This window comes from Gossypium raimondii, chromosome 12, assembly GCF_025698545.1.
Source record: "Gossypium raimondii isolate GPD5lz chromosome 12, ASM2569854v1, whole genome shotgun sequence".
In the NCBI taxonomy this organism is placed as follows: domain Eukaryota; kingdom Viridiplantae; phylum Streptophyta; class Magnoliopsida; order Malvales; family Malvaceae; genus Gossypium; species Gossypium raimondii.
The window spans coordinates 3,052,821-3,124,909 of NC_068576.1; the positions used below are offsets into that span (position 1 = coordinate 3,052,821).

Here is a 72,089-nt window from a genome sequence, read left to right on the forward strand (position 1 = left end):
TTTCACTATTCACTCACATGTATATTCAAGGCTGTTTATCCGAGTCAGAGTCACTAAATTATTTTTATCCGGAGCTACAGAGCTCCAAATTAATATCCGTTAATTTTCCCTAAAACTAGACTCACATAACTTCTTATCATAAAATTTTTAGAATTTTTGGTTTAGCCAATAAGTACATTTTATTCTTTAAAGTTTCCCCTGTTTCACTATTTGATAGTTCCGAACCCTCTTCACTAAAAATTAATTATCTCATTCTACAGAATTTGGATAATATTCTCGTTTGTTTATTTTGAAAATAGACTCATTCAAGATTCTAAAAATATAAAGTTTATCCCATAATTATTTTTTTACAATTTTTAATTATTTTCCAAAGTCAGAACAGGGGAACTCAAAATCATTCTGACCTTGTCTTACAAAATTAATTACATCTCATGATTTTCAATTCCATTGCTTACAGCATTTCTTTTATGAGAAACTAGACTCAATAAGCTTTAATTTCATATTTTATTCATGTTCTAATTCAATTCCCAAAATTTTTTGTGATTTTTCAAAGTTAGACCACTGCTGCTACCCAAAACTGTTTTAGTGTAAAATATTGATTACCAATTTGACCCTAAACTTTTAATACATGACAATTTCATCCCTAGGCTAGGAAAATAAAATTCTTGCAATATAATCCTTCATTCAAGACTAACAATTCTCATATATATCAATAACAGCCCATGGATTCCATGAAATTTTAGAAGTTATCCACAATTTCAATACTTTTCAATTTAATCCCTAAAACATGTTTTCATCTAAAATTCTTTAATAAAACACCTTTAAACATCCATTAACATCTCAATTTCATCATAAAATAACAAAAATTATATGAACTTATTATTGGTATCTTCATAACTTTCAACAAAATGAGAAACTAGTAGAATACTAAGTTGGACCTAATTGTAAAAGTCTAAAAATATAAAAACTTCAAGGAAAAAGCAAGAATTAAACTTACTTGAAGCCAAAATATGGAAGAACAGCTCTAAACCCTCTTCCATGGCTGTTTCCCACCGAAATTTCAAGAAGAAATGGTTTTGAAATCCTTAAAATAAAATTTGGGCACATAAACTTTTTTGTAATTCCAATTTTATCCTTAAATACATAAAAATCTTAGATTTTTTTTAACGATATGCCATCTCAGCCACTTAAATTGGTCAATTTTATCTTTTAGCCCTTCCTTATTTAATTGTTAAGCTATTTAATCACTTTAGCAAGTTTTGCATCTTTTCAATTTAGTCTTTTTTAATTAATTAACTGCCGAAACATTAAAATTTTCTGATGAAACTTTAAACTACCATATTGACAGTTCGTAAATATTTATAAAAATATTTACAGCTCAGTTTATAACATCGAGGTCTCGATACCTCTTTCCTCAATTTCTTGACTTAATATATTTTTATAAAACACAAATTACTAATTCAAAAATCTCTTAAAAATCATATTTGGCTCGTAATTATTAATAATGAAATTTACGAGCTTATTTTCTAAATTTGATGATCTCGTACCACTGTTTTCAACATTCCTGAAAATCAGGCTATTACATGAATTCATCTAGTGATACTTATTGGAAGGCAGTTAAGCGTGTGTTGAGATACCTCATGGGGACTATGGATCATGGTTTGTTCTTCTCAAAAGGTCAATTTGAGTTAGTATGCTACTCTGATGCTGAATGGGCTACCTCTGTTGAAGATCGACGCTCTACCACAGGATATGTGGTTTACCTAGGACCAAACCCAATTGCATGGTGTTCCAAGAAGCAAGCAGTAGTATCCAGGTCCTCATCTGAAGCAGAATACCGCAGCATAGCAAATTGTGTATCTGAGTTGCTATGGGTTAAGCAGTTGTTAGAGGAAATTGGTATGTCAGTTTGTCAGATACTAGTGGTCTGGTGTGACAATACTTCTACAGTCACCATGGCTGCAAATCCTACTCATCATGTTCGAATGAAACATGCTGAGATTGATCATCACTTTGTTCGTGAAAAAGTACTTGATGGTGTGCTGCAGGTCAATTTTGTTCCATCCACAAGACAAGTTGCTGATGTTCTCACAAAGTCGATTCCTCCAAAACAGTTTGCTACATTTAGACAAGACTTGCAAATTCGTTCCAGTGATGTTGGTATTCAAGTTTAAAACCTTCAAACAAAACCGAGAGAATGTTAGTGTAACTAATAAGATAGTTAATTAGCTAGTTAGTTAACTATCAGTTAGCTGTTAGCACATGTTAGTTAAAGCCAGTTTATGATTAGTTAAGTCTGCTATTATAAATATATGAACAACAGTTGTACTGATGATGATTTTAATAGAATGAATATTTTCACAAGAATATTAGTTTAACATTCCCAACCTACAATTGAAGCCCCAAATCCACTCCTCTCAATCATTTCTCAAGACTCGCCAGCAGCAGTCAATCTTGAAGCCACTTTAATCAACCCATCGATTTTTAACTGCAACCAACTATCTATCTAATTATACTTGCCGCCCAACACATGCGTTGTATTAGAATTAATGTTTGGAAGACGTACATAATACCTGGACCAACTAAGTGATCGCTTGATAATTTACCTTTATAAAACATAACATAATTAAATATTTAAACTAACTTTGCATCATTCAATTGGTAAAGTCAAACTAAAATTAATATGACGTAGACAAGTCAACAAAATGGGTAGCGGATCAATAATATTGTAACAGCCCAAATTTGGGTCTAGTCAGAACAGTAGTTTTGAGACCACAAATCTGACGAGGAAAAATGTAATGGCCTGAATTTTCAGAGGTGTCAGAACGGTGATTTGAGATCACTAAATTCGACAAATGGGTAGAAAATATTATTAATTTAGTGAGTATAAGTTAAATGTGAAGTTAGGAAAATTTTTGAAATAGTGAATAGTGCACTAGAAATAAATATTAAAATAATTAGAATCAAAAATGAGGTATTGAGACCTCGGGGATTTTAAACCAAGCCATAAATATTTTTATAAATATTTATGGAGTGTTAAAAAGTTAGTATTAAATTTTCGTTAAGAAATTTTAAAGTTCCAATAATTAATTGCACAAAAAGGACTCAATTGTAACAAATGCAAAATTATGGGATGATTAAATAGTTTAAATGATAAAAAGGAAGAGGGCTTAAAAGGCAAATAGACCCAAGGTCTATTTGGGCTGGATGGCAAAGGCATGAAATCAGCAACAAAGTATGGAGAATTAATGGCAAAATTGGAATATTGCAAAATTTACTTAATAAAGTTAGGACCAAAGTGGAATTATCTAGATTTCTCTTTATTTTTCTGCATTCTCATCAGCTAAAACACCATAGAATGGTTTCCTCAAGCTGGTTCTTCATATTTTTACTGCAAGTAAGTTCAACTCTTGATTATTTCTAGAAATTTTTGTGTTTTTGTGACTTTTACAACTAGGCCCACTTGTTGTATTCATTAGTTTTTGGTTCTATGAAAGATGTTGAAAGTTACTATGAATACATGCTGGAATTATATGATGATTTAGCATGGAATTAGAGCTTTAAATTGTTTATATGCTGATTTTATTGAAAGAATTGAATAGAAAGTGAATGTTTGGGACCTAATAGTAAAAGAGTTTGAAGTTAGGGTTATATGTGGAAATTTTGAAGTTCAATAGTTGTGAAATAATTTATAATGTCTAGTTAAATTACTAATTGAGAAAATTTAGCTTAATTGAGGGGTTAATTGAGCAAGGATTGAATTGTATGAACTATGAAATTTGGAGCAAAATGAAAATTAACATTTTACACTAAAACAGTTTTGGACAGCAGCAGTGGTTTAAATTTGAAAAATCACCAAAAATTGTGGGAATTGAATTAGAGAGTAAATAAAATATGAAATTAAATCTTATTGAGTTTAGTTTCTCATAGAAGAAACGGTGTAAGTAATGGAATTGTAAATTATGAGATATAATAAATTTTGTGAGACCATGTCAGAATGATTTTGGGTTCCCCTGTTCTGACTTTGGAAAATCATAAAAAATTGAAAAAAAATAATTATGAGTTATAATTTATATGCTTAGAATCCTTAATAAGTCTATTTTCAAAGTAAATAAACAGAAACATCATCTGAATTGTACACAATTAGATAATTTATTTTTAGTTAAGAGTGGCTGGAACTGTCAGACACCAAAACTGGGGAAATTTTAAAGAATAAACTGTACTATTTGGCTGAACCAAAAATTCTAAAAATTTTATGGTAAGAAGATATGTGAGTCTAGTATCAGGAAAAATTAACGGATCCTAATTTGGAGCTCTGTAGCCCCTAATAAAAATAATTTAGTGACTCTAACTCAGACAGATAGCTTGAATTTACGTACAGGAAAAATAGTGATAGTATGGATAATGTTGTTTTAATGTGTTATACACATTAAGGATGTGGAATGGATAAAAGGAGGAGGAAAATTGGGAAATATATGAATGATTTATGTATAATTGGTCATAAGCTTGATTATAATTGATAAAAGATGAAATAGAAATGATGCTTATATTTGTGCATTATTGGTCATGGTTTAAACTCATGTGTGAAAATAAAGTTTCATAGTATGTGTGTATGGTATATTCGTTATATGATTTGGCATGAAATAATGTCATGAATGGTTTATGAATTAACACATGTTGGTAAGCGTGATACATGAATAAATGTTGTGCTCATCTATGCTTATAATGCTTATGCTATATGTGTATTTGGCTAACATATTTGGTGTACATGTTTAGGCTTTGGCCAAGTAGTGGCTAGATTATGCCACATTAAATTTATAAGTTATGCATTGAAATAGTAAGTTCATATGGTTAAAATTTAATGATTAAATGTTAATTTTATGAATTATATAATGTATGATGAAATATATTTATTGTTGAAATGAGAATAAAATAAAAATGCGAAAACCGAATAAATGATCAAATTGAGCAAAACGTCGGATTTGAGTACTTCTGATCAGTGATAAGTGATAAGTGGTAGCTTTAGCTACACTTATCTGATCAGTGACACGTGATAAGTGATAAGTGGTAGCTTTAGCTACACTTATCTGATCAGTGACAAGTGATATGTGATAAGTGGTAGCTTAACTACTCTTATCTGATCAGTGACAAGTGGCAAGTGATAAGTGATAGCTTCAGCTACACTTATCTGATCAGTGACAAGTGACAAGTGATAAGTGGTAGCTTTAGCTACACTTATCTGATCAGTGACAAGTGGCAAGTGATAAGTGGTAGCACACTTATCTGATCTGGGACAAGTGATAAGTGATCATACGTAAGACCATAGTTATACTATGGCAAAGTGGAAGTGAAGTACTCAATTTTCCGTAACTGTTCCCTAATTTGATTAAGGATGGTAAGACAAAAGGGGCCCAAAAGAATTAAAGTAAATGGATAAGTGGTAGTGTATTTATACCAGGATGATGTTGTTATTTAAGCTAAAGTGATATTTTTATTGCAAAATTGAGAATTTCATAAATGTGTTAATGAATGGTATAATCGATACACATTGAGTTAAATGGCAAATACATATTAGTGTTAAACTTAATGAGATTGAATTGTATGTGAATTAAATGGAAATTTCTAGTGATATGATCTAAATTGTGAGCATGAGTGTAATCACTGAATTTTGCCCGGGATTAATTTCGTGTTTTTTTTTTAAAAAAGAATTTTTTATTTTTATTTTTACATTTTGACCCTAAACTTTTCTAAAATTGCATTTTAACCCCTAAATTTTCTTAAAATTACATTTCTACGCCTAAACTTTTCTAAATTACATTTGGCCCCATATTTTCCTAAAATTGCATTTTTACCCCAGAAACTTTGCACCCTATGCAGTTTGGTCCTCCTGGACTTTTCAAATCGCCCAGAACCAAAGAAAGACTCCAGACCTCCTAGGCCATGATTGCTCCAACGCCACCTGAAAACAAAAAGAAGAAGACAAAATAGAAGGATTTAAAAGAAGAAAATGAGAGAAAGAGAAGGGGGCAGCCAAGCAAGAAGCAAAAAAGAAAAAAATAAATTTTGAGCAAAAATAGCAGCAAAAAAAGGCATATCGCCGCCGTTGTGCTCGCGCCACCAGCCCACCACCGCGACACCACACTCCCGGCAACTAGCAAAACAACCAAAAAGCAAAAAAAAAGAGAAAGAAACAACAAGCAAAAGAGAAAAAAAAGAGAAAGAAAAAAGAAGAAAGATGGGGGAAAGAGGAGACAACTGGCGCCGCCGCCGGCCGTTCCACCGTAGGCGGAGGAAGCGCCACCAGCAACAGAGAAACGGTAGGGGGGCTGATCAGGAAAGAAAGAAAAAAGAGAAAGAAAAGAGAAGAAAGAAAGAAAAAAAAGAGAAAACAGAAAGAAGAAGGAAAAAAAAAGGGAGATAAAAAATTAAAAAAAAAACTAATAGACCGGTCAAACCGACCCGACCCGGAAGCCGACCCGACCCGATCTACAACAGGCTCGCACCAGCAGCCCTAGGCCCAAAAAAAAGGCAAAACCCCCAAAAAATAAAGTAAAAAAAGAAGCAGCAGAAATTAATAGCAGGCCTTTTTAACAGGCCCAACTGCAGCCCAAATCCACCAGACCCAGCAGCTCCAGCACAACCCAAACTAGCAGCAACATCGGCCCAGTCCCTTGGCAGCCCAATAAGCAGCAGCCCAACAGCAAAAAAAAAAAAGAAATGCCTAAACAGCCCATAACATTGGGTTTGGTAAATTCTTGATTTCTTAATTTTGTCTAAATATATAAATGTTGTTTTATTTTTTAATATTTGTTGCACATTTTTAAGTATTTTTATTTTGTATTTATGTTTTTATTTTTTTTATTTTTTTAAATTCGAATAATTTCAATAAATCAAGCAACGAGTCGATTTAACATTAAATCGTTGATTTCATCGCTATATTGGGTGAATATCATCGGTTTGTGTTAAACACGATACGACCTTTAAAAAAAATCAAAAATATTCTAAAATCCTCGTGTTTTTTTTTAAATTCTCGTGTTTTAATAGAATCACGATTAAATATTAAGTTGAATCGATTTGGCACTAATTCGATGATTTCATCGCCATGTAGGGATGAATATCATTGATTCGTGTTAAATATGGTACTTCTTAAAAAAATAGTGTTTCAAAAATTTTCGTGTTTTCAAAAAAAATTCTCGTGTTTTCAAAATTCTCGCATTTCAAAATTTTCTTGTTTTCAAAAAAAAAAGATTTCCGTGTTTCATAAATTTTTGTGTTTTAAAAAAAATTCTCGTCTTTCAAAAATTTTCGTGTTTTCAAAAAAATTGACCGTGTTTCATAAATTTTCGTGTTTCAAAAAAAATTCTCGTGTTTCGTTTTTATCAAAATTTTTATGTTTTCAAAAACAAATTTTGTGTTTTAAAAATTTTCGTGTTTCAAAAAGAAAATTCGTGTTTTCAAAAAAAAATCTCGTGTTTCAAAATTTTCGTGTTTTTAAAAAAAATTTCGTGTTTCTAAAATTCTTGTATTTAAAAAAAGATTTCGTGTTTTCAAAAAAAAGAATAAGTTGTTGTGCTTTAAAATTCTCGTGTTTCAATCGGATCACGACTAATATTAAATTGAACTCGTATTTTTGAAAATGAAGACAACGCGCGTTTAACGAGATACCAATTTTGGGCGTCGCGAGGGTGCTAATACCTTCCTCGCGCGTAACTGACTCCCGAACTCTAATTTTCTCTGGATTTTGACGTGGACCTAAAATCGACTCTTTTTTAGAAAATTTGAAAAATAATTTTTCTTTTAAAAAAAGAGAATTTATTTGGTGTCCGATCACACCTAGAAAAAAGATCGGTGGCGACTCCCTTTTTGAAATAAAATCGAGACACAGTTTTCAAATTTTTAATAACCACTTCGACTGGTGCCCGTACCGAAAATTTTTAGGTCGCTACAGATGGCGGCTCCGCTGTGGACTTTTTGAGAGTCGAGTCTGGTGTTAAACGCGTGTTGTCAAAATTTTTAAAATTTCTTGTTCAATTTAATTTTTAATCGTGATCCTTGAATTTTGTTTTGAAAAATCATGCATCTGCATCCGGTTTTGAAATTAATATTTTTCTAACCTGTTTTATTTTCGTGTTTTTTTTCAGCTTTAAGTTTTATGGTTTTAGTTTGTTTTTTTAGTAAAAATAAAAATAAAAAGGTTTGTGAGTTTCTCCACACACACCGTGCACTTGCATTCTTGCATAACATGAGCTCTTTACCCGGGCTCTGTCCGTTTAAGTGGAAGTAAACGCTACGCCTTCGTGAGTTAACTCGTTCCTCCGCACAGGCTAGTGAAATACTTCCAGGTTACATATGACTTACGCTTTCGTGAGTTAACTTGTCCCTCCGTATAGGCATAAGTAAATGTAATCCCTCGAATTGAGCTCGTGAGCCCATGACGGGTAACAACCGAGGCTCTGTACTAACCTTAATAGGTGACAGTATGGACAATTCGAGTACCTTTCTAGAACAAAAACCACATATAGTGAACTGTACGAGCCACCCAATTAGAGCCATGCCGAGCCTCCGTCCGTTGAATAGTCACCAAAATAAGTATACGGGAGAAACGCCTCTTACCTTTCGTTTCTTTTACATTTACACGTACTTGCAAATGAATCGGGTCTGTTTAATAAATGGGGTCAGATAGATTGTCTAATGGTATGTGGGGTAGGTTTTTGTAATGCATGTTGGGGCAAAACAAAAAAAATGTGGGTCTGTTCCACCAAATTGTATGATTAAATAACTTAATTTGTTAAATTTTCCATAGTCTTTATTTTTCTTTTTTCTTCTGTTTATATATGTCGTGATCTCTAACCAAGATTATTTGTTCTTCATTTGTTAATTTGTTAAATTTTTCATAGTCTTTATTTTTCTTTTTTCTTCTGTTTATATATGTCGTGATCTCTAACCAAGATTATTTGTTCTTCATTTTATTTTTCATCATGCATCGTAGACATCTCATTAGGAAGGTGTTGATTAGAGATTGGTTGCCAAAAACTGGTTTCTGATGGAGGAGTCAATTACACAAGTAACCGAGAAAAATGCTGTAGTCCGAAATTGTTCTTTGAGGACTTAAAAAGCGAAAGGGGACAGTTTGAAGGAAGGATACACCTCTGATCTTCCCGAGCGTATGACCTCGAATGTGCGTCAGAATGATCTTGAAGACTTGACTAGGATTTGGAAGCAGTGGGACTCAGATACTAGAGGCATCTTCACTGAAAAATACAGAGATATAGCTCACTTGATAGCAATCAATGTGAATGAGCAGTTGATCCAAGCCATGGTTCGATTCTAGGACCCAGCCTATCTGTGTTTCACTTTCAATCAGGAAGATATGACTCCGACCATGGAAGACTATGCTGCCCTGCTTCGCATCGACAATGTGCAACTCAACAAGATATATGTGAAGGAGTCTAAATCGATGAACTTCAAGAAAAAGCTAATGAAGTTGACAGGGATGACTGATACATAGTCTGAAGTTTAGTCAATGAATTTCGCTAGGCGGCTATGCAAATTGTGCAATTATCAGATAAGGCCGAAGCTCTCAGTTGCCAAGCCAAAAATCAAGTATGTCGAAATTCCTAGGACGAGTGAAGAAACAAGGCGATGTGGCCAGGGAATTTGTGTAACTGTTAAGTCCAAGATGGAAAATTGTTTTGTAATGGGCTCTTTTGATTAATGAAACGCCAAAATATGGGGCTATCTTGAAATCAGCACCAAATTCTTGTATATTTATTCATGACTAACATTCACTTGTCATTCATTCATGCATTGCATGTACATATCACCCTGACCATTCACTAAGGCTAAAACCGCATAATCCACAGTTGTGACACTACAAGTCTGGAATCACGTCATTCTTATAGAATGCGTTTAAGAGCTAGAGTTATGGATGTTGAATTCAATGAGAGTGATACAATTGAGGATCTTTCAATGATACGCCATTGTCCCCCAGGATATGTTTTGAACAATCGGACTGCTATGGACCTCCTTGTAGTTTCTAAGTCCTCTCCAAAGTAATGCCCAATGTTAATTCTCCATTATTTTGTATGTCCCTAAGTAATGGGATTCCTTTTGTAAGAGCTTATGTTTGCTATTTATCATTTCAATGGACATTAATGAAGATGCATTTTGTCATGGTCTTTTCATTTCCATTAGTTTTGTAATTATTCCCTTTTCTCACAGCCTTTCCTTACACGTATCTCATATCATTCTATAACATTGTGTTTGTTGATTCCAATACTTTGATGCTCTCCTATAGCAGTCTTTTCTATCCGCCTTTCAAGTGCTCAAATATCCATGGCATGAACAATCCAGTTACAAGTCTTGAAATCGATTTCGAGAAGACTGTTTGTTCAGGAGAATTCGAAGCCGAGGAATATGCTGAAAATTGTGACCCGCCTCCTAACTTACTGACAATGGTTGAACAAGAAGAGAAACAGATCCTACCCCATCAAGAATCTGTTGAGGTAGTAAACTTGGGGAATGAAGAAAAGAAACAAGAAGTGAAGATTGGGACTTCCGTTTCAGAAAACACCAGGCGGGATTTGATCGCGTTGCTCCATGAGTACAAAGATGTGTTTGCCTGGTCTTATCAGGATATGCCAGGGTTAAACACAGATATTGTGGTCCATAAGCTCCCACTGAAACCAGAATGCAAACCTGTTCAACAGAAGCTAAGAAGGATGAGACCTGAAATGCTGTTGAAGATAAAAGAAGAAGTCAAGAAACAATTTGATGCTGGCTTCCTACAAATCTCTAAGTATTCAGAATGGGTAGCTAATATAGTCCCAGTGCCGAAGAAAGATGGCAAGGTGCGAATGTGCGTGGATTATCGTAATCTGAATCAAGCAAGCCCTAAGGATAACTTTCCTTTACCACACATCGATACTTTGGTGGATAATATGACAAACATTCTTTATTTTCTTTCATGGACGGTTTCTTAGGTTATAATCAGATAAAGATGGCTCATGAAGATATGGAGAAAACCGCATTTGTGACAATGTGGGGAACGTTCTACTACAAAGTGATTCTATTCGGACTGAAGAATGCTGGGGCAGCATGATGAGTCAGGGAAAAGAGAAAAAGAGATTTACTACCTCAGGAAAATGTTCACAGAGTATGAGGCAAAGTACCCGTCAATTGAAAAATTCTGTTGTGCATTGGTTTGGGTAGTTCGAAGGCTTAGACAATACATGTTGTATCATACAACATGATTACTTTCAAAGCTAGATCCATTAAAGTACTTGATGGAATCACCCGCACTCTCAGGGAGAATGGCATGATGGTAGATCTTATTGTCTGAATGTGACATTGTGCATGTGAGCCAAAAGTCGATAAAGGGAAGCGCGATAGCTGACTTCTTGGCAAGTCGAGCAATGGAGGAATATGAGCTGTTGAGATTTAATTTCCCAGATGAAGACTTGATGTGCATTTCCCAAGGTGAATCATCAAAAGATTAATCATGGAAGATGAGTTTTGATGGTGCATCAAACGCGTTGGGGGCACGAGATAGGAGTAGTCTTAGTCTCATGTGGAAGTGGTCAAATAATTTAAAGAAGTGACTTTTTACTACTTCCCGCGAGAAGAAAACTAATCGGCTAATGCTTTGGCCACCTTGGCTTCAATGTTCAAAGGAAATAGAGAAACTGAAATAATGCGTATCCAAATGAGCATATATGAGACCCCCGCACACTTTTTAGCATTTAGGAGGAGTCAGATGGACGACCCTGGTTTCATGACATATTGGATTTCATTAAGAATCAAAAGTATCCCGAGCAAGCAAACGAGAATGACAAGAGAACAATCAGGAGAATGGCGGCTGGGTTTATTCTTGACGGAGATATCCTTTATAAAAAAGGAAAGGACCAAATGCTCTTGAGATGCGTGGATGCTGTTGAAGCCAAAAGAATACTTGAAGATGTCCACGAAGAAATTTGTGGAACGCATTCCAGTGGTTTCACTATGGCCAGACAGATTATGAGACTTGGTTATTACTGCCTGACGATGGAAATGGATTGCATTGGCTACGTGCGAAAGTGCCATAAATGTCAAATTTATGGCGATAAAATTCATGCAGCTCCATCGCCCCTTCATGTTATGACTTCTCCTTGGCCCTTTTCTATGTGGGGCATGGATGTTATAGGGCCAATTTCCCCGAAAGCTTCCAATGGGCATCGATTCATCTTTGTGGTTATAAACTACTTCACAAAATGGGTAGAAGCTACTTCGTTTGCTAATGTGACAAAGGCTGCAGTCTGTAGGTTCTTAAAAAAGGAGATCATATGTCGATATGGTTTGCCTGAGAGAATCATTTCAGATAATGCTTTGAATTTGAACAACAAGATGATGAAAGAAGTGTGTGAGCAATTCCAGATAAAGCATCATAATTCCTCACCTTATCGCCCGAAAATGAACGGAGCTGTTGAAGGGGCCAACAAAAATATTAAGAGAATTATTGGGAAAATGACTAAGACATATAAAGATAGGCACAGGAACCTACCATTCGCTTTGTACGCATATCGCACCTCTGTACGGACGTTTACGGGGGCAACTCCCTTTTTTCTGGTTTACTGGATGGAGGTCGTTCTGCCTATCGAAGTAGAGATCCCATCCCTGCGCGTTTTGATGGAGACAAAGTTAGAAGAATCAGAGTGGGTTCGAGCTCGATATGATCAACTAAACCTTATTGAAGGGAAACGCTTGAAGGCAATTTGTCATGGACAAATGTATCAGAAAAGAATGATCACGGCCCATGATAAAAAGGTACGACCAAGAGAATTCCGCGAAGGGGAACTGGTACTGAGAAAGATCCTCCTGATACAAAAAGACTTTCGAGGAAAATGGTCACCAAATTGGAAAGGGCCATACGTTGTAAAAAAGGCATTCTCAGGAGGAGCTCTGATTCTCACCGAGATGGATGGGAAAGAATTACCTAATCCAGTGAACTCAGATGCTGTGAAGAAATATTATGCCTAAAAAAACAAACAAAAAAAACCAAAAAAAAAAAAAAACAAAAACAACAAAAAAAACAAAAAAGAAAAAGAAAAATCAAGATGAAAATTCGAAAAGGGCGTCTTGATAAACAAAATGATTAGGATGAAAACCCGAAAGGGCGTCCTAATGAAGCAGTTTCGGACTTAAAGAGAAAGACGACTTGAACGATGAGTCGAATGGCGAGGTTATAATATTTGAAGCATTCTCAGAAGCTCGAAATCTTCTACACAGAAAGCCATGCTCGAAAAGATCCTTGACGAAGAAACGTGGAGAAGTTCATGCGTTGGATATCTAGAGCATTTGTGGCAATTGAATTCACTTTCCTTTCTTTATGATGCTTTCTTTATTGGAACTTCCTTATCATTTTTCTTTGATTTGTTGCTTTTGAAAATTTGAATGTGAGGTATTTCTTTCATGCCTACTTTGTTTTTTTATGCATCTCGTGTTTGATTCATTTAAATGATAAATGGTAAGATGACATACTCTAAACAAAAGGAATGTTGAGCATTACCTGGATGAGAATTTGATAAATACAAGGACCCTGAAGCAAGAACAAAGTTCAACAAGAGGGCAGGATGGTGGTATACGAAGATGTGGATTACTCACAGAACTTGAGGATGAGTACAAAACTGGAGAGAAAAGTCAAGAATTGAGGAAATGAATGCGGACCCTTACGAAAATCAAAAGTGGGGCACGTGACAAACAGCCTAGGGTGCATTGCATGATCATGTAGACACCAAAAGCATTTAGGACAAACATGCGCATATCATAATAACATCATAAATGACATATACAAGTATACCAGTAGAGCAAGGAATACTGGGAGAAAGCTGCACAGAATCAATGAAGAAGAAGGCTTTTAGCTTTACCAGATGTTTTTTGAAACCCTGTTTCTTTTAAGAAATATTTTTCACTTTCTGTTTTTTTTCAAATATCAACTCATAATACGAGAGGTGAGTTGAGCCTTGGGTCACGCTGAGGTATTTTTAATTTCGGTTTTTTTTTAAATCAACTCATAATACAGAGGTGAGTTGAGCCTCGGGTCACGCTGAGGTATTTTTAATTTATGTCTTTTTTTTTAAAATCAACTCATAATACAGAGGTGAGTTGAGCCTCGGGTCACGCTGAGGTATTTTTAATTTATGTCTTTTTTAAAAATCAACTCATAATATAGAGGTGAGTTGAGCCTCGGGTCACGCTGAGGTATTTTTAATTTCTGTCTTTTTTAAAATCAACTCATAATACGAGAGGTGAGTTGAGCCTCGGGTCACACTGAGGTATTTTTAATTTCAGTTTTTTTTTTTAAAATCAACTCATAATACAGAGGTGAGTTGAGCCTCGGGTCACGCTGAGGTATTTTTAATTTCAGTTTTTTTTTTTAAAATCAACTCATAATACAGAGGTGAGTTGAGCCTCGGGTCACGCTGAGGTATTTTTAATTTATGTCTTTTTTTAAAAATCAACTCATAATACATAGATGAGTTGAGCCTCGAGTCACGCTGAGGCATTTTTAATTTATGTCTTTTTAAAAAAAATCAACTCATAATACAGAGGTGAGTTGAGCCTCGGGTCACGCTGAGGTATTTTTAATTTATGTCTTTTTTAAAAAATCAACTCATAATACAGAGGTGAGTTGAGCATCGGGTCACGCTGAGGTATTTTTAATTTATGTCTTTTTTTAAATCAACTCATAATATGAGAGGTGAGTTGAGCCTCGGGTCACGCTGAGGTATTTTTAATTTCTATTTTTTTTCAAAAATCAACTCATATTGCGAGAGGTGAGTTGAGCTTCGGGTCACGCTGAGGTATTTTTTTTAAATTTCTGTTTTTCATAAAAAAATCAACTCATATTGCGAGAGGTGAGTTGAGCCTTGGACCATGCCGAGGTATTTCTTTTAAATTTCTGTTTTTCAAAAATCAAGTCATATTGCGAGAGGTGAGTTGAGCCTCGGACAATGCTGAGGATTTCTTTTAAATTTCCGCTTTTCAAAAAATCAACTCATATTACGAGAGGTAAGTTGAGCCTCGGACCATGCCGAGGTATTTCTTTTAAATTTCTGTTTTTCAAAAATCAACTCATATTGCGAGAGATGAGTTGAGCCTCGGACCATGCCGAGGTGTTTCTTTTAGTTTTCAGTTTTTCAAAAATCAACTCATATTGCTAGAGGTGAGTTGAGCCTTGGACCATGCCGAGGTATTTATTTTAAATTTTTGTTTTTCAAAAATCAACTCATATTGCGAGAGGTGAGTTGAGTCTCGGGTCACGCCGAGGTATTTTTCAATTCCTATTTTTCAAAAATCAACTCATACTGCAAAGGGTGAGTTGAGCCTACAGTCGCATGCCGAGGTATTCTTTTCAAATTTTGTTTTTCAAAAATTAACTCATATTGCGAGAGGTGAGTTGAGCCTCGGGTCGCACGCCGAGCTATTCTCGATTTCTGCTTTTCAAATAAAAAGAAAAATTTTGGATGGTCGAATAAAATTCAGTGCTTTTTAGTCTTTGCTCTATCCCTGTTTCACAGCGATGAGCAAAGAGGGGCTGCTGTAATCACTGAATTTTTCCCGGGATTAAATTCATGTTTAAAAAAAAAAAATTTATTTTTATTTTTGCATTTTGACCCCTAAACTTTTCTAAAATTGCATTTTGACCCCTAAACTTTCTTAAAATTACATTTCTACCCCTAAAATTTTCTAAATTACATTTGGGCCCTTAAACTTTCTATAAATTACATTTTGGTACCATATTTTCCTAAAATTACATTTTTACCCCAGAAACTTTGCACCATATGCAGTTTGGTCCTCCTGGACTTGTCAAATCGCCGCAACCATCAGGCCAGCTCCAGCAGCCTCCCTAGGCCATGATTGCTCCAGTGCCACCTGAAAACAAAGAAGAAGACAAAATAGAAGGATTTAAAAGAAGAAAATGAGAGAAAGAGAAGGGGGCAGCCAAGCAAGAAGCAAAAAAGAAAAAAATAAATTTTGAGCAAAAAAAGAGCAAAAACAGCAGCAAAAAAAGGCATACCGCCGCCGTCGTGCTCGCGCCACCGGCCCACCACCGCGACACCACACTCCCGACAACTAGCAAAACAACCAAAAAGAAAAAAAAAGAAAGAAACAACAAGCAAAAGAGAAAAAAAGAGAAAGAGAAAAGAAGAAAGATGGGGGAAAGAGGAGACAACCGTGCGCCGCCGCCGGCCGTCACACCGTAGGCGGAGGAAGCGCCACCAGCAACAGAGAAAACGGTAGGGGGCTGATCGGGAAAGAAAGAAAAAAGAGAAAGAAAAGAGAAGAAAGAAAGAGAAAAAGAAAAAAAGAAAGAAAACAGAAAGAAGAAGGAAGAAAAAAAGGGAGATAAAAAATTTTTAAAAAAAACTAATAGTCCGGTCAAACCGACCTGACCCGGAAGCCGACCCGACCCGATCTACAACAGGCCCGCACCAGCAGCCCTAGGCCCAAAAAAAAGCAAAACCCAAAAAAAAAGTAAAAAAAAGAAGCAGCAGAAATTAATAGCAGGCCTTTTTAACAGGCCCAACAGCAACCCAAATCCGCCAGACCCAGCAGCTCCAGCGCAGCCCAAACCAGCAGCAACATCGGCCCAGTCCATTGGCAGCCTAATAAGCAGCAGCCCAACAGCAAAAAAGAAAGAAAGGCCCAAACAGCCCATAACATTGGGTTTGGTAAATTCTTGATTTCTTAATTTTGTCTAAATATATAAATGTTGTTTTATTTTTTAATATTTGTTGCACATTTTTAAGTATTTTTATTTTGTATTTATGTTTTTATTTTATTTTATTTTATTTTTTTAAATTCGAATCATTTCAATAAATAAGGCTACGAATCGATTTAACATTAAATCGTTGATTTCATCGCTATGTTGGGTGAATATCATCGGTTTGTGTTAAACACGATACGTCCTTTAAAAAAATCAAAAATATTCTAAAATCCTCGTGTTTTTTTAAATTCTCGTGTTTTAATAGAATTACGATTAAATATTAAGTTGAATCGATTTGGCACTAATTCGATGATTTCATCGCCATGTAGGGATGAATATCATTGATTCGTGTTAAATATGGTACTTCTTAAAAAAATCGTGTTTCAAAAATTTTCGTGTTTTCAAAAAAAATTCCCGTGTTTTCAAAAATTCCCGTATTTCAAAATTTTCTTGTTTTCAAAGAAAATGATTTCCGTGTTTCATAAATTTTTGTGTTTTAAAAAAAAAATTCTCGTCTTTCAAAAATTTTCGTGTTTTCAAAAAAATTGACCGTGTTTCATAAATTTTCGTGTTTCAAAAAAAATTCTCGTGTTTCGTTTTTATCAAAATTTTTATGTTTTCAAAAACAAATTTTTTATTTTAAAAATTTTCGTGTTTCAAAAAGAAAATTCGTGTTTTCAAAAAAAATCTCGTGTTTCAAAATTTTCGTGTTTTTAAAAAAAAATTTGTGTTTCTAAAATTCTTGTATTTAAAAAAAAAATTCGTGTTTTCAAAAAAAAAGAAGTTGTTGTGCTTTAAAATTCTCGTGTTTCAATCGGATCACGACTAATATTAAATTGAACTCGTATTTTTGAAAATGAAGACGACGTGCGTTTAACGAGATACCAATTTTGGGCGTCGCGAAGGTGCTAATACCTTCCTCGCAGAATCGACTCCGAACCCTAATTTTCTCGGATTTTGGCGTGGACCTAAAATCGACTCTTTTTTAGAAAATTTGAAAAATAATTTCTCTTTTAAAAAAGAGAATTTATTTGGTGTCCGATCACACCTAGAAAAAAGATCGGTGGCGACTCCGTTTTTGAAATAAAATCGAGACACAGTTTTCAAATTTTCAATAACCACTTCGACTGGCACCCGTACCCAAAATTTTTAGGTCGCTACAATGAGAAATTGCGAATTGAATGAAATGGAAATGAAGCATTCAATTGCATTAGTATGTATCAGGTCTCGTAGGCCCTATTTATTAATATTATAATATTTTGAGGATATATTGTGAAGAGTTATAAAAGCATGTTAATAATTTTGAAAGTTTTAATTTAGATGAAATTTTATAACTCGATTAAATATATTTACAAGTGTATGTGTCCTGATAATACCTCGTACCCTATTCCGGTGTTGGATACGAGTAAGGGGTGTTACAAATATCATTAACTTTTGTGGGGTTTCTATATTTAATATGGTCTAATAGTAGGCAACTGATTGAAAGGCACACTCTGCGGTAAAAATGGAGACACCACTCCGTCTCTTGACTGGCAACTTGCAAATACTTTTGATTCTTTTTTTGCATTTAATATGTCAAAATCTTCTACTTATCATGAAAAAAATTGAAAGAAATTCATAAAAATTAAAATACAGGAAAATATCTAAAAAATAAGGCAAAACAACAAACACAAATAATAATAATATAAACTTTCATTGTCTAAAATATAAAAACATAATTAAATATTTAAATTAACTTTTAATCCAGTGCGATTTTTAGTTGATAAAAACATTAACCCACGTTAGACTATATGATTATATAAGTATATATATGGTAACACGTCTTAATTACAATTTTTTTGAATTATAATTAAATATTTAAATTAAATTTTAATCCAGTGCAATTTTAGTTGATAAAAACATTAACCCACGTTAGACTATATGGTTATATAAGTATATATATGGTAACACTTCTTAATTACAATTTTTTTTTTGAATTATAACAGGAACTTGACCATCAGGCTAAACGAGGTTTCTTAATTATCACTTTAATTCTGCAAATTCCTTAACTCCATCTCTTCTTAACACCAACCATTAACCCCTTCTTCATCTTACAAAGCACACTGTTTTTGGAGCTAATATTTTGGCCTTCAAGTACATCAACATTATAGCTATGCATGATCGCAGCGACGGTCGCTTTCATCACCAGAAACGACACCTCTTTCCCTGGACAAATTCTTGGTCCCGCAAGGAATGAGCAAAATTTGCTTGGTGACTCTCTTTTAATCTTTCCTTCTTAACTTATCCACCGTTCTGGCTTGAGTTCATAGCAATCTTCTCCCCATAAGCTTTCCATCCTTCCCATTGCATGTATTCCGATTAAGACTCGGGTGCTCCGATCCACCCGATGACCACTCGGAAGAAAGTCCGGCTTTGTACATGATCTGAATTCAAAAGGAACCAGTGGATATAGCCTTAGGGTTTCACAAACCGCCGCATGAAGATATGTTAGCTTACTCAACTCGTCATAGTTGGATGGTATGTGCAAGCCCCCCTCCATTTGTTTCATTGATAAGTGTCTCTTTATTTCTTCTCTTGTTAACCCGTAAGTACCTTCACTGCCAAACAGAAATTGTATAATGTTGTCTCTCATGAGACTATCCTTCAGTGTCGGCCTGTCGGACCTGTTATCTCATGACCTGTCAGGTAACAGTTCAAGAAACTGAAATCATTGTCTTCATTTGATGATGCCATTGTTTTGTTGGATTTGTGGCATTGAATCGATATATATTGTGTTAAGGAATATCAAAAGCCTTCCAAGAATCACTTCGTTTCTTCTCTTTCCCGATCTCGAGCCAACTTTGCAACTTCTAGAGACAATCAGGCATCACATAACTGTAAAAAGTTGCTTCCATAGCAGCATTCGTGGCTTTGTGGAATCGATTTTCTGGGAATTCGATGGAAAGTACCCAGGGTTAAAGCCCATGCCCATAATACAACCGATGTCGAAAGCATGCCTTGCAAACAAATCTTGCAAGTTCACCACAATCTCTCGTCGACAAACATATTCAAGCACTTCAACAAGAGCTTCCTCTATTCGTTGATGGAGAACCTTTGAAAGTGATTGCCGGATTTGTGGGTGATTGAAGAAAGCATGGAAAGCTTTTCCGTGACGTTTCGATGCCTCACCATCGGAATTGAAAAGTGCTTCGCCGAAGATATCAAAATGTTTCAGCCATTCAGAACCTTTCAAATAAACAGAACTATTGGAGCTCAATATATAATGTACATTCTCAGGATCCGAGGTGGCTAAGAAGCTGGTGTTAGTGAACCAAAGTCCTCTATAAAAGAAGGTGCCATTGCTTCGTCTGAGGATTTGGGCAACTTTGCCATCAGGGCGATGGATGTTGAGAAGTAACGTGGGAATCATCACTACAAATGGCCAGTTTCGAGGGAGGCCATTGTTGTCTATGAAACGATAGAGAAAACAAAGAAAAATTATTCCAAAAACCATTACTCCAAGATATACAAACAGTAATGCCATCATGTTCTTAGAAAGAGTTTAAGTTGCTTAGGATATATACTCAATCACCAATCGGGACACTATATATAGATTTAGCGTTTAGCCTTCGTCTTCTTCTCTACAAGTCACAATCAGAACCAGGGATTTATATAGCGGCCGTTATATAGCGGTAGCGGCACCGTCTGAAACCGCTACTGCCAAAACCGCTATTATATTTTACAATAAGTTGTGTGATTTTTTTTTTAAATTTACGACCGCGATACCTACAATGACTGCAATAGCATCTGTTATGTCCGCAACCGCGATAAACACAATGCGACTGAAAACGCGGCCGCAACCACAATTTAAATCCCTGATCAGAACAACTTATATTGTCTTTGAAATGAGAGATTCCCATTTATATCATATTGTCAAAGAAGCCATGATAGTAATTACCCAAAATGGTATATATTATGAATATCAATATCATGCTTTTACGAAAATATTTACTAGGAAGAACATAACAATATGGGAAACAAGAAAGTTGAACGAAAATTTAAATTAAAAAATTTCAGTTAAAATGAAAAAAATAAGAATTATCTATAATACATTTTTTATGATAATTATTTGATATTGTTAGGATCATCCCAATTAAGCAACAAGTAACAAAATAGAGGAATAAATTGAGAAATTGAACATACAAATTTAACATGGAAAAACTCCTCCAAAGAGGATAAAAAACCACGGGCAAAGATAATTTTATTATAATGGCAAAAGAATGAAGAGTACAAAAGATGGAGATAAAACTAAACCCCAAACCCCGAAAACAAAGAACCCTCAAAATATAAACACAAAATTCTCTAAATGTGTTATGAGTTCTAATCTCTAATGGGTGTTTTTTTTTCTGAGGTTGTAAAAGAGTCTATTTATAGACTAAATTCATATGTCAAATAATAATAAAATAATCTAAACTAATCAGTGTTTGACTGAAATAAATAAACAGAGTTTAACTAAAAGATTATTTTTCAATTTTGACTGAAAATAGGAGTCATGCTTAACAAATCTCCACCTTGACTCATATTTCTACAACGCCATCTTTGCCAAATCCCACCACGAGCTTATCTTGAACTATGTAGGGAATTAACTGAGTCGAATCTGTGCTTAGAAACTGGAAGACTTCTAGTCTTCAACTTGTACACTGCCAAATCAAAACTAACCCGGGTCTGATTTTCACGAACACAGTGCCCTAACTTTTCAAAACCTGCATCCAAAAGAGAACCTCTCTTCAACGAAACGGTCATACATTTTTTCCTCCCATGACCAAGTTGCCTCCGCTCCAAACGAGTTGACTTCGACTGTGTAACGGACAAGGGACGTCTGATTTCACTGGTCACTGTAGAACATTCCAGAATATAAAGATTGCCAGTTCTTTTACCTTTTAACAAAACGAGAGCTCTACGAGATACTTTAATACCACTCGACTTGATGTTGATTTTGCATACTTTCAAGTCTAAAATACTCAAGGAGATGAGATTCTTTGGTAAATCAGGTACACACCTGTCATCTGAGAGTGTCCTAATTGTCCCATCGTGTGTCCTGATTTTAATAGTTCCAATACCAACTACCTTACTAGATGAATCGTTTCCCATGCGCACAACTCCACCTTCAACCGAACTGTATGTAAAGAACCATTTTCTATTGAGACACATGTGGAAAGAACATCCCGAATCTAGGATCCACTTGGACGTGAGCTTGGAGTTATCGCTCGTTGACACTAACAGAAAATCATCACCGCTTTCATCAGCCAAATTAGCACCAGCTACATCTTCCTCGTTACTCTCAGCAGCTCTTTTATTTCGCAGTTTATAACAATCTGCTTTGACGTGACCTAACTTTTTACAATAGCGACACATTTTGTCTCGTTTCTTTGATGTTATCAAAACAGAAGCTTGCCTATCTGCCTTGCTATCCAAATGAAGCTTATTGTCGAGTTTGTCTCTACTCAACAAATGACCATTCACATATTTGAACGAGAGTTTGTCTCTGCCATAAATCAGGGTCTCCTTGAAAGACTTGTATGAAGGGGGTAAAGAGCAAAATAATAGCATAGCTTGATCTTCATCATCAATATGAACCTCAACGTTCTTTAAATCATTTAAAAGAGTAATGAATTGACTGATGTGATCTCTAAAAAGCTCACCTTCGTTCATGCGAAACGTAAATAGACATTGTTTCAACACTAAACGGTTAGCCGGAGACTTAGTCGCATAAAGAGTTTCTAACCTTTTCCACAAGGCAGATGAGGTCTTTTCTATCAATACCTCCTGCAATACCGTATTCGCGAGGCACAACTGGATTGCAGACAAGGCCTTTTCATCAAGCTCTTCCCATTCTGTTTTATTTAGATTCTCAGGCTTTTTCCCGGTAACAACCTTTTTCAAACTGGATTGAACTAGAATTGCCATCATCCGAACTTGCCACAGATTGAAATTTGTCTCACCATCGAACTTCTCAATTTCAAACCTTGTTGTTGCCATATCTGAATGGGCTGATCTTTGAACTAGCTCTTGATACCACTTGTTAGGATCGTCCCGATTAAGCAACAAGTAATAAAAATTGAGAAATTGAACACACAAATTTAACGTGGAAAAAATCCTCCAAAGAGGATAAAAAACCACGGGCAAAGATAATTTTATTATAATGGCAAAAGAATGAAGAGTACAAAAGATGGAGATAAAACTAAACCCCAAATCCCGAAAACAAAGAACCCTCAAAACGTAAACACAAAATTCTCTAAATGTGTTATGAGTTCTAATCTCTAATGGGTGTTTTTTTTTCTAAGGTTGTAAAAGAGCCTATTTATAAGCTAAATTCATATGTCAAATAATAATAAAATAATCTAAACTAATCGGTGTTTGGTGAAATAAATAAATGAGTTTAACTAAAAGATTATTTTTCAAATTTGACTGAAAATAGAGTCATACTTAATGAGATATAAATACAATAATCTTATGAAGTGTTTTAATTTGAGGATTAAAACCACTCCATATCCTTAATATAATTTTTATTCTAAACATGGCAATTAAGTCCATTTTGATACTTATTTTTTATTTGTTTTGGTATTCGAACTTGACAATTAAATCATTTTGATCCCTAAACTTGAAAAATATAAAAGTTTGATAACCGACACTTTGAGATTGTGTCTTATCATCACTTGAAAAATTAAAAGATATATATATATATATATATATATATATATATATATATATATATATATATATATATTTAGGAGACATGGTACAATTTTAGAGTGTCATATACAATATTCTAATCACGGAATAGTGGTTGAATTGGTCAAACCACTGGTTTTCGATTTAATTGGTTTGTTCGGTTTAACTACTAAACCAGCAATAATTAAATAAATAATTAAAAATTCGTAAAAAAAATTATTAAACATGTTCAACCTGTTTAATTACTGGTTTTTGTTCCAAATTTTGATTTTTACCGATTTCGAGCCATTTTCAATTCAATTGATTCAACATTTTTGTTTGGACCAGTATATTAGTTGGTTTTCAGACCAACCAACCAATTCATTAAATCTTGATGAAATCTAAGTTCAAATACCAAAATAAATCTAGTTGACAAATTCAATTATCAAAATGAAAAAAAAAACACAGATACCAAAGTAAACATAGTTTCCAAATTCAGAGATTAAAATATTATATTATCTCTACCTTAATTAGTATTTAAAAATCAAAACTAAATAAATAAGAAAAATGATATTGTTTAATATAAAAATTCCCCTCTACATAAATTTATATACAAACCTTAACCACATAATTAAATCTCATTAAAATATCTTTTAACACTTTATTATAAAAAAGTAGAAAATAAATAGAAATAATTAAAACTACTTAACAATTATTAACTATACATAGAAATGGAAGCATGTGGAATATCTCCAATATTTGGATTAATCCAATTCTCTAATTATTATTTAAATTTGAATCCAAATTAAATATCATTATCTGCCGAATATTTAAATTTGTAAAATAATTTTGAATTTAACATTTTCAATCATATGTCGGATATTTGAATCCATGAAATAATATAAAATAAAAATTAATTAAAATTTATTTATAATTAACAATAAATAAAAGTAAATTAACAAAACTAGTTAAATAACAATCCAAACAAATTAAACATAATAATTTCGCAATAATTTAAATATACCTAATAACTTAAACTTAAGGTTTGCTTGCGGAGCCTAGCTTAATGACTATCTTTAATCCACAATACAACAAGTGATTCACACTCTATCACTCTCACATTTGTACCTACACACCAGAAAACTCACTTCCAAATCCTCCCTTTAAGATCTTAACCAATAAACACTCAACAATATTTACAATTTAGTTTGAACTGTATCACAAAAATAGTTCCTCAATGAACATATTAGAATGCACTCAATAAGCTCTCATACAAAACCTAGACAAGCCTCAAAGAATGTATAACTTTTGGCTTGCTAACATAGAATATAAGTGAACACTAATTAACTCCTTAAAATAGCTAATAATCATTAATAATCAAATCACAATCAATCAAGGATATGATTTCCAAATCAACAACTCAATCTTCATCGATTCTCTATATTCTAAGGGTTAAATTGATTCACTTGTATTCAATTTATTTTTCAAAAGCTAAAGATTGGTTTCCATAGATGGATCATAATATCTTCAAAATAACAACAAATTGACAAGTCCAAATATTTTCTTTGTTAAATTACCAAACCAAATAAGACAAGTAACAAGTTGCCTCAATGGTGGCCTACAGTGAGCACTAGTACTGTAACACCCCTTACCCGAGACCGTTTCCGGAGTCGAGCACGAGGCATTACTTAGCTTATCTTACCAATTCGGAGCATAAAAACTAGGTTTAAAAATTTATTTTCACTATTTACAGCAAAACTGTCCAATTGCGCAGCGGTCACTAAATTAATTATAACTTGAGCTACGGAACTCAAAATTTAACTCCGTAAATTTTCCTTGAAACTAGACTCATATATCTTCCTACCATAAAATTTTTAGAATTTTTGGTTCAGCCAATTAGTACAGTTTATTAGTTAAAGTCTCCCTGTTTCACCATTCGACTATTCTGCCCTCTTGTTACTAAAATAACTTTTCTCATTATAGGATTTTCATATGCTATTCCACTTGTTCCTACAGAAAATAGACTCATTAAGGAATCTAAGCATGTAAATTTCAACTCATAACCATTTTTGTACAATTTGTAATTATTTTCTAAACTCAGAACAGGGACTCCAAAACAGTTCTGACCCTATCTTACTAAAATTCACATATCTTAAAATATAAATTTCCTTTTGCTACACTGTTATTTTTCCATAAAATAGACTCAACAAGATTTAATTCCATATATCATTCACCCTCTAATTCATTTTATACCATCCTAGGTGATTTTTCAAATTCACGTCACTGTGCTACCTGAATTCTGTTTCTTTGCCAAATTTTATCCTTTCATGATTTCCATGCATAATTTATCACCTAATCTTTCATAACAACAAACACCTTCATCCTTAACCATTTTAATGATCATACATCATCAAATACTTACACATCACTCATTAGCAAAATCATCATTACAAACATACAAAATAACTAAATCCCTATACATGCCATAACTCAAACGTGTTTTGACATAAAATACCGAGCAGTTGTGGTTGATAGTGTGGACGATCTCCGACTTCTTTAGGATCCTTGAAGTAGCTTTGCAATACTATAAGAGAAAGAGAAATAAAAGAAGTAAGCATAAAGCTTAGTAAGTTTACTAGCAAGTAAATAACAACATTACACACAAATAATTAAACTCAAGTGACTATATCTCTAGTTTACTCTTTAGTTAATCTCATACTAGTTCTCTTACTTGTTTACTTAGAATACTTGTGTGCATAACTTACTCAACTCTTGCTGCATCGTTGAACATCAATTGATAGTATAATAAGTTCTTAAGTCTTACAACTTACCTGAGCTTGCCATTTATGCTTTAAACTGAACTTTCATGAACATAATTCGTTTACAAGCCCGTTGAGCTACATTGGAATAATAAGGATACTCGGGTCTCTTCGATAATAACATGCCAAAGCCATGTCCCTGACATGGTCTTACATGGATGTTCTCATATCGGTGCCCATGCCATGTCCCGGACATGGTCTTACGGGGACCTCTCATCTCGGTGCCAACGCCATGTCCTGCACATGGTCTTACATGGGACCTCTCGTCTCGATGCCCATGCCATGTCCCAGACATGGTCTTCTGAGGACCTCTTATGATCTTAAGGATGCCAATGCCATGTCCCGCACATGGTCTTACATGAGATCTCTTTACCCAAATGTCATGACATTCGTATCCGATACCATCCTTATGTATCAACGGGACTTTTAAATTTTAATTCTCTATCATTTCATGCTTGGATCATCATCAAATAAATTCATAAAATAAATTCATAATTGCTGGAAATTAACAGCATTAATAATAAATATTGAAATATTGCATTTATTTACCGTAAACTTACCTCGGTACCAATTATAGCCAAATTCACCAACTTAGTCTTCAACTTTATTCTTCCCTTTGTCTAACCTCGAGTTTCGTACTTCTTGATTATGGAGCTTGGAAGCTTGAAAACCCTAACTATGGCTTCCCCCCTTGCTGATTTCGTTCATATGAAGAAGATGAGCATAATTTGTCATCTTTTTCCTTTTAATTCATTTTAATTACTAGATTACCAAATTACCCCTAACTTAAAATTTTCTATTTCACTTATCTCATGTCCATTTTGTCTACCAAGTTACCAATGGTATAATTACCATATAAGGACCTCCAATTTAAAGTTTCATAACAATTGGACACCTCTAACATGTAGAACTCAACTTTTGCACTTTTACAATTTAGTCCTTTTGACTAAATTGAGTGCTAAACGTCGAAATTTTCGAACGAAATTTTCACGAAGTCATTTTGTGAAATTGTAGACCATAAAATATAAGAAAATAAAAATTTTCTCATCGGATTTGTGGTCCCGAAACCCTTTGTCCGATAACCTCAAATTTGGGCCATTACAACTCTCCCCTTTTTAGGATTTTCGTCCTCGAAAATCTTACCGAAAGAGATTCGGTATTGCTTCCTCCTTGTCTCTTCCGGTTCCCATGTTGCTTCCTCAATCCGTGCTTTTGCCATAGCACTTTCACCAGTTACCTTTTTGTTTCTAAGCTCCTTTGTTTCTCGTGCTAATACTTTAACCGGTTCTTCATTATAAGTCATATCCATTTGAATTTCTACTTCTGTTGGAGTAATAACATGTGAAGGATCTGATCGATACCGTCGTAGCATAGATACATGAAATACATTATGAATTTTGTCGAGTTCCGGTGGTAAAGCCAATCGGTAAGCAACTGGTCCAATTCTTTCTATAATCTCATATGGTCCGATAAATCTTGGACTCAATTTACCCTTTCGATCGAACCGAGAACTTTCTTCCAAGGAGACACTTTTAAGAATACTTTATCACCCACGAAATCCAATCTCCCTTCGTTTAAGATCGGCGATGACTTCGACGATCGGAAGTCGCTTTAAACTATCTCGAATCACCTTACTTTTCTTCATTTCCGGATCAAATCAACCCGTGTATTTTCTTTTCACCGAGCTCATCCAATATAACGGTGTTCTACATTTTCTACCATACAAAGCTTCATACGGAGCCATTTTAATACTAGACTGATAACTGTTATTGTAAGCAAATTCAATCAAAGGTAGATACATTTCCCAATTACCTTGCAACTCTAATACGCAACATCGGAGCATATCTTCCAATACCTGAATTACACGCTCAGATTGGCCATCTGTCTGAGGATGAAATGCAGTACTGAAATACAACTGAGTACCCAAAGCTTCTTGCAATTTGTTCCAGAAATGAGACGTAAATCGGGGGTCTCTATCTGATATAATGGAGACAGGCACTCCATGTAGTCTAACAATCTCAGATATGTACAATTCAGCCAATTTATCTAAAGAATAATCCATACATACCGGAATAAAGTGCGCGGACTTTGTCAATCGATCGACAATTACCCAAATGGCATCTTTCTTCTTTGGAGACATCGGTAACCCAGATACAAAATCCATAGTGACTCTTTCCCATTTCAATTCCGGTATAGTGATTGGTTGAAGCAACCCCAAAGGTACCTGATGTTCAGCTTTAACCTGCTGACATACTAAACATCTTGATACAAACTCAGAGATATCACGTTTCATACCCGGCCACCAATACATCTTTTTCAAGTCATTATACATTTTATTACTCCCCGGATGTACAGACATAGTACCGCTATGGGCCCGTGTAGAATCTTCATTTAAGCTCGAATTCTTGACACATACTCTACCTCTAAATAATAAACAACCATCAGTCCCAGTCTGAAATTCTGAATCATTACCGGACTCATAATGTGCCCGTTTAGCCTGTAACTTTTCATCATTTTTATGAGCCTCACATATTTGTTGACGAAACATCGATTTAGCCTTCGTTTCAGCTATGATTGAACCATCATCAGTCAGTGACAACCGGGCATTCATAGCTCGTAAAGCAAATAGAGATTTTCGGCTCAAAGCATCGACTACCACGTTAGTCTTACCGGATGGTAATCAATAACCAAATCATAATCCTTTATCAATTCAAGCCACCTGCGTTGTCTCAAATTCAAATCTTTCGTGTCATCAAATATTTCAAGCTTTTGTGATCGGTATAAATATGACACTTTTCACCATACAAATAATGCCGCCATATTTTCAATGCAAATACAATAGCATTAACTCGAGATCATGTACGGGTAGTTTCTTTCATGTGGCTTAAGTTGTCTTGAAGCATAGGCTATTACTTTATCTTCTTGCATCAAGACACAACCCAAACCATTTAATGATGCATCACTATAAATAATAAATTCATTACCCGATTCATTTGTACCAACACAGTGCTTAGTCAACAATTTCTTCAATCGGTCAAAACTTTGCTGGCATTTATCTGTCCATTCAAATTTAACATCTTTCTGTAATAAACGAGTCATTGGAGAAGCTATCATAGAAAACCCCTGTACAAATCTCCGATAATAACCAGCTAAACCCAAGAAACTTCTAACTTCAGATACATTCTTCGGTGGACTCCAATTGACAATAGCTGAAATTTTACTCGGATCTACCCTGATGCCTTCTGCGGATACAATATGTCCGAGAAAACCTACCTCTCGAAGCCAAAATTCACATTTACTGAATTTAGCATAAAGTTTCTTTTCACGCAGAATTTGCAACACTATTTTCAAATGTTCTGCATGCTCAGTTTCATCCCGAGAATAAACTAAAATGTCATCAATAAAAACTACTACAAACCTATCTAGATACGCTCTGAATATCCGGTTCATCAAATTCATGAATACTGCAGTGCATTAGTCAACCCAAAGCGGCATAACCGAAACTCATAATGCCCATACACGGTTACGAAAGTCGTCTTTGGCACATCGACTCTTTTACCCGTGAATCGGTAATAACCCGATCGGAGATCAATCTTTGAAAATCTTGTGGCACCTTTCAGTTGATCAAATAAGTCATCAATTCGAGGCAATGGGTACTTATTCTTTATAGTTACCTTATTGATGTCGATAGTCGATACACAATCTCAAAGACCCGTCTTTCTTTTTCACAAAGTAATGGAGCACCCCAAGGTGAATGACTCGGACGAACAAAACCTCTCATCAACAAGTTCTCGTGAATCGTACCTTTAACTCTTTTAACTCTGCTTGAGCCATACGACACGGAGCTATAGAAATTGGGGTAGTTCCGAATCGGATCTATAGAAAATTCCACTTCTCTTTCGGTGGCAACCACGTAACTCCTCCGAAATACATCGAAAATTCACATACAAGCTGGCATCACTGTATCTTTGACTCGAGATACCTTAGTATCCAACACATACGCCAAATAAACATCATACCCTTTTCTAACACACCTACGAAGTGTCATAATCGAAATTATATCGGATAATCCTCTCCATCGATTAGATTTAACCCAAAGTAATTCTCCATTCGGCATTTCAACACAACATATTTTTGTCTACAGTTTACTCTTGCATCATCTTTGAGTTAACCAATCCATGCCCAATATCACATCAAACTCATCAAAAGGCAATAACATCAAGTCAACCGGGAAACAAATACCTTTTATCATCGGTGGACAATTTTACAAACTTTATCCACCATCACAAAGCGGCTGGGGGTTAGAGACTTTAACCATAAATTGAGAGGTTCAACAGACAAATTTTAACAAATGCTAATTTCATGCATATATATGAATGTACAGAGCAGAATCAATTAATGCAATAACATTAGTATCATAAAGAGAAAATGTACCGTAATTATATCGGAGAGGACGCCTCTTCACGAGCTCGAATAGCATATGATCTTGCGGGTGCTCTAACATCCGATCTAACCTGAATCTCTGGATGCACCCTATTACTCGCCCCCACTCTCGGGTTTCTCTGCGGTCTACCTCGGTAGGAGCATTACGATCTCTTTTCGTTATTTCTTCTCTTTAGTTGTTTCAGGACAATCCCGAATAAAGTGATCGGATGCTCCACATCTAAAACAAACATTTTCACTGCTCTACACTCTCCGGGGTGGCGTCTCCCACATCGAGAACATTCAGGCCTAGGAGGTCGAGTACTGCCTGTACTTGCAACTGTAGTGGTTTGAGCTCTAAAACCCTCGAATCTTCTACTTCTGCTTCGACCAGAATATATATGTGGAAAATGTGATCCGCTAGAGAGCTCCCTAGGCCTCTTAGATGTAGACTGAAATGATTTACTCATTTGCCTCTTCTTTGTATCCTGCGCTCCAGCTTCAGCTTTGCTCTTCTCTTTTTCTTTTAACAAGTCTTCTACTTTACAAGCTCTTTCTACCAGAACAACAAACTCTTTGATTTCCAATACACCCACTGATAGTCGGATGTCATCATTAAGCCCATCTTCAAATCTCTTGCACATGTTAGCTTCAGTGGATACAAACTCCCGAGCATACTTACTAAGTCTGACAAATTCGCGTTCATATTCAGTCACAGACATTTTACCTTGTTTTAGCTCAAGAAACTCCTTCCTTTTCTGATCTATAAATCTCTGGCTGATGTACTTCTTTCGGAACTCCTCCTGAAAGAAATCCCAGGTAACCCTCTCACTCAGTACTATTGACACGAGGGTCTTCCACCAATGGTAAGCTGAATCTCGAAGAAGTGAAACAACACACTTTATACATTCTTCCGAGTACAAGATAATTCTTCAAAACCACGATTGTATTCTCAAGCCGAGTCGCTTTTCGCATCATCATCTTTGGTAGCCAAATTCTTCACCCCTTGCTTCCTAATCTTATCAACAGTGGTCTCTCTCGATAACTATACTGCAGTGGGAAGCTACATGGGGAACCTGTGAATCTTGAGGGGTGGAGGTCTTACAAACGGATTAAATGCGAACGAACTTGGCAAACCAATCATTCATGGCTTGGAAGAAGGCTTCTCTAGCTCCTTCTCCCTGCCTAAGCGATGCAGGCCTTTCACTAACATTAACATCTAGTGGCGCCGTCCCTTCTGCGGAAGCAGGCGCATTACTTTCTACTTCATCTGTACTAGCTCGTTCAGGATCCATAACTATAAAAGAAAACATTTTAAAATCGTCAGGAGTCGTCACACTATCAAAATATATAAGTATGGCATGTATAGGTAGACTCTTATTCATACTGCATATTTCCGAGAATCGACTAAACCTGCTCTGATACCAACAAAATGTAACACCCCTTACCCGAGACCGTTTCCGGAGTCGAGCACGAGGCATTACTTAGCTTATCTTACCAATTCGGAGCATAAAAACTAGGTTTGAAAATTTATTTTCACTATTTACAGCAAAACTGTCCAATTGCGCAGCGGTCACTAAATTAATTATAACTTGAGCTACGGAACTCAAAATTTAACTCCGTAAATTTTCCTTGAAACTAGACTCATATATCTTCCTACCATAAAATTTTTAGAATTTTTGGTTCAGCCAATTAGTACAGTTTATTAGTTAAAGTCTCCCCTGTTTCACCATTCGACTATTCTGCCCTCTTGTTACTAAAAATAACTTTTCTCATTATAGGATTTTCATATGCTATTCCCACTTGTTCCTACAGAAAATAGACTCATTAAGGAATCTAAGCATGTAAATTTCAACTCATAACCATTTTTGTACAATTTGTAATTATTTTCTAAACTCAGAACAGGGGACTCCAAAAACAGTTCTGACCCTATCTTACTAAAATTCACATATCTTAAAATATAAATTTCCTTTTGCTACACTGTTATTTTTCCATAAAAATAGACTCAACAAGATTTAATTCCATATATCATTCACCCTCTAATTCATTTTATACCATCCTAGGTGATTTTTCAAATTCACGTCACTGTGCTGCCTGAATTCTGTTTCTTTGCCAAATTTTATCCTTTCATGATTTCCATGCATAATTTATCACCTAATCTTTCATAACAACAAACACCTTCATCCTTAACCATTTTAATGATCATACATCATCAAATACTTACACATCACTCATTAGCAAAATCATCATTACAAACATACAAAATAACTAAATCCCTATACATGCCATAACTCAAACGTGTTTTGACATAAAATACCGAGCAGTTGTGGTTGATAGTGTGGACGATCTCCGACTTCTTTAGGATCCTTGAAGTAGCTTTGCAATACTATAAGAGAAAGAGAAATAAAAGAAGTAAGCATAAAGCTTAGTAAGTTTACTAGCAAGTAAATAACAACATTACACACAAATAATTAAACTCAAGTGACTATATCTCTAGTTTACTCTTTAGTTAATCTCATACTAGTTCTCTTACTTGTTTACTTAGAATACTTGTGCATAACTTACTCAACTCTTGCTGCATCGTTGAACATCAATTGATAGTATAATAAGTTCTTAAGTCTTACAACTTACGAGCTTGCCATTTATGCTTTAAACCGAACTTTCATGAACATAATTCGTTTACAAGCCCGTTGAGCTACATTGGAATAATAAGGATACTCGGGTCTCTTCGATAATAACATGCCAAAGCCATGTCCCGGACATGGTCTTACATGGGATGTTCTCATATCGGTGCCCATGCCATGTCCGGACATGGTCTTACTGGGACCTCTCATCTCGGTGCTAACGCCATGTCCCAGACATGGTCTTACATGGGACCTCTCGTCTCGATGCCCATGCCATGTCTCGGACATGGTCTTCTGAGGACCTCTTATGATCTTAAGGATGCCAATGCCATGTCCCGACATGGTCTTACATGAGATCTCTTTACCCAAATGTCATGACATTCGTATCCAGTACCATCCTTATGTATCAACGGGACTTTTAAATTTTAATTCTCTATCATTTCATGCTTGGATCATCATCAAATAAATTCATAAAATAAATTCATAATTGCTGGAAATTAACAGCATTAATAATAAATATTGAAATATTGCATTTATTTACCGTAAACTTACCTCGGTACCAATTATAGCCAAATTCACCAACTTAGTCTTCAACTTTATTCTTCCCTTTGTCTAACCTCGAGTTTCGTACTTCTTGATTATGGAGCTTGGAAGCTTGAAAACCCTAACTATGGCTTCCCCCCTTGCTGATTTCGTTCATATGAAGAAGATGAGCATAATTTGTCATCTTTTTCCCTTTTAATTCATTTTAATTACTAGATTACCAAATTACCCCTAACTTAAAAATTTTCTATTTCACTTATCTCATGTCCATTTTTGTCTACCAAGTTACCAATGGTATAATTACCATATAAGGACCTCCAATTTAAAGTTTCATAACAATTGGACACCTCTAACATGTAGAACTCAACTTTTGCACTTTTACAATTTAGTCCTTTTGACTAAATTGAGTGCCCAAACGTCGAAATTTTCGAACGAAATTTTCACAAAATCATTTTGTGAAATTGTAGACCATAAAAATATAAGAAAAATAAAATTTTTCTCATCGGATTTGTGGTCCCGAAACCACTGTTCCGATAACCTCAAATTTGGGCCATTACAAGTACCGAATGTCACTCAGCTTCATTCAACATATCTTACTTCAACAAATTTATTACATAACTATTTTTACCCATGTAATAAGCGTAGTATAATCTAATAATTTTTACATATTGGGTGTTTGGTAAACAGAGTTTTTGGCCTTTTTTAACTGATTTTGGCACAATAGAGAATTGGGTAATCAAACCCTCTAATTTTAGTGTTTGATGAATAGAGGTTTGCAAGAGCTTGTTGAGCTAAAACCTCCAAAACAAAAACGTTGGGATGGGCAACTTTTTTTAATAGTTGATTGGGAATGAGATATGTGGAATGACATATCTGACCATCCTTGCTCAAAATTACTCCCTTTGCTACATGCTCTCTAAACCTAATAAGGGTGTCAATATATCAGTAGCCTCTATTCTCTCATTTTCACTTTCACCTCCAAAGGCCAAAGTAAATCTCAAAACTAAAAATTCACCGTGAACCTAAAAAAATCAACATTGCCACGAAAAATTTTCAATCGAGCCCATTCATCCTTGAATATTTATGTACTCTTAATTTATTTTCAATTTACTTGTGTAAAATAATTGCTTATGCAACTTTAAATTAATTGAAATATGCTGCTTGACAAATTTATTTAGAGTGTGACATAATTATTATTAATTTACATTCTAAGAACATGACATAATTATCATTAAGAATATAGTTTACAATTATATTGATACACTATTAATATTTATCAATTTTACAAGGTTAATATTTTCTAATAAGGAACTTAAGAAATTTGTTTATTTAAAATTTTAAAATATTCACTAATTAATTTTCATAATGGATATTTTTAATTCTTTGGTAATAGTATTTTATTTAAATAATTTCACCGAGTAAAGACTAAAGTATTATAAACAAATAAAACTTAAGAATAAAACGTGTCATGCCCTTATTTATCATTTTATACATATCAACTAAGTTTTACTAAATACATTTAAAATCAATTGATCAAATCTACAATCAACAACTAACAATCAACTATTAACTATCAATCAATTCCGAAACAGTAGGATTACCTTTTAATTTTTACATAATTAAGCTTTTCTCTTTCCACTATTAAACAAACAGAAATCCATTACACTTGAGACATAGATACATTTAACTGACAATTGTCTGATTCCATGGATGGAATCTGAGACAGGAAGGAAATCACTTGTAATATATAAGTATTCTTCTTTATATAATATATACGGCAACTTCTTAATTACTTGTTCAAACGTAAAGCCAAATTTCTCAACTCCATCTCTTCTTAACCCTAACCATTAACCCCTTCTTCATCTGATAAAACGCACTGTTTTTGGGACCAATATTCTGCCCTTCCACCACATGAAAGTTGTAGTTATGAATGATGGCTGTTGCGGTAGCCTTCATCAACAGAAACGACACCTCTTTCCCTGGACAAATCCTTGGCCCCGCAAGGAATGCGCTAAATTTAGTTGGCGACTCTCGTTTAATCTTCCCATCTTCACTAATCCATCTTTCTGGCTTGAACTCATAGCAATCTTCTCCCCATAAGCTTTCCATCCTTCCCATTGCATGTATTCCAATTAGGATTCGGGTGTTTTGATCGACCCGATGACCGCTCGGAAGAAAGTCCTGCTTTGTACATGTTCTGAATTCGAACGGAATCGGTGGATGTAGTCTTAGGGTTTCGCACAACGCTGCATGAAGATATGTTAGCTTACTCAACTCGTCGTAGTTGGATGGTATTTGCAAGCCCCCCTCTACTTGTGTCATTGATAAGTGTCTCTTTATTTCTTCTCTGATCTTGTTTTCAACCATGGGTGCCTTGGAGATGAGATAGAAGAACCAAGTGAGAGTTAAACTGTAAGTATCATCACTGGCAAACAAAAAATGTACAAGGTTGTCTCTTATAAGACTGTCTTTTGGTGTTGGGCCTGTTATCTCATGTCCTGTCAGGTAACAGTTCAAGAAATTGAAATCATTCTCTTCATTTGAGCCTGCGGATGCCACTGATTTCTTGGATTTGTGGCGTTGGGTCGATATAAATTGTGTTAAAAGATCATCGAAAGCCTTCCAAGCATCACTCCGTTTCTTCTCTTTCCCAATCTGAAGCCAACTCTGCAACTTCCAAAGACTGTCAGGCATTACGTATCTGTAAAAAGCTGCCTCCAAAGTATCACTCATGGCATTGTGGAATCGATTCTCAGGGAATTCAATGGAGAGCAGCCCAGGGTTGAAGCCCACGCCCGTTATGCAACCAATGTCAAACGCATGCCTTACCAACAAATCTTGCAAGTTCACCACCATCTCTCGTCCAGAAACATATTCAAGAACTTTAACAAGCGCTTCCTCTATACGTTGATGGAGAACCTTTGCAAGTGATTGCCGGAACTGAGGGTGATTCAAGAAAGCATGGAAAACTCTGCGGTGACGTTTCCATGCCTCGCCGTCGGAATTGAAAAGTGCTTCGCCGAAGATATCAAACTGCTTCAGCCATTCAGGACCTTTATTATAAACAGAACTGTTGGAGCTCAATATATAACGCACATTCTCAGGATCCGAGGTGGCTAAGAAGCTAGTGTTAGTAAACCAAAGTCCTGTATAAAGGAAGGTGTCATTGCTTCGTCTGAGGATTTGGGCAACTTTGTCGTGAGGGCGATGGATGTTGAGAAGTAACGTGGGAATCATCCCAACAAGTGGCCAGTTTCGAGGGAGGCCATTGTTGTCTATGAAACGATAGAGAAAACAAAGAAAAATTATTCCAAAAACCATAAATCCAAGATATACAAACAGTACTGCCATCATGTTCTTAGAAAGAGTTTAAGTTGCTTAGAACATATACTCAGTCACCAGTCGGGACACTATATATAGATTTAGCATTTAGACTTCGTCTTCTTCTCTACAAGTCACAATCAGAACAACTTATATTGTCTTTGAAATGAGAAATTCCCATTTACATCATATTGTCAAAGTAGCCATGATATTACTTACCCAAAAATATGTTATATATTATGAATATCAATATCATGCTTTTATGAAAAACGGAAATATTTACTAGGGAAGAACATACCAACGTGGGAAACCATAAAGTTCAACGAAAATTTAAATTAAAAATTTCAGTTAAAGTGAAAAAATAATTAAGATTTATATATATAGATTACGTTTTCAATATAATTTTAGATAATTATTTGATATAAATACAATATCTCATAAAGTGTTTTAATTTGGAGATTAAAACCACTCCAATTAAAATTTTTTTTGTAACACTTCTGACTTGACTTAGGAGTTTCAACAAAGTTAAAAGTGTTACATTCGATCACCGAGGTGATCCTGTAAGAACATTCTTTTTACTTGAGTTGATTTATGTGAATATCATTTTTTTTTTGTTTTTAAGAACATTCATTAATTTAAACCAGCTTTACTTATCAATTCAATTACAATATTGTTGAGGTGTAATTTTAGAAAACGATTAGGTTTTAAAGAGTTTTTATCAAAACATTTAAGTATTTATAAAGCAACGGAAAAATATTTTAAAGTAATGGTTTTCTATATCGAAAAGCATGCAAATGTCAGATTTTTTTTTAACCAGATGTCATGCTTTAAAATAAATAAGTTAAACAATTTTAAATCTCCATTATAAAAACAAGAAAATACTTAATAATTTCAATCCCAATATTAAATAATTAAAGATAGCTTTAATAGAATATTTTAATATAACGATAACGGAAAATGAGTTGCTAGTCCGAGCCCCTCCGATGCCATTTCGAGTTTTAGTTTTCTGTGCTACTTGAGAGGTAAGGAAAATGGGGAATAAGCTTACAACAGCTCAGTGTAAGACTAATCTTAAATCATTATATATAATCATACAAACAATAAAGTATTTAATTTATAGCATAAATAACAATTTAAGCATAATATAAGGAACAAATATTAAATCAATGCAAATGCAGAATATATTTATGATGTAATGCAAATGCAAATTTTCCCTCCCGTCCATCCTAACCGCCCTTGAACATTGCTTGACACACCATCTCACATCAAAAATTGACCATCCCGGATTTGTGTTTCCAATGACGATGACCGTTCACTTGACAAAAAGTACACTATAACATCATAATCTTATAATTATCATACATTCGTAATTTACTTATATATAACAATTGATATACTATATATAGTTAAACAGGTATATGTACTATTTTTTTGTAATATAATATGTACTAAATATAATTTTATCTCACATTATAAAATAAATTAATTTTAACTATAATATTTGTTTTAATTATATAAATATTAATCAAATTTTTTGTTTAAAGTAATTTAATTAATTTAGTTGATCAAATAATAAATGGGATAAACACAAATATAGGAATTCGATGATCCCATCTTATTATTTGATTAGGTTTATGGATGCAAAAGAATCGATTCAAGATAAACTAATTGAAATTTAAGAGAATAATATATTAAAGAATATATTTTTCTTCTAAAAATATTATATTTAATTTTTTATTATTTATTAGATTTAACTTTAAAAATATTTTATTTTGATTTTACGCCACGCTTATTAATTAAGGTAAATATTGATGATTAAAGCATGATTTTATATATAAGAAATTTTGGGTTGAAATTTTATTGGAAGCATTTTTATAAACAATAAATTCAGATTAGATATTCGTAATTATAGATATCCGAAGAAATCCATCTATATCAAGTCCAAATGCGTAAGTAACTTTAACATCGAATCTAAATCCATTACACAAATTATCATTCCTAAATCTATACACCATCTCGGCCGCCAATGTCCTCGTTCCCACCTTAATTCTGTATTACTTCCCCCTTAACCTAGGAATAGGTTACAGTCAGAAATTGTAGCCCATTCCTGCAATTTAAGAGACTTCAAATCAAATGGTGGGCTTATTTTCCCCATCCTTCCCTTAATGTTCATCCCATTTGGTCCTCATCCAATGAATCCTTCAATCCACCGTTTGTTTGATGAGCATGATGATAACTTAGTCGGCAACTACCTTGACACAACTAGCTTCATGTAATATCTTTTTCTTTGTTTTAGATCCAAGTCATCCTTATATGTCTGCTCATTTTAAGTTAATGGTATGCAAGTCAATCATAAAGGCCATGTGGTTGGCAATTTATATATCAGAAGCAATTGAAATTTGGCCGACGTTAGTTATTGGATTGTGAAGAAGAGAAATTATGGCGAAGGGTTCCCACTACGAATTACATCATCTTGCGCAACTCAAAGTTGATTTCCCTTTTTGGAAGGGTTTGCTGCTCCGATTTTGAGGAAATTTAATACTATTTCATTATTACTGGTATGGTACTATATATGATCATTATTAGGGCTAAGAAAAAAAACCCCATGAAACTGATAAGAGTGGAGCCGACAATTCCATTAGATTTGTGTTTTTTATAATTTAGTTCGGTTTCAATTAGATGATATCAATGAATCACAACATTTAGATTTAATTTTAGTTTGTTATATTAAACACTGAAAAATCTAAAAAGAACATTTAAAATTTTCAAAAAAATTAATTTTTAATATATAGTTCAATATATAAATTCATTTACAATCTAAAACAAAATAATTGTTTCTAAATTTTAAATATAGTTTGGGTGAGTATTTGATACATTGGTAGTGTATTTTTTATTCCATAAGTAACTTTAAAAAATTAACATGTATCTCTTTTTTTAAATATTTTTATTATTATTTTACTATACTCTTATAGAAAACTTGTCAGCTCACTGGCTCTACCTATGCAGTCTATAAACTGTTGGATCTGGTGCTCTAAGTGTAGTATATTCGTTTTATATATTTGTACTTTTTCAAATAGATTGATTTAATAAAACTATTCATAAATTATATTAATATCATTTGTATATTGTCCTCAATGGTTTTTGCACGCAAAGCAAAATGGAAACAAATATTGGCTCACCGGTTATCTAATGTTTAACTGGTACTAAGTGGTATTACGCGGTCGGGTCGTAATACGGAAAGATAAGTTATATTAGTAGATGAACCTAAACATATCTTTAGTCTAACCGGAAATGAGCAAGTCGATTGAAAGGTTAATATGTTGTTTATCAAATCCAATTGGGGAGATGCTTTATCTTAAGTATCGGAGCAGATGGCTCTAGAAGATAGAGACATAGATGTGACTGATCAGACTAACAATACATTGGAAAAAACCCAAGTAGGATGGATCACAAATCCATTAATGGATTTATTCACTTGTGACATTCATAGTGTGTTATTCCTTAATCTTGAGTGGATGATGGACTATGTATGTGTGACTCGTATGTTGTGATGCAAGTAAAAGCTTGAGTTCAAATAGATAAGGAACCGAAAACTAGTACGTTAGATATACGACTTTTCCAATATGTAGAATTACTACCAATAGTGAAATTCATAGCCCAAGAAATGGGTAAATGATATCCTCTCATTGGCATTACATGATACATGAAAATTAAATGTGGTCACGAATTGTTTGATTTTGTGATAAATGACTTAATTACTATTTGATAGTAGTTGACTTTTCATGAAGATGTAATAATTACCATGAGATAAAATAAGATTATATTGGGAGAATGAATTTATCCCAAAGAGATTAAGGATATTGATAGGTGCTAAAAGTAATATGTTTTAGTCTTATTCTTAAAGTGTTTTTGGGTGACTATTCGATGTTAATGGTGAATTTTATGCTCCGAACATCGAAAAAACGCGATTTTTAGGATTTTTCGGACATTCTAAGACCTATATATGACAAAAATAAGAAGATAAGAGGGAACCGTTATAGAATATTCAAGAAAACAACTCGAAAAACACCATTGAATCGGATTCTGAAGCAAATTTCCATCAAGTGAAAACTCCCTTTTGATTTCTTTGGAGATTATTATGAGTTTCTTTGTTTCTTAATCTTTGGGATGTTTTTATTTGCATGTATGAACTAATTTTCTAAATACCTAGGAAGATGCACCTTATGATGAATTCTGTCTTTTGATTTTTATTTTACGCAATAAAGACTTAGATCTTGTTCTCAATTATATGTGCTTAATTCTTGGTTTAATATTTATAAACTATTGATCAATGTTTGATGTGCTTAAATCAAAGGAGGAATAGACCCTATTTAAGAATAAATCTAGCGTAATTTAGTAGAGTTGCATGCAATCCGAGAAATAGGAAGATATAAATCTACTGGATTAGAGTCAAAATAATAAGGGAATCCATAGATCGAGCTAATGCGATAATAAGGGTTTTAATTAGAAAGAAATTTCAATTAATCAACCTAGAGTCAGTTGCTCTTAGTCTTGAATAAAGATATTAGCATAATTTAGGGATTTCTACGAATCAAGATACTAAGTGAAGAAATTACATAATTTAGATTGATAGAGATAGATGAAGTCTAGGTGAATTCTTTCCTAGTTATTGTTTTGCTTCTTGGTTGTTAATTAATTATTTTCTTGATTTGTTCTTTGTCGCGTTCGTAGTTAATTAATTTAGTTAATTTTAGTTTTCAATCGATCATTCAAATTTATAGGTTAAAAAATAGAAAGACAATAATTACTAATAATTTTAGTCTTCGTGAGAACGATATTTTTACTCACCGCAGCTATACTATTAATTGATAGGTGCACTTGGCTTAGTCAAATTTTTAGTTGGTTTTGTGGACATTAGATATCCTAGTAAGGGTAACACACTTACGACAAGGTAATTGAATGAGCACTGATCGAGTAACTTTCGTAATGGTATGTAATTAGAGAGAGCTTAGTCACAATATTATAGTGAAATGAGTTTATGACTAAATGAGTTTATAATTAATAGACAAAAAGTTGGAACTTAATTATAAACCATTTGAGCCATAATTATATATTTTCAATTGATCCCTCTAGTAACTCGCTAAAACCATAAATGAATTACATATATAATTAAATTAATGAAAATGAATGGAAATGATAAATTTGGAGAAATGAGTCACATTTGGAAATGAATGTGTTTTCTCATAAGTATGAAAATGACTTGAGAACTAATTTAAGTTTTTGAATTATTATTTAAATCAAATAATTGAAGTTCAAAATTTAATTAAATTAATTGGTCATTGTGAATCCATTGGATAAGGAAATTAAATATATTTTTTATAGATTCTCTTACGGTAAAGTTGTCATAACTTTAACGGAATTAGAATTGGATTGAGAACATTATTTAATTGAAAAATTATTTTAATAAATGCTATTTATTTTGGGAAATAGAAAAACATATATTGGATTAGGTTAAATTATAAAATGTTACGTTAAAAGTCCAAAAAGCACATATAATTAACCTCAATACAGGAGAGGTCCAAAATTCACTCATAATACATACGAGTGGTAGTAACCATAGTATATTTAACTAACGTGTGTTGCCCCCTTCTCTTAGTTAAACTAGGAGACTAGTTTTTCTACCAAATAAGTATTATTTGTGCTCTACTAATTCAACCAGAATTCTCCTATCTTTCCCTATAAATAGATGACACCATTAGAGTTAAAAACACACAACTTTTGAGATATTGTTATTTTGCCTGAAAATAGTGAGAAATTTATTTTCTAAGTATAAATTATATTTTCTGTGAATAATAATTTTACAAGTTTCTATTGACAGAGAATTACTTTCCTACTGAAACTAAGAAATTGTTTTTGGTTCTATGTTTGATTCTTGATTGCTTGAGCCCATACTTGAAACAATTCGTGATATGAAAATAGTGAAGAAGGTCGTTTGATTGAAAGCCAAGAATGTCTAAAATTCATCTCGCTCAAAGCACAAGTACTTTTCAGAAAAAGTTTATTGCTATAAATATTACAAACCGACTCAGTTTTCAAAATTTTAATTTTCCATTGTAACAAAAAACCGTTTTTAAACTAGATTTTTTTTCCAACAATCTCCATCGACAATGTACCAAATAATTTCTCATATAGTTTTTATCATACTTTTCAGTCTATAATTATATATTAAAAAACCCTAAATCTAATTTTCAATTGTCATCACTTAATTCATTACTTATTTATTATTGTTGTTAAAACTTTCAAGAATTCAAGTGTTCTATCTCTTTTTACTTATTATGTATTGTGTTCTTTTATTATTATTGTTGTTGTTGTTGTTAAAACTTCTAAAATTTTAGTTATCAACATTTCCTAGTTGGTTTTTTTTTTTTGCTGTCATTACACATTAAGGGTTGTAAAATACAAATAATTTAACATATGAATATGTTCAGTGAAAACTGAGAGTGATTAAATCAAGGTTTAATTAGATTTTTAATAAACATTTATAATTGTAGATTTTACAAAATATTTTTAGATCAATATATTAATGAAGATTTGAAGTATAATTAAGAAATTTTAAAATTGTTAAATAGTGTCTAAAAACCATAAAATAAAGATAATTTTATTTAATTTATTGGGAGAATGTCTTGATTCACGGATAAGAGTATTATGTTATAAGCATAAGAGTTTAAGTTCGATTTCAAACAATTATATAAAAAAAAAAATAGGGTAAAGCACATATCATACGGCCGTAATTAACATTTCATAGGCTTAGAAAAAGAGAGAAACAGATATGTAATCTTTCAATTATTCAACAAATTAGAAACAGAAAACTGAAAAATGGTGTCCCACTGCCTGGAGGAAACTGCTACCAGTTTGCTTAAAAAAAGTAATACTAAACCTACATTACCCTCACCCTATATTTTCTGTATCCGTGTACGGTATATACCCATAAATGGTCCTCCAAATATAAACATATACATGTTGGACACATACACGAACCAAATAGTAATGACGTGGAGTCAGGGTAACATAGTACTAAACCAAACCATACAACTTGAACTATTGGTAACATATTATAGACCACACTATGCATCGTTGCTACTTAAATCATGTCCTGTTTTCAGGAGATACAGAGCCATTCAAAATAATATAGTTGGAGAAGAGAAGAAAGAATGTGTCATCCATTACTTCACAGAGGAAGTCAATGGCTTGCCTCGCCCCATGGTGAAACCCTTGGTTCCATCGGGCATTCTGGGGCCCTTAGAAATCTGTTTTGCAGATGCCTCACACTGGGATGCGTTGCTAGATTGAGGAGATAATGCATGCTTGTTGTTTTGAACACGCCCACGCCCTTTCCCTCGCCCTTTGGCCCTTCCTTTTTTGGATCCCGTTGCAGTATCCTCAGACTACCAATAGCAACCAAATATCAATTCTCTAATGCTAAACGATTGAATAAACATTCTTTAATGTGCTTACATTGTTCTCAGTTGATTCAGTAGTATTGTTTGGCTGAGAAGAATCGTCAGAGGTTTCATTAAGTAATGAATCATCCTCATCCAGTATCCCATCGAATTCTGATTTTCTAGTTTTCAGAACAGATTTGGGCTGCATTTTTTTGTTTCAATGTAAATGCTTAATGATCATAAAGTGAAAAAGCACAAATATTAAGAAAATGTAGTTTAGTATACCGTGAGTCCAAGCAGCAACCTTACTCTCAGTCCCTTTCTCCAATTCCTTTCATCATTTAACTTCTCAACCTGAACCAATATATATATATAAGCAACACTAACTACAACCTTATTTCAAGTACATGAACAAGTAACTACTAGGATTTGCAACGGGACAGGACAACTAGTCAATTTCTCGGGAAAGGACAGCCTTTATCTAAAATTGCTCTTAACCTAATCCTCCAAATCTATATACCTAGTAAGGTGCTTTTGGTGACATGCTTTTCTTTTACATTTTCGAAAAATGGTTAAATTTTAGTTTTCATCCGTCTATTATGTCTAACTTTGATATTTAATTTATATACTTTATTTTTTTGACATAATTTAATCATATATTCTTATAATGTTATTAATTATTCCAAATAATTAATATCATTAACTTTTCCAATCAAAATATTACATGATTCTATATCATTTGAATACCTTAACGCAACATTTGGTATGATGGAAAGTAGTCACTTTTCTTGAGAATATAATTAGTTGGAAAGTGATTCCAACATTTGGTATATCAAATTTTATTTACTTTCCTTGGAATCTAACTTTCCTTAGAAATTACTTTCCTATGAACATGACAACATGATTTTCATGATAAAAGGTGGAAAAGTTATTTTCTCATGTAGATTGGAAAGTTAGAAAATTATTAAAACAAAATTAACCTTGTTTTATATTGGCTTAGGATATTAATATATTAAAAAAACATTTTTAAAAAAGTTATTGCTTTCTTCCTTTGTCCTCCTACTTGATTCTCTATTACTTCAACGAGTTCTTCGTAAGTATTATATATATATATAAGTTTTTTAATTTATTCCCAAATAAGTTTTATATATACATAATTTTATATATGCATTATTATATTTAGAAAATATATGTAAGATAAATTTGAAATAATTTTATTTTCAATTAATATTATAATTTAAAATTAAAATAATAAATTAAAATCTATTATTAAATATTTAATTAACACATGGCTTTGCATATTTTTTAGGTTTATGTTGTTTTTCTACAAGAAAATAGTTAAATTTCAATGTCGGTCTCTAGATTATGTTGAAACTTGAGATTTAAACTATACACTTTAATTCTAGATATAATTTAGTCTCTCTACTTTTATAATGTTATTAGTAAAGTCTATTTCAATCAAAATGCTAACGATAATTTTTCTTAGGAACATTATTTTAACAGAAAAAATGTAGGAATCATAATGAGTTAGAGTGGATGTTTTTAAGAAAAAAATTCTAATTAGTTCTTTCTCTTTTTTTTCAAAATGTTACAGTAGAATTTGATAAAGTATATATTTTTTTGATAATTGGAGGAGAATAGAATCTGGTGATAAGCATTGGACTAAGAAGGTGTTGATATTAGCAGTGCAATAACTTACCGCTTTCTCAGCGATGTGAGGTGAATCATACTCCACAAGTGCATGCAGCTTAAAGACAAGGGAAAGAGAACAGGAATGAACAAGGGATAAATATTGTGTAACCATCTTTTAAACCCAATCTTCATACTTCATACCTTGTTACGGTTAAAAAAATCGGTTTTAGATTTGGAAGAATTGGATTCCTGGGGATGACATATTCGGATATTCTTCACACTGTATCATCATACCATTAGTATCTGCTGCAACACAACATACTACAAAACTGAAATAGAAATGTGATTAGAAACAACCTCCCTACTACATTAAAAATTTTGTCCAGGTTCTGATGAGAATGATCTTCAGGCAAATTCTCTACAATAACAGTACGAGCCTGCAAGCAAAAATAACATTCCGCCCTATGTTAATCCACTCGAGTAATTTAAGAAAATCTAAAGTCCCCCATATATTTTACCTGCACTTCCTCTCTGTCCTTTTCAGTGAAAGGGTGTTTACGTCTAACCTTCTTACCATCTGCACTAACAACCTTTCAGGCACAAAAAAAGAAAAGGACTATTACATCAATGAAACTCAAGCTTTTCTGTCTGAAAAGAACAATGAGACTAAAGAAATTACAAGCTTTGTAGAGGACCGAAGTGCTTGAGCCAGCAACTGGTTGGCATTGACGAGGGACTTGATTTTCTTTGTGGAAGCAATAAAAGATATGGGCACTAGAAAAATAGCCATTACTTTTCAGTGGAAATTTGTTTTATATTGAAAACAAGAACAAACTGTTGCCAAGCACCAGAAATTTGTTTACCGTATCCTTCAGGATCTTTACTTATTTGCTTTGACAATGATTCATTTGCTAGAAGGCTCATGTCACTTAACTGGTACTCCACCTGTTTTATACACACAAATCCCATCATGCTTGAACTTGATGAATCAAAAGATTAGACAAGGAAATCAGAAATGGGACCTGTTTGATGATCTTGACGCGGAGATCATCTGTGAGCACATTCTTGGAAGAACAATGGGGTATGGAGATATTAGGATTAGAGATCAAACAAGCAGCACGTTCTTGATCACCAACTAAGAACCAATCAGAGGAGCCAGCCGCAGCAGCAGCACCACCAAGATAGTGGAAACACGGGTAATAATAACCCGAAATGGGGATTTGGGTATGCGATCTGGGCACGAACTCCTGTGCATGCGCATTGAATTTGAAAGAAACACCGTTGTTGCTACCACCACCATTACTACTACTGCTACAACTGGTATTTGTTGTTACAGATGTTACCATGGCACCTTTGGCTTCAAACTTTTCTTGGGGTTCTTCAGGTTTTTCCTCGGCTTCAGCTTGTGCTTGTGCCATTGCTATTTGTTACCTTTTGATCTCAGGTTTTTCTATTTGGTTTGGGTTAATGTGTGTGAAACATGGATTTGATGTGTTGTCTCTCATTGTCTCCTGAAGTTTAGTAACTGTAAGTTTGATATGGGAATGAAATCCACCACGTTTGGCGCCCACTTATGGATAGAGAGAGGATTTCTTACAAATTACCGTTCTTTTAGTTGTTTGACCGTTTTTTCAAGGTTTAGAGTTTGCCACCACCACCCCCATCCCCTCTTTCTTTTCTCTCCCACTTTTTTCTTTTCCTTTCTTAATTTGCCATTTGCCTAAATTATTCACTACTCCTTCAACTCTTTTGCTTTTTTAATTAAACCCTGAATGAGGGAATACGGATTTACTTAAGTTAGAATCTTAATTTCTTATTTATGTCTAATACAATAGGACTTAATTAGATAAAATGATAAACTTCAAGCGTAATTTATTTTTTTAATCCAATCCAAATTTATCATGGTCTTGTCATCAATTCGAAATTGGTGTCGAGTTAATTTGTGATACCATCTCAATCAACAACATTATTAATATAATACTAAAACTCTATCACGCACATATGCATGTAGAAACTATGTATTTAGAACACATATTTGTGTTTAAAATGATATACAATAAATAATGAAATGTATGATTTAAAACTAATTAATAATAATACATGACATATGTACTATATTAAAATAAAAAATTAGATTAAATTGTAAGTAAAATAAAATTTAAAACACATGAATACATCGGATGAAGATTGCCAAATGAATACAATTGTTTATCACAGTGTTCTCATCAATCCTAAGTTGGTGTCGAGTTAATTTGTGACACCATTTCAATTAACAGTATTTTTAATTATACAATTAATGGAGGTAATAAAGTATCATCAAATAATATAATTTAAATTAAATGCGAAGGGATATTAAAGTAATTTCCCTAACTAAGTTGGGACTCGGTTGATGGCTGACGCCAAATTGATAAAGGGCTGTATAAATAGTATAAATATACAATTGATGAAAGTAATAAAATACGATAATAAAATTTAAATGTATAAAAATATCTAAATTCTTAAGTGATAAATTGAAGGTTGCTAACCTAATTAGCATGGGTTCAAATCTCATTATACTTTTATTTTTTAAATAAAAAAACTAAAGTACCCTTAAATAATATAATCTATTTTAAATGTGAAGGACATTAAAGATATTTCTTTAATCGAGTTGGGACCCAATTAATGGGTGACATCAACTCAAGAAAAGGCTTTATAAATAGTAAATATAAATAATATATACAATAGATGGAACTAATAAAATGTGCATAATAAAACTTAAATGTACAAAAATAGCAAAATGGAACTTTTATTATGTGATAAAATGAAGGTTTTGCTAACCCTATTGGCATGTGCTCAAATAATATCTTATGTATATTCTTATTGTTTTTAAATAAAAGACTAAAATACTCTAAAATAATATAATTTATCTTAAATACGAAAGGATATTAAAGTAATTTTTCAATTGAGTTGAGACTCGATCAATGGGTAACACCAACTCAATAAAAACTTTACACGTAGCATAGATAAATATAATTGAACCTTCAAATACTAGAATTTTTATCAATTAAGTTTTTTTTGTTAATTTTACAATTGATCATTAAAATGCAACAGTTGATATTTTGTTTTTGGATATTTTTATCATGTGGCATGTGGTAAAAATATAATTTTTTTTAAAAATTGTTACAATATCATTAAAAATATTTTTAAAATTACAAAAAAAATGCAAAATTATTAATTATTATAAGAACTTATAAAATATGTCTCTCTCCTTTTCCAAGAGTGCTTCGCCGAGAGTCCTAGTGGAGGCAGTCACTTCTGCAACTTGGGATGGGGGAAAGCGGTGGAGATGATAGAGAGCAGAGGGACGAGATCTCACTCTTAACTGAAGAGCTTATTCAATTATCTGTCAAAGGTTCGAAGGTAATTCCGAATGACAAACCAACCCTGATTTGCACAATATGGACAGAGAAGTTCTACAATCCGGAAAGTTTCAAGGCACAGATGAAGAGTTTGTGGAAAACAAAAAATAAGTTCAAGATTCAATCAGCAGGACAAAACCTATTTTTGATAGCGTTTGAGGCGGAAGAGGATTTAGAATTGATTATGGAAGGTAGGCCATGGTTATTTCGGAAGAGTCTAATCCTTTTCGACAGGATTACTCAATCGGTGGAAAGATCTCAGATTCGGCTCAACTCCTCACCGGTCTGGCTGAAGGAAGGACCATGCCTACCTGAATTTGACAAAAAAGACTTGCTGCATGCCATAGGTGTCACTTTTGGCAGGATAATCAGATCTGAAATCAATGGAGAATGGTGTCGTCTAAAAATAAATCTCGATGTGCAGAAACCCCTTCGAAGGGGTATTTTTGTCTCAATGAATAATAAGAATAAATGGTGGATTTCATTTAAATATGAAAAACTGCCAACTTTTTGCTTCGGATGTGGAAAGCTGGGGCACGGACTCCCAGGTTGTAACTCACTGAATCCTGCAGAAAAAACAAAAATTAAAGAAAATCCCCCATACACAATGGCACTAAGAGCAGAATCAAACTTACTTGGAAAGGAGTGTATTCAATTAAATAACTCTTTAAACCAGAATAGGGTGCAATGTTTTTATACAGGTGGCTCTGACCTAGATTTGATTGAATATGGAAAAGCTGAAGAAGCAAATAATTGGTTGGGGATGACGCATGGAGAACTACTAGTGAATGAAAACAATGAGGAGATGAAGAAGCAAGAAAAAGAAGATTATGTTATGAGCAATGAGCGGGTGGTTGACAAGAGGAGAAGTCAAGACAGTAATCCAAATTCAGTAAAGAAGTCAACTTGGAGAAGAGTCAATCCAGCCCCAACAGTGGCAAAGCAGAAGGATGAAAACGGCAACAAGAAGAGGAAAGCTACTGAAGAAATAGTAGAGACTTATTATATAGAAGCTGAATATGGAGTTGCGACAAAAAGGCTAAAAAAAGATAGTGAACAGGAACAAGGAGAAACGCTACTAGAAACGGTGGGAAACGCTATGCAACAGAGTGGCACTAATTTACTCATAGGATCGGCGGCTGCCAAGAGGCAAGCCGACCGAACGCAATGAAAATCATTACTTGGAATGTTCGTGGATTGGGGAGTCCACGAACAGTTAGAAGGCTGCGATATTTTCTAAAGCAGCAAAACCCCCAAATGGTCTTCTTAATGGAGACAAAATTAAGCAAGCAATGTATGGAGAAAGTTAGAAGAAGATGTGGTTTTCAGAATGGAATCGATGTTGATGCAGAAGGTTCCCGAGGTGGTTTATGCTTAGCATGGAAAGAAGAAATTACGGTTACCTTAAGAAGTTTTTCTAAAAGTCATATTGATGCAATGGTTATGGAAGAAACTGACAATGCAGAATGGAGATTTACAGGTTTCTATGGCTCCCCTTATGCCAATCTGAAGAATGATTCGTGGAATTTGCTACGTAAATTGGGACAAGACCAGACACATCCATGGGTAGTGAGTGGGGACTTTAATGAAATCATGTATTCTTTTGAGAAAAAATGAGGCTTACTAAGAGATGAAAAGCGGATGGAGGTTTTTAGAGAAACTCTTGAAGAATGCAAATTGGAAGATCTAGGGTACATTGGGCCTTGGTTCACATGGGAAAGGGGAAATATGCCAGAAACAAATGTTAAAGAGAGACTTGATAGAGGAGTAGCCAATGATAAGTGGAGAACCTATTTCCAATGGGTAACATTCATCACTTGCCCCATTCAATATCTGATCATTATCCTTTGCTGCTTATTACAAAATCAGAAAACGTTAATTTTGGAAAGCCAAGTTTTAAGTTTGAGGCATGGTGGACCATGGAAGAGTCTCTCGAAGGAGAAATTAAAGCATCTTGGGATTCAACTACAAATACCGTACCGGAGAAACTGGTAAAACTACAGTCAGACTTAAAAAATGGGCAGGGGAAATTAAAAAAGGACGAGAAGGACTGAAGAAAAGGCTTACAAAGAAACTGGAAATGCTGATGGAAAAGGAAAGTACCGATGACATAATGGCAGAGATCATTGATACAAAGGTGCACCTAAACCTGGAAATTGATAAAGACGAAAGATATTGGGAACAACGAGCAAGGGTAAATTGGATAAAAGCAGGGGACAAAAATACAGCTTTCTTTCACAGGCACGCCACATCTCGACGGAAGAAAAACACGATATCAAGGCTGGAACTTGTCGGAGGAGGAGAAGCGACAGAAGAATGCAAGATCAGTGAAGAAGCTACTCTTTTCTTCCAAAAGTTATTTACATCAAAAGGAACAGGTGAGCTATCCTACCTCCTAACAGGCATTGAAGGAAAAATCACACCAGAAATAAATGCAGACTTAATGGGAAAATTTACGGAGGAGGAAGTGTATCTTGCCTTGAAAGGAATGGGGCCAACTAAAGCACCAGGACCTGACGGATTCCCAGCACTTTTCTTTCAACAATATTGGCATATTGTAGGTAAAGAAGTCACCACCTTTTGTTTGGAAATTTTAAACAGTGACAAAATTTTAAGCCATTCAAATTTTACTAGTATTGTTTTGATCCCAAAAGCACAGAATCCCAGAAACATAACAAGTTTCAGGCCTATCAGTCTATGTACTGTTATTTACAAAATTGTGGCAAAAGCAATAGCCTATAGACTTCAAGGGGTTATTGGGCAGTGTATTGATCTGTCGCAGAGTGCTTTCATCCCAGGAAGGTTAATTTCTGATAACATATTGCTAGCCTATGAGATCTTACACACTCTTAGACGAAAACGAATAGGCAAGAAAGGCTTTATGGCAATTAAACTTGACATGAGCAAAGCCTTTGATAGGGTTGAGTGGAGTTTTCTTAAGGAAGTCATGTTGAGAATGGGTTTTGCAAAAGAATGGGTTGGTTTAATTATGAAATGCATTACTACAGCTTCTTTCGCAATCAATATTAATGGAAAAGAGGGAAGAGTCTTTCAATCTTCTAGAAGACTACGACAAGGTGACCCACTTAGTCCTTTCCTTTTTCTACTATGCAATGAGGGGCTTTCGGCACTAATGAGATTAGCATTGAAAGAAGGACGGATAAGAGGAGTCAAGGCAAGCAGGAAAGGACCAGCGATTTCACATCTACTTTTTGCTGATGATTGCATTCTGTTCGGAGAAGCAACTAACAAGGGTGTAAGGGCGCTAAAAGAAATCCTTAAGGAATATGAAGAATGTTCGGGCCAATGTGTCAATTTTGAAAAATCTTCAATTTATTTTAGCTCAAACACGTCAGCCAGAGATAGAAAGGAAGTTTCAGTAAGCCTAGGTATAAGAGGGTCAACAGATATGGAGAAGTATTTGGGCCTTCCTAATGTAGTTGGAAGGCGGAAAAAGGAGGCTTTCCAATATCTCAAAGATAAAGTTAATGCTAGAATTAAAGGGTGGAGTACCAGACTATTATCACAAGGTGGCAAGGAAGTTTTCATCAAATCCATCCTTCAAGCAATTCCGACTTATGCCATGTCATGCTTTCTTCTCCCTAATTCTCTATGTGACGAATTGGAAAAGTTATTCGGCACCTTTTGGTGGCAAAAGAAGCAAGGAAAAAGACGAATCCATTGGTGTAAATGGCAAAATATGTACAGAGCAAAAGAACAAGGAGGTTTTGGATTCAGGAGTATGGCTAAATTTAATATCTCCTTATTAGCTAAACAAGGCTGGCGAATCCTAAATAATCCAAACTCGTTAGTTGCAAGGGTGCTAAAGGCTAAATATTTTCCAGATACGGATTTCCTTAATTCGTGTCTTGGGAATAATAGTTCTTTTACGTGGAAAAGCATATGGGCAGCGAGAGGTGTTCTACTTGATGGAAGCTGTTGGAAAGTAGGGAGGGGTACCGCAATTTCGGTCATTAATGATAGTTGGTTACCGGATTATCCAAAATTATCATCTTATTTTACCAATTATCCCAGGTTATCGCATTTGCAGGAATATAAAGTTGCAGATCTAATTGAAGACAGAAACAGAGAATGGAAAAAAGAACTAATCGAAGCTGCCTTTCCTGCGGAGATATCTGAGAAAATCTTCTGTATCCCACTTGCAAAAGAGCCTCATGATGATTTCCTGGTCTGGCGGGGAGAGTCTTCAGGAGAATTCACAGTAAGAAGTGCCTATAAACTATTACAGAGCTTCGAAAATGACCCTAGTGCTTACGCTTTACAAAATAATTCTAGAAATTTCTACAGAAACCTATGGCTCCTTAATCTACCTCTTAAGGTAAAAATTTTAGTCTGGAAAATATCTTGGAATTATATCCCGACTCGAGTCAACTTGAACTGCAGAAGGCTATTAAACAATGTGACATGCGTTGGGTGTGGCAATGCAGCAGAGTCTGCAAATCATATATTCCGAGAATGTCCTGTGACAAGAACAGTTTGGGAAGAATTATTATTCCCAGAATTATTACAAGTTCATCATATGGATTTCGTACAATGGCTTACCTGGGTTTTTGAACAGAATTCCACCAATCGGCGACGGATCTTTTGTTGTGCTCTTTGGGCAATATGGGGAGAAAGGAATAAGAAAGTGCATGAAAAGACTAATAGATCTGGGAAGGAGACAGCATATTTTGTTAAGAGATATATTAGTGAACTGAATGAGATTGGAGCAAAAACACCTCAGGTTAGACTAAGAGGCAGGAAATGGAAGTACCCACCTGTCCAGTTTGTGAAGGTTAACTTCGATGCAGCATTTGATGTAAACTCACAACAATCAGCAGCGGGTATAGTGGCCAGGGATAGCGACGGAAACACACTTTTATCATGTACTGAGATTCATCATCATGTGGCATCAGCCTTTGCCGCGGAAGCATTAGCGTGTCGAACAGCAACTCAAATAGGCAGGGACATGCAATGGTCGAACATTATTATTGAAGGGGATGCATTATCTATTATAAAGAAGTGCAAACTGAAAAGCCATGATAAATCCAGAATCGGAGCATACATCCAAGATATTCATCAGCTATTAAAAAATTTGGAAACTACTATTTTGAGTATATTCCCAGAGAAGCAAACAACCTGGCACACAAACTAGCGACGGTGGCATTAAAGGAAAAAGAAGAGCTTTACCTTCTTGGAAGAGTCCCGGACTACGCTGCGAATCTGGAAGAAGCCGAAAGAAAGACAGGGGAAATGTGTTGAGAAGAAATGAACGGTTACAAGGAAAAAGAAGCTGTATTGCAAAATTCAAAGGAGTGGCAGACAAGGCTTCATTGGAAATTCGGAAACGTCTCTCTGAAGTAATGAATAGAAGATTTTGAAAAGACGGAAATGGATTTTTTCTGATTGGGCAAGATATGTTAGCATTTAGTAGGTTCTGGAAGTTTTACAGACTGTTTTTTATTCTTATTCTTTAATTTCCTTTTAAGAGTTGGCCCACGGTTTTGACTTGTCTTCGGGCCAGAACTTGCTTTAGTTTACCCTGGACTTTTTATATTTTTTCTTCATTTTAAGTTATAAAGCCCAATCTGAATTTGTTTCAAAAAAAAAAAAAAGAACTTATAAAATATAGTTTGCGCATGATTTTATATGTTTTATTTTGAATTTATTTAATAATATATTTATTAATTTAAAATACATATTGTTACTAATTAAATGATTATTGATGTAATTTATATATTAAGTAATTAGACAAAATAAATTGACATTGAATTACGAGTCAAAATTTCATCTATGAAGTCTCTATTACTTTAATACTTCAATTAGTATTTATCAAAAATAAATTTTAATTTATTTATAAAATATATTGATTTGGATTTGGATTTTAACATATAAGTTATTAGTATATTACTAATATATTGATATTATATTTATATATAATGTTCATCTCACATACTATATTTTGATTTTCAGTTTTTTATAATTTTTTAGAATAAGACTCATAATTTAAGTACAGATCTTCACAATTTACCTAAAAGAAGAAATCCGAATTTGGCAGGGAGAAGGCAAAATGGCTTAACAAAGGGAAGCCCAACTTAAGCCTGCAAAGATGGCTTTAATCCACACCAATATTATAATATTAGGGGTTGAAGTAGATTTAGACCCAGAGGTTAAATACTAGATTATGAAATGGAGAGGAGAAAAAAAGTAAAAACATATATATTTAAAAGGGTATACTTGATGGTATTTTTTTTTTAATTTTATAAACAGAGTTAAAAGTTTGTCACACTACTTATAAAATCTAAAAACTCTAATTGGTTATACTACCAAATAGTCTCACATACTAAAAAGGATTGTATGAAACTGTGATCCTAAATCATCCATATCCCTTTCCAATAGAAGAATGACAAATCAGATTTTTCCTCTTAATTTTCAGATTTTTCCTCCTGAAAAATTCAATTCCACCTAAAAATACTAAAAATCAAAAGGAAAAAAATCTGATTTTTCCACTCGCCTATCTAAAAGGGATAGGGATGATGTGGAATCTCAGCTTCATACAATCCATTCTCATTGAATGGATTGGGATGACCCCTTTTTATGGAGCCAATCACATGAAGAAGACAATGTTCTAATAGAATTTAATTGTTTCATTTGATTATTTACAAGAACTTAAACTTTTTTTTATTTATTATTTATCTCTTATTAATTTAATTAATTAAAGACAAAATAATCATTTAATATTATCACTTAATTATTTTGTTTTAATTAGTAATAATATAAAATTTTTAATATATATTTTAATTAATTTAAATTAATTAAAAAGTAATTATGACATAGATATGATATCATCACTTTCACCACTATAATTTTGACTTGACACATGACACTTTGCAACAAGCATTTCTCAATCATCATTCTAATGGCCTCAACCTTATTACTAGAAATTGGAAAAAAAAAGTTCAAAATATTTTTATTCAATTTCCAATCACTATCAATAAAGTGAGAAGTGAGACACAAATAATTGACTCTTGACAATGAAGTCCATGCATGAGTAATTAAGCAAACTCTCCTCAGAAATTGTTTTTACCCCTTTCATCTAAATACGGTTGATAAATATCCCTCATCACAACAATTTTTTTTCATAATAATTACATTTAGCCTTTCCTAAACCCCCATCGATGACCAATTTAGTGAAATGAGATTATTTTTCTTTTTTCACCATTCTCATTTGTTTGGCTTGAAGCTTGACTTGTTAAATTTTCAAAATATGTTAAAGTAGTTGTAACACTATCCTCAACAAATATTAGTTCACTAGATGGCTACAAGCATAAAATTGATATAACAAATTAATCAACAAATAACAATTTCCAAAATTGCACTTAGCATTCATAATTCGAAATTACAATGGTAAAATAACCATTTTAATTTAAAGCTAACACTTTTTCTAGAGACAACAAAATGGGGAAAGTACCTATTTGCTTATACAAAAATATATTGTTCAAATTTAGAGTTTTTAAAATATATATTTGTTGGAAAAGAATTGGCTTATGATAACTGTTGAAGCTGAAGTTAAAAAAGAGATGGAGAGATTTGTGATATCCCAAAATGAACATGAAAAAAGAAATAAAGTTGATGAGTTGAAAAATCAAAAGAATGTTCTCATAATATATTCATCTATTAATTTCAGTCAATCAATGAATTAATCGTGATGAATTGTCCCGCCAATTTGAATGCCATCATTTCTCTAATATCACTACCAAGTCCCAACAAAAACAACTAACAATTCCAAGTGCTCCATCTAATTATGCACAATCCAAAAGCTGGTATCCTCGTAAGACAATAAGGAAAAATGGTTGCTAATTGGGAATAGCCCTACGAGATCAATAGATAAATAGGGCATAGTGCATTTTGGACGGCTAACCTATCCCTAGGGTTGTGCAAAATTCGGGTAAAAATAAAATAATAAATAAAATTATAATATATAAATAGACCCACTATTCATCTAAACTCAATCTAAACCCAAGTATTCAACCCAACACAATTACCCAACCCAACCCAATCATAAAATTAAATTACAAATAATTTAATAAATAAAAATAAAATTTTAAAACTAAGACTAAAACTAAAGTCTAAAAGTCTAAAAATAATTTAATTATGTAGTGATTCAATTTGGTTAATTCGTTAATTCGGTAATTCGTTAATTCGGTTAATTCATTAATTCGTTAATTTGGTTAATTTTAACCAAAATAAAAAAATATAATTTTCGGTTAATTCGATTAATCGATCAATTAACCGAAAAAATTTCGTTCGTTAATTTTTTGAAAAAATTTCGGTTCGGTTAATGATTAAATATTTTGAAAGGTCGGTTAATTCGGTTAATGTTATTTCGGGTCGGTTAACCGAATGAACACCCCTACCTATCCCTAAGACATGGAATGTCAAACACATGAAGAAGTATTACATATAATCTCAACTACCAACTAGGCAAGTAAGAATATGAATGATAATATCTTTTTTGTAAGAATCTAAAATGTTCCTAAAAAATTCACCAAACTGGACAATCTCAATTCTAATGGACTTTTGTGGGCCTCAATTTCCACTCAGAGAACCCTCTTAAAGCTCCAATACCCCTATAAAGCCTTAAAAAAGCCTACAGGATAAGCCTTTCAAGGGCCCCAATGTTTGGCAAAACCTTGTAAGGCTCTAATGCCCTCATCAAACGAGGCCTCTTAAGTCCCCAATGTCTTTTTTGGTGTAGGCCTTCTAAGGGTTTGAATGTAACACTCGAAAAAGGCTCTTAAGGCTTTAATGCACCATTAGATAAGGCGTTTTAAAGCCTCAACTCTCTAATAAATGACTATTAGTAAAGCAACTTACTGGGGCTCAATGAAGCCTCTTAAGAATCCAATGCCTTAATGGGCAAGACTTCAATGTTGCCTATAGCATAGGCCTTTTGAAGGCCTTAATGTTATACTTGGAAAAGTATCTTATGGCTTTAATGCCCCTGTCGAATGAGGTCTCTTAAGGCCCAAAATCATTATTAAATGGTTATCGACAAAACAGATTTTCAAAGTTTCAATGACCACAATACCATGCTCAGCACAGCCTCTTAAGGCTATAATACCCCCATCGAATGAGGCCTTTTAAAGCCTCAAATATAGCCTTCCGAAGTGTAGCACCCAACCGATAGGTCGGACGATTGGCCCTTCGAGGTTTCAACTATTAGCATATGCAAAATAACTTAATAATCATTCGACACTTCCATAATGTGTTGCCGTGAAATCACAAAACAAACTTCTGATAATATTAATATTTTATAAGAACTTGTCAATTTAGCCTCGTGTCTAATTACAATTCGAACTAAGTTTAAAGAGTTCTTATCCATATACAAAACATGAGTTTAAGCCTACAAGTTGCCCTGATATCTACACATGTTACAAAACAAAAGATGACATGCTCACGCTAGACTTTGAAGACTCTGGCTTAGTTCGCTTTCTCCTATAAACAACAGTTTAGAATACATGAAACAAAGGAGAGAAACATGGTAAGTTCATAAGGAACTTAGTGAGTTCTATAATAAGGATACTTCTCATTTTATTTCAAAATTAAGAATTCGCCACTAATTTCGCTTAGACAAAACTTGTGTATTCATATTTCGCAGCTTACACTTGGGCTTGAACAACACAGAGGCGCAATACATAATGTATGAGAATTCATCCTGTGAAATATCATGAAGCATATAGTCTCTTCGTACAGTATTGTTGCATATAATCTAAGCAAAAAACCCACCGAGTGGAGAGAGTCATTTGGATTAACTTGGTGGACAGTCCTGCAGACTTTTACTTGCGGATTTCTAGATGAAGATTTTTATATGCGAACTCATATATGCTAACTCGTAGAAGAAAATTCATAGATGTGGAGAACTCATACATGTGAATTCATAGTAGAAAATTCATACATATGATGGACTCATACATGTGGGTTCATAGACATAGTGAACTTATACATACAAATTCATAGATATGACGAACTCATACAAGCGGATTCATAGATATAACAAACTCATACATATTGATTCATAGATATGGCGAACTCATACATGTGGATTGTGTCACGGACTTCGTATGGTGAAGTTCCACATATAACTTTGACAAAAAACTTAGAGAACAAGTCCGATAGACTTTCTTAACTTTCATATGTCATGGTCATAGACTTGCTTATGAACGTGAGGCTTTAAGCCTTAGACTCCTAACCACCTATAAACGAGTTATTGCTTATAATAAAAATATAACACCAAAAATATAATAATTGAGAACGATGGTGCCTAAAAGTGTATGAGTCAAATTGTAATATAGCTTGTACAATGAAATACCTAGAAGTATTTCGAGAATCGTACCTAAAGAAAGATGGAGTAAATTATGAAAATCTTTTTACAATAATAAGTCTAAGTAGCAGTAATTAATCCTAAATTATGATAAACCATAAAAGAGATAATTGAAATAAAAATAAATAATTAAGAAAAATAAACAAACAAATTAAATCAATAAGCTAATCAGGAAGATTAAATCGTTTCAGGGTTTGTAACTAACTTCAGATTAGAATTTTAGGGTGGATTAGCTATGATTAATCAATTATTACCTCCTAGCCTCTAATTAACTGATTGATTGGCTAATACTTGCTTATTTCCTTATCTCACTTTCTCAACCAAGATAAATTATGATTTACTCGGTTCGGCTTATCTCCTAACCTCGTCTAGCCTATGATAACTTCCTAGTGTTGTCAATCCTAGTGATTTAAGCACAATTAATTCATACCAACTAATCCCTCTCAAAAAAACCCTAAATCCTCCATTAATCACATCCTAATCCACTTTATAAAGGTCGAGGGGAAATTGTTATACCCCTATACCACAACACTTCCCCCCCCCCCCAACACACACAAGGAACTTACACCTCCAACAAAGTAGTCATAGCGAGCAACAAATCTCTCAAAGCTATCACATTTGGTTAGCATAGCGGCTTGAAGCAAGATACCTAACTAAGGTGATGTTGCTCTTCGCATCTAACACGATGTGAACTGCCATATCAATAACAACTTTCTACACCTCTTGTAGTGTAAACCACCATCATTGATCACCTAAATCTTTGTGTTGAAATACTTTTAAAAAAAAAAATTCTTGGACACCAAAGATTTCTTTATAAAATAAAACATTTCACTTTAGATTACATTATAATTGAACTCAATGTTGTTTCCTCAAGCATGGACAAGGTAAATAATCTTAATGATGATTACAACTCAGTTAAAAAAAAAAAAAACACTCGCGATTTCCTAGCTGGTTAGAATTCAAAGTAATATTCTGTTAAGCTGGTGTTCTTGGGGTTTGCTTTTTGTCACCAAATACTTCCCTTTCCAGTTAAAACTTGCATCATTATGCTTTCTCAAGGATCATAACCTATGGCTGGTCTTTCAAGGAATCTTTGATATGAATAGTTTCCCTTTGTGGGACCAAAAACAAATGCATGCATGTAATTTTGTTAAGCTTTGCCATGTGAGACTGAAGGTAGCTTAATGTGCATATATTCAATCCATTGTCTTCTTCTCTAACAAGAATTAGGTACTTATTTTGTATTTCTAAATGTTATCAATTAATCCATCCCTTGACAATATATGAATATAAATGCCTTAGTTAAGCCTGTTTAGAAAGGAAATTTAATGACTAACTTCCATCATTTCCATTCACTCCTACCATATATAAATTATCTGATAAATATGTTTCAGATTCTTTTGGTTTTTCATTTCTAATATTAAATATGAAGTTATATATATGATAGTGGAGCTCTCCTTGTAGGGTCCATTTAATTGTACATTGTCTACAAGATTCTCTCTATTATTTTGGGGGTGAGAGGGACTCTTTTGTCTTGATCCTTTAGATAAACATTCCAAGTGATTGTGTTTTATAGTGGGATATGAGTGGCTTAGGTAAATAAACAAAACCCCTTGGCCCTTGGGTGTTTTTGAACAGTTTGACTAATTAAGACCTTGTTTTGGGGACACACCCATATAATTACATGGTCAGCTGCTTAATGCCTTTACAAATCACACATGTTTTTCACGTAATTTCTCAAAACATAAGTTAAAATTACCGTGTTGGTAACTATATAAAAGAAATTACCATACAGGGTAAAAGAAATTGTTATTTTAATTTATGGCTGTCAGCACCCAATTATTGATTAAAAGCTAAGTTAATCAACAAGTAAATATATATATATATATATATATATTTAAAATTTATGGCAGAAATTGATTAATAGCTACAAGTTTTTATCGTCATGAAACTTGTGTTTCCCAAACAGTCTTCCAATTTGAGAATTTTGGTCACTTTGCAAAAAATCTGGAAGAATATGCCAACCACTTGTCTTATCTTTTCAGAAGAAGAAAAAAAGTGCATTTTAGAATAATTTTGAGACATATTTTGTACGTAACCATAAGACACAAGGGAATATTAACCCTAAAATCTTATTCCCAAGATAAGTTGGGATCTTCCGTTTTCTCATTGTATTTACCAAATCACTGATATTAATAAGGTTAACAAATGTTGTCTATCCTCATAGTAATTTATATTATGAATATGAATACATAAATACATTAAAAAATGTATTATTCACCATATATATCATTTTTAAGGTTGATCATATGAAACAACCTAACAAAACCCCAGATTGGTGATGCAATCTCTCGTATCAAATATGAGAAGCCACCTGTGGTGGCATTTACCAAGCTTTCATCTTTCTCCTTAAGAAAACACTCTCTCAAACAAGTCTCGAGTGAAAAAAGGACAAACTTCAGAAGGACCAGACACATGAATCAATTGTCTATGGCTTAAGTTAGGACTAGGAAAGCCTTGTCAGACAAAAAGAATACTGCAAAACAAAAGCAACTTTTGACAACAATTTTCTATAACCTCAAAACAGTATCAAAAGCACTAGCACAACAGAGGTTCAATGTAATAGAGCAAGTAAAGGAGAAGCTAAGCTTTATGATATGGGAATACTGCAGTGCTCATATTTCTTCCAATGGTGAAAACATGGATGATATATAATTGGAATTCTTGTACTGGTTCCGGAAGAAAACCAAAAAAAAATAAACTTGATTCGATATCGAAGGAAAGCTAATCCTGCAAAATTTTCACAGCCTCTCTCATTTCTCAACATCCTTCTCCTTTTATGTATAATATAGTAATAGTGTATTGTAATTTTTATGATCGCCAACTCCTCCCATGTATACTTTATATCTGCAAAATTCATGGTGGATAAACACTCTATACATCATCTTTCCCAGGTTTGTGAATATGGCTTTTCCAGCTATAGCTTTCAGATTTTGCATCTTCATCATCTTCCATGCTGTCACCTCCCGGATTGGAGGTCCCCCCAGTGTTTGTGGCTAGCTGGAGAGGTCCTTGAGGAGAGCCAGACTGGGAACTGCTCCCCTTCGAGGATTCTCCGTACTGATCCTGGGACATCCACAAACCACTCCCCAAAACAACGACTGATTGATTCGCAGGACTGGTTGTGGAAGCTGGAACTCTTCTTGTGTGAAGTCGGTATTTCTGGAAAAGTCACAGGAAAATTCTCCCATCAAATATTCATCCATAAAAAACCTTCATATAACCATTAATCCTGGAAAATATTAAGACACCAAACATTCTCTTTTTTCCTTTCATGAGATCAAACCACCAAGAAAAAAATATATAAATCTAAGAACCAACCTGCAAATGACTCTTAACTTCATCATTGGTCAAGCCATCTACTTGCATAAGTTCCCTAATCTGCTTTGGAGTGGCCACTGCAAAAGGTTCAAGAAATTTGATTCAGAAACTTTGAAATAAAATTATCAAAGAGTGAATTGCCATGGAAAAAGAACACTTCAATCCAATGATCCCAACAGAATCATACAGATATTATTTAGCCAGATTTGAATCTATACTTTCCACCTCTAAAAATATAACCAGACTGAGTTATAAGTGAACCGAAAATCGCTACAAACAAGTGCTGTTTCTAGCAAATCTAATCTCCCCATTGACCAAACTTCTAAATTCTCATCTAAGATGACTAGAACAATATATAATCCAACTCAAGACAGGGAAAAGAAGATCTAAGAACAACAAAATCCAAATTGTCACAATCTAAGTACATTACCAATGGAACATCATTTGCTCACCTTGAGAGCCTCCTAATTGCTGCAAGGCATTGACAAACCGGCGATGCAACTCAGGTGACCAGCACCTCCTTTGCTTCCTAGCAGTCTGTTGTTGTTGTTGTTGTTGTTGCTGCTGCTGGTGATGGGACAGTGGCTGTGGTACAGAGCGAAAAGTGGACTGAGCATTGGGGGCAGAAGAAGAAACTGCTCTGCTACAACTTGTCCTAGACCCCGTAGAACATGATTCCTCTTTCAGATTCTTGATTCCAGGAGTCAAAAGCGTTAATCCATGAACTGGTATCTCCTCTTTCTCTTCTTTCCTCACTGCAAAACCCAAATTCATCTTGAATGGCATAAAGGCTGTTGCTGTTCCCCTATTTTTACATCCTTGAGATGAATCTCCGTCCTTTCTCTGTTGCAAAACAAACAAATAATATTCAATTTTTAGCACTGTTATTTCATTATAAACTACAATTCTTTAGCTTAAATGTGGTTCAATCTTCTCTTTACTTTGAGGTACCTTAGAATCTAGTTTGTGACTAATGGAACTATAATCATCATCAGTGTTCCAAAGCTGAACAGAACTCATCCAATTTTTCTTGTCCTTATTATTATTGCAGTTGTTGTTAGAATCTTTTTCCTTTTTGTTGGTGATTAAGGCACCATCTTCTTCACTTCGATTATTTTCCTTCTTGTTCTTCAATGGAATGAACTCTTCTAAAACTGGTTCAACATTTCTTGACATACATTGCACTGACTCCTCTTTCAAAGCTACAATGGCTGCAATCAAACAGAAAATCAAATTTACATTTGATAGCTTAATTAGAGTCCCAAAACAACAAACACCCAAGTTATAGAACCGATCAGAAAACCAAAAACAAAGCTAAAGACAAACGTTTTTCAATTGAAACTCGCAACCGAGAGCAGGGTTTTTTTCTTTAAAAAAAAAGGAAATCAAAAGAGAACCCATTAATAATGGGGGGAAATAGGGGTGTGATTTATATGGATTGAAGAAACGAACCATCGTTGAGAAGGAGCATGCAAAGAGGAAGTTCACGTTTAAAAGCATCGATCTTTCTCATTTCTTCTTCCAATCTTTTAACAAAAGCATCGAGTTTTGAAACCTTGTCAGGAACGTTGCCGATTAGTGAAACCTCCTTGAGAAAAGTACAGATCGTTTTGGGTACAAAAGTGGGTCTAAAATCCAAGCTCAGTTCTGGGGGAACCGAACCCATTTCTGATCCTTTTGGTTTTCCTCTCACAATCCTACCCTTTTGCTTCCTATGGTTTATTTTTCCTTCTGATTCCTTTATGGTATCTGCTGAAGCTGAGAGAAAAGGAGGTGAAATGAGAAAGGAAGTGGCGAGATCTATGAATGAATATATAGAGAGAGGGTAAAGGGAGCTATTTCTTAATTAAATTGGTTTATTTATATATTTGGAAATAATGAGATGTATGTGAAGAGTGAGAGAGAAGCGATTGTTGTTTGGGGAGAGAGAAAATGAAGGAAAATAAAATTTGGGTTGCTTGGAGAGGGAGTCGGGTGAGAAAAGGGGAATGGAAATTAAGAAGGCGAAGATTCTGTTTGCGGTTTTTGGGTTATAAAGTCACTTTCGCGTCGTCGCATATCCTATCTCTCACTCACTCTTTTCTCCGAGTTCACTCACCCTTTTTTTTCCTAATTCTCTCTCTTAAGCCTTTTATTTCTTTTTTGAAGAGCTTTATTCCAATTCCCAAATTCAATTTTATTTTAAAATCAATTTATCTAATATTTTCTTCAAATTAATTATATAAATATGAAAATCTAAGCATAATCTCTTTAATTTTGTGGTTTAAGTCCCATTTTAAACATCATTATTCTAAAATTTAATTTCTATATTTTATTTTTTAATTTGGTTAAAAATATGTTATAAGTTTATGTATTCTTTAAAAATTTGGAATCTAATCTATGTACTTTTATTTTTAGGAATTTAGTCCTTTGACTTTTTAGATTTAAAATTCAAGTCCAACTATTAACACTATTAAAATTATTTTGGTAATTTGAGTTCATTATTACATCTTTTTTAGTTACATACTACCAAGTGAGTTTTTTTATTTCAAAATATAACATCGATAAATTTAACAAAAAATAATACTTGAATTTTGAAATCTAAAAGTAGAAAAACTAAATTCCTAAAAATAACGGTACATTGGCTAAATTTCAAAATTATACATGAATTTTGATTTAATATGCAATTATATGCATGAACTTTAATTTGGTGCAATTATACACGTGAAACTCTAATTGTGGTTCAAATGTATACTTGAAACTTTAATTTTGATTTAATCATACACATTTAAAGAAATAAATACATCAATTTATTTTTATATTGCATAAATATGATTATTTTATATATGCAATCTATAAACATAAATATATAAACATAAAATGATGTTATATCAATAATTATGTTAATAATTTACAAGAATCGGATCAAATCAAAATTTCATGTATAAAATTACACAAAATCAAAGTTCATGTATATAATTACACAATAAACCTTCGTTTATGTATGTTTTTGGTATTTATCCCGTTTTAAACCTTTTAATTTCATATTGTAATCATTAAATTCGTCAAGTTAAAATCATTATTTTCAAATATCAATCATTATTTTTACATAATACCCACAAAAAGCCACACCATATTAGTTAATGAATTTAAAATTATCATTTGAGACATAACTAAAGTTTTAAAATTAAAAAGTATTAAAATTAAATGATCAAATTAGAGAACAACAACTAAATCTAAAATTACGCATAATGTTAAATATATATAATTATATGCGACTTTAATATTATGTAACATTATTATAATTTTACTTAAATCTTAATTTAAATACTAAACTACACCTACTAAATTCATATATATATATATATATATATATTTTACATAATACCCACAAAAAGCCACACCATATTAGTTAATGAATTTAAAATTATCATTTGAGACATAATTAAAGTTTTAAAATTAAAAAGTATTAAAATTAAATGATCAAATTAGAGAACAACTAAATCTAAAATTACGCATAATGTTAAATATATATAATTATATGCGACTTTAATATTATGTAACATTATTATAATTTTACGAAATCTAAATTTAAATACTAAACTACACCTACTAAATTCATATATATATATATATATATATATATATATATATATATATATATATATATATATATATATATATCAAAGTCTACTTGTTGCCACAAATTGATGGGCTATAAGTCACAACAGTTGAAAATAAGCTATTGCAAAACAAATATGTTTGGATTGATTGAAAAATAAATAACAAATTAAGAAATTAGAAATTTATTGTATCATGGTAAATCACTATCTTAGAAACGAATTCGCCCTAATCGGTATAATCGTGTAGTGGACGTCGTCCCCCAAAGTTAACACAATGTTTCAATGGTCGTACACCCGAATAAGGAAGATGGAACTCGATTGGTGTTGCTCTTCTCAGGGAAATCACAATAAGATTAATTCCCAGGAAAGTTTGGATGGGTCACAACCAGTCCCGCTTAAAACCCAGACTCCTAGACAAAATTTTCTCTAAAGTGATTTAAGGGAAAAATCGACAAAATGTTTAAGAAAATTGGAAAGGAAAAGGAGGAAAGAGTTTTTCTGAAAGTGTTGTGTTTTCTTTCTATGTGTAAAAAATGAGGAAATCAACCCTCTATTTATACTGAAAATGGAAAGGCAAAATGATAAATAGGCAGAGGCAAAAGAGTAAAATACGTAGCACAGGAACAGTTTTGAAATTATGCCACTATTTTCGCCCAACAACCAATTAAAGATATTATTTTCTGAAAAATAATAAAAGATATACACACGATACGTGTCAAAGACACGAATACGAAAAATGGGCAGATGGCGGCGGCACGCACTGTTATAGGTCTATGGCCCAATTACTCAATGAGAGTAAGAAGTAAAGCTATATAAAAACTCTTTTGATAGATTGTACTTAACCAATGTGGGATATACCCACTAACATCAACCCTTTGCATTACCAACAATGCCCCACTAATGCAAATTACTTTAGAGATTTTGAAAACGCGAGGAAAATAGAGCTTTTTTTCTAGTTAAATCGTGAGAAGAGCAATAGTGAATTTAGTTGCTTAAGCACTAGTATCTTGTGGATTTGAACTAGTACATAGTGAAATAAACGATTCTTTTCTTTAACAAGTGAACGAATCTTGAACTTGTTAAAATAGAAGTTAACTCATGACAACAACTAATCTCGGATCCAATTGATGGTCCGTGATAACTCAACAAGTTTTAGCCAATGTACCTCGGGATGCTAGTAAGTGCTTTAGAAAAACTGCCCAAAATGGTTTTTCGTAGAAGGTGGCTAATCCTTCACACTTATGTAGGTAATTTCATCAAGTCTATCTCAATATAGACTACTCAAATTAGGGCTGTGAAATCATTAAGAGCTTTCATTAAGCTCATCCTCACAAATTTAAGTTTGGTGAATTCATCAAGTCTATCTCAATAAGACCACCCAAACTCTTGGGACATGAACTCAACCTCTCAAGTCGGTGAATTCATCAAGTCCGTCCCAATAGGACCACCCAAATTATAGGCTATGAATTCATTAAGAGTAAAAACTCATCCTTACGTAAGTACATCATTCGCCATAGGGATAGGTAAAATGTACACACTGAGTCTTTCCATGGTTTCGTTTGACCACATTGAACTTAGAAACTAAGTTGGGTATCCACCATGATTTCCTAAACCACTAGGCTTAAGACTCATCCCCTCGACAAATCAAGAACCATTTTCCAACTTAACCATTTGGTTAGTGGATCAGCTAGGTTCCTTTCAAACCTCATGTATTCCAGAGCGAGTACTCCATTCTTTATTAAATGTCACACAGATTCATATCTTATTCGAATATGTCTTTTCTTATCATTGGAAGCTTGACTTTTAGCAACACAAATTGCGACTTGTGAGTCACATAATAAAGATACGGAAGGTACTGGTTTTTCCCATAAAAGAATCTCCGCAAGTAGATTTCTAAGCCACTCGGCCTCTTTCTCAGCTAAGTTTGACTCCATCATGGAGCGAGCAATACAGGTCTGTTTAGCAGACTTCCACGAAATGGTTGATCCACCGAAAATAAAGACATACCCATTGATAGAGCTTACCTCATCATTATCAGTTACCCAGTTTGCATCACAATAGCCTTCAAGGACTACAAGGTACCTGGCAAATTCTAACTCCTAATTTATAGTACCTTTAAGGTATTTAAGCAAACGATTTAGAGCATTCCAGTGCTCATTGCTTGGATTATGGGTATATCTACTTAGTCTACTAATCACATAAGCAATGTCCAGTCGAGTGTAGTTCATCAAGAACATAAGACTTCCAATAATCTTAGCATACTCTAATTGAGAAACAATATTTCCTCTGTTCTTTATCAGTTGTATGCTAGAATCATAAAGAGTTCTCACAGGGATTACATCAAAACTATTAAACATTTTTAACACTTTCTTTATATAATGAAAATCCCTTTTCTGATTTTGTAACTTTAATTCCTAATATTACATCTACCTCTCCCAAACCTTTCATATCAAATCTGGTAGATAAGAAATTTTTTATTTTATTAATGGCTTTTATATTGGAACTGAAAATTAACATGTCATCTACATACAGGCTTATGATGACACAATCAGAACCAAACATTTTTGAATACACACATGCATCTGCACCATTAACTATAAAACTGAAATTGAGAATAGTCTTATGAAATTTCTCATGCCATTATTTTGGAGCTTGTTTAAATCCTAAAGGTTGTTCCATATAGATCTCCTCATTCAAATCACCATTCAAGAAGGTTGTCGTTTGGCAAGTGTACTAACTCCCAAGTGTAACTAGACATAATAGATTCAAGCTCATTATTAATAACATCTCTCCAAGAACAAGCATCTATTGAATTTATGACTTCATCATATGTTTTTGGATCTTCATCTTTCAAAAAAACATGAGCAATAGAATCCTATGGTCCAGTTACTCAAAAAGAGTAAGAAGTAAAGCTATATAAAAATTCTCTTGATAGCTTGTACTTCACCAATGTACCCTTTGCATTACCAACAACAATGACTTTATAATTTACAATAACTTTTTATTTTACAAATCTATGAAAATTCTAATGAGTTATATGTATATACACACATTTGGCTTTTTTCTGTTGTTTTAGATTCTCCCAAGAGTTTTCAAATTGTAATTTGAAATATAAATTAAATCTATATATGATTACACATGCCACCGAGAAAATGTTATTCACGCAGCATAGTATATCAGAACCACCCAGTTTAGTATCTTATTATATTATATGATTACTTGAATGCTTTTGTAAAACTAGGAAATGGAAATATTATAAGTGATTACAGTCAAGAAAGATGGAAACTATGATAAGTATTGTAGATTTAAAAGTAGCAATAATAATTATAAATAAATCCCAAACTTTTGGTCAGTGGGAGAAACAAAGGCCAGTCATTATGGAATTTCAAGGCCCTACTCTTTGTCCACACAGATTCCAACACCTCTATAATCTTTTCTGCACCTCGTCACTTTACCAATACAAATTTTAGTTAAAAGTAATAAAAATATTAAAAACTATGATGATATATTTTTTTCTATATTTCACATTATTTAAAATGATAAAAATATATCTACATAATATTTAATGTTTTATATAAAAAAATTTCAATAATTAACTTAATTGAAAAGCGACATTAATTCAATAAATCCCTAAAAAAATTAATATGTATATTTATGTTTATAAAAGAAAATAACAATTGAGTTATAAATGGAGCGGCGAGAGCTTGGGAGGTTGGGAGAGTGAACCGATTGTGGGGGTAACCAGGATGCCGAAGTTTTGGCACGTCTGACAAGTACTTTGACATTGGAACTCATGTGTTCAACACGCCACCTTCTGAAATTGTCGAGCTGCTGGTTAATGATGCTAACGGCAAACTGTTCTATAGGCCTGAGACTTTCTTAAATATATGGAGTGCTACAGTATTTACATATTTTTAGTTTTTATTTAAGCATTTTACATAATAATGGTAAATTGTAATATATAATCTTCTATTAATTTCAACAAATTTTAATATAAAAAAATTGATTTCTAGACGCACCGTTAATAACTATAATTAATTTATAAAAATATTAAAATTTATCTTTACATCTATACTCAAACTTTTAAATCAAAATCGAGATTTCATCTTTAACTATATTTTCATTTTATTGATTTCTCAAATTTTATTTGTGACAGTTTTATTTTTTCTCAACTAATAATATATAGTTGAAATGATACTTGAGAATTAATATATATTAAAGAACTAAAAGAAATTTAATTAATTTTATTTTTATTTAAGTAAAATGAATCAAAGTCATTAAAATTATGGTAAAATTATCAAGAATGTTACATTATCAATGTAATATAATAATACCAAAGGATGAGGTGGTATTAAAGTTATCCCTATATTCTCGAATATTGTCACTATTGAAAATATAAAATTATTGTCTGAAGGTAATTTTTGAAATCTAGATGGAGAAACATTATTCTAAAATCTTTTATTATTATTTAGAACAAGAGATTGCTTAAACCAAATGCCCCCTTAGTGAAAAGCTCAAAATATTATTAAGGTGCGCTTAGTTAGGGAATGTAACATTCCTAAAGGGTAACGTGATATTATGTTAGTACAAATATCCGGTGAGGAAAATCTCGAACACACAAACGGAACTCGAACAGAAAAAGAAGAAATAGGACAAGGCTTCAAGGTGTGTATCAAGCCACTATATTTAAGGCTATATTCGCCCCCAGCTATCTTCGATGTGCAAATGAATTCCAAGCAAATTAACCTCGAGGATACAATGAAGCCAATGACTATTTGCGTTTTGCATTGACGAGAATAGTCTACTACGCACTGAGAATAGTCCAATACTTTATGGAATAATCTAATGATATTAGAAAATGAAGGAAGGAAAGAAAGAATATTAGAATTTGTTGGTGTGATTTCCAAATGAAATCTCATTCCTATTTATAGGAATTTTCATGTCTCTTCATAGAGACATCTTTAATAGTGTCTTTCGAATAATAATGTCTTTAAAATAAACACATAATTATTCAGTTAATATTATAACTATTCAAATAATATTATTTAAATAGTTATAATTCTTTTTAAAAATCAAACAATTAACTT

At 33.5% G+C, this 72,089-nt stretch overlaps 3 protein-coding genes, 2 long non-coding RNA genes and 1 pseudogene across 6 annotated transcripts; all 6 read right to left on the bottom strand.

Moving 5' to 3' along the window:
- Window positions 1-18,788: 18,788 nt before the first annotated feature.
- LOC105762831 (alkane hydroxylase MAH1-like) lies at window positions 18,789-20,270 on the bottom strand (annotated as a pseudogene).
- Window positions 20,271-25,792: 5,522 nt separating this feature from the next.
- On the bottom strand, window positions 25,793-26,966 carry LOC128035577 (uncharacterized). Its single transcript, XR_008192052.1, has 2 exons — window positions 26,814-26,966; window positions 25,793-26,018 (listed from the first exon to the last, which is right to left on the bottom strand). It is a non-coding gene; the product is annotated as an uncharacterized LOC128035577 (long non-coding RNA).
- Window positions 26,967-31,827: 4,861 nt separating this feature from the next.
- On the bottom strand, window positions 31,828-34,004 carry LOC128035578 (uncharacterized). 2 transcript variants are annotated; one of them, XR_008192054.1, is made up of 3 exons: window positions 33,852-34,004; window positions 32,993-33,061; window positions 31,828-31,972 (listed from the first exon to the last, which is right to left on the bottom strand). It is a non-coding gene; the product is annotated as an uncharacterized LOC128035578 (long non-coding RNA). The 2 variants fall into 2 exon arrangements; XR_008192053.1 differs by lacking the exon at window positions 31,828-31,972 and having other exon boundaries at window positions 32,836-33,061.
- A 1,490-nt stretch (window positions 34,005-35,494) lies between these two features.
- On the bottom strand, window positions 35,495-37,210 carry LOC105762830 (alkane hydroxylase MAH1). The gene has a single exon (XM_012580751.2). The coding sequence runs from the start codon at window positions 37,194-37,196 to the stop codon at window positions 35,661-35,663; it is 1,536 nt and encodes a 511-aa protein (XP_012436205.2). The 5' UTR covers window positions 37,197-37,210; the 3' UTR covers window positions 35,495-35,660.
- Window positions 37,211-44,282: 7,072 nt separating this feature from the next.
- Window positions 44,283-47,659, bottom strand: LOC105762832 (la-related protein 6C). The gene is made up of 10 exons (XM_012580754.2): window positions 47,260-47,659; window positions 47,101-47,182; window positions 46,917-47,011; window positions 46,756-46,827; window positions 46,595-46,674; window positions 46,439-46,517; window positions 46,305-46,352; window positions 44,891-44,959; window positions 44,679-44,807; window positions 44,283-44,608 (listed from the first exon to the last, which is right to left on the bottom strand). The coding sequence occupies exons 1-10, from the start codon at window positions 47,653-47,655 to the stop codon at window positions 44,387-44,389; spliced, it is 1,272 nt and encodes a 423-aa protein (XP_012436208.1). The 5' UTR covers window positions 47,656-47,659; the 3' UTR covers window positions 44,283-44,386.
- A 15,009-nt stretch (window positions 47,660-62,668) lies between these two features.
- LOC105762834 (hypothetical protein) lies at window positions 62,669-65,400 on the bottom strand. Its single transcript, XM_012580755.2, has 5 exons — window positions 64,853-65,400; window positions 64,352-64,611; window positions 63,853-64,243; window positions 63,401-63,477; window positions 62,669-63,241 (listed from the first exon to the last, which is right to left on the bottom strand). The coding sequence occupies exons 1-5, from the start codon at window positions 65,064-65,066 to the stop codon at window positions 62,954-62,956; spliced, it is 1,230 nt and encodes a 409-aa protein (XP_012436209.1). The 5' UTR covers window positions 65,067-65,400; the 3' UTR covers window positions 62,669-62,953.
- Window positions 65,401-72,089: the final 6,689 nt, after the last annotated feature.

Bases quoted from the DNA above. Each gene is read 5' to 3' on its own strand.
- LOC105762830 (XM_012580751.2), bottom strand. From the start codon at position 37,196: ATGATGGCAGTACTGTTTGTATATCTTGGATTTATGGTTTTTGGAATA.
- LOC105762832 (XM_012580754.2), bottom strand. From the start codon at position 47,655: ATGGCACAAGCACAAGCTGAAGCCGAGGAAAAACCTGAAGAACCCCAA. The intron at 46,518-46,594 runs GTTGTTTCTAAT...ATGATGATACAG, and splicing joins ATTTTTAATGTAGTAGGGAG to TGTGAAGAATATCCGAATAT. The intron at 44,808-44,890 runs GTATACTAAACT...AAAAAAATGCAG, and splicing joins GGTTGCTGCTTGGACTCACG to CCCAAATCTGTTCTGAAAAC.
- LOC105762834 (XM_012580755.2), bottom strand. From the start codon at position 65,066: ATGGGTTCGGTTCCCCCAGAACTGAGCTTGGATTTTAGACCCACTTTT. The intron at 63,478-63,852 runs GTGAGCAAATGA...AACCTTTTGCAG, and splicing joins GCAATTAGGAGGCTCTCAAG to TGGCCACTCCAAAGCAGATT. The intron at 63,242-63,400 runs GTTGGTTCTTAG...TGACTTTTCCAG, and splicing joins AAGTTAAGAGTCATTTGCAG to AAATACCGACTTCACACAAG.